This window comes from Pelmatolapia mariae, linkage group LG8 (genome assembly GCF_036321145.2).
Source record: "Pelmatolapia mariae isolate MD_Pm_ZW linkage group LG8, Pm_UMD_F_2, whole genome shotgun sequence".
Classification (NCBI taxonomy): domain Eukaryota; kingdom Metazoa; phylum Chordata; class Actinopteri; order Cichliformes; family Cichlidae; genus Pelmatolapia; species Pelmatolapia mariae.
The window spans coordinates 9,851,224-9,921,899 of NC_086234.1; the positions used below are offsets into that span (position 1 = coordinate 9,851,224).

At 41.0% G+C, this 70,676-nt stretch overlaps 4 protein-coding genes and 2 non-coding genes across 7 annotated transcripts; 4 read left to right on the plus strand and 2 right to left on the minus strand.

Annotated features, from left to right (window-relative positions):
- The first annotated feature begins 12,156 nt into the window (after nt 1-12,156).
- Nucleotides 12,157-16,715, plus strand: tha1 (threonine aldolase 1). Its single transcript, XM_063481954.1, has 7 exons — nt 12,157-12,490; nt 13,739-13,822; nt 13,909-13,997; nt 14,083-14,268; nt 15,254-15,391; nt 15,497-15,689; nt 15,955-16,715. Exons 1-7 carry the CDS (start codon nt 12,202-12,204, stop codon nt 16,260-16,262), a joined length of 1,287 nt encoding a protein of 428 aa, XP_063338024.1. The 5' UTR covers nt 12,157-12,201; the 3' UTR covers nt 16,263-16,715.
- A 358-nt stretch (nt 16,716-17,073) lies between these two features.
- Nucleotides 17,074-17,155, minus strand: trnal-uag (transfer RNA leucine (anticodon UAG)). The gene has a single exon. It is a non-coding gene; the product is annotated as a tRNA-Leu (tRNA).
- Nucleotides 17,156-17,775: 620 nt separating this feature from the next.
- Nucleotides 17,776-30,871, plus strand: eef2k (eukaryotic elongation factor 2 kinase). Of its 2 annotated transcripts, XM_063482743.1 has the most exons (19): nt 17,778-18,051; nt 18,626-18,885; nt 19,362-19,427; nt 20,240-20,340; nt 23,848-23,908; nt 24,000-24,037; nt 24,791-24,962; nt 25,508-25,657; nt 25,749-25,881; nt 25,969-26,096; nt 26,587-26,791; nt 27,551-27,609; nt 27,835-27,912; nt 28,139-28,195; nt 28,984-29,115; nt 29,344-29,532; nt 29,623-29,747; nt 29,911-30,089; nt 30,300-30,870. In XM_063482743.1, exons 2-19 carry the CDS (start codon nt 18,637-18,639, stop codon nt 30,407-30,409), a joined length of 2,232 nt encoding a protein of 743 aa, XP_063338813.1. In that variant the 5' UTR covers nt 17,778-18,051; nt 18,626-18,636; the 3' UTR covers nt 30,410-30,870. The 2 variants fall into 2 exon arrangements, with proteins under 2 accessions (XP_063338814.1, XP_063338813.1); XM_063482744.1 differs by lacking the exon at nt 28,139-28,195 and having other exon boundaries at nt 17,776-18,051; nt 30,300-30,871.
- A 984-nt stretch (nt 30,872-31,855) lies between these two features.
- trnal-aag (transfer RNA leucine (anticodon AAG)) lies at nt 31,856-31,937 on the plus strand. Its single transcript has one exon. It is a non-coding gene; the product is annotated as a tRNA-Leu (tRNA).
- A 176-nt stretch (nt 31,938-32,113) lies between these two features.
- polr3e (polymerase (RNA) III (DNA directed) polypeptide E) lies at nt 32,114-44,497 on the plus strand. The gene is made up of 21 exons (XM_063482750.1): nt 32,114-32,255; nt 32,995-33,099; nt 35,734-35,784; nt 35,943-36,020; nt 36,263-36,378; nt 36,459-36,541; nt 36,716-36,823; nt 37,400-37,449; nt 37,784-37,903; nt 38,015-38,100; nt 38,257-38,301; nt 38,400-38,491; nt 38,708-38,828; nt 38,958-39,039; nt 39,127-39,186; nt 39,517-39,674; nt 39,771-39,832; nt 39,926-40,386; nt 41,836-41,913; nt 42,990-43,112; nt 43,192-44,497. Exons 2-21 carry the CDS (start codon nt 33,061-33,063, stop codon nt 43,246-43,248), a joined length of 2,070 nt encoding a protein of 689 aa, XP_063338820.1. The 5' UTR covers nt 32,114-32,255; nt 32,995-33,060; the 3' UTR covers nt 43,249-44,497.
- Nucleotides 44,498-59,952: 15,455 nt separating this feature from the next.
- On the minus strand, nt 59,953-67,017 carry LOC134633745 (cerebellar degeneration-related protein 2-like). Its single transcript, XM_063482751.1, has 6 exons — nt 66,765-67,017; nt 65,989-66,101; nt 64,555-64,703; nt 64,279-64,446; nt 62,419-62,638; nt 59,953-62,245 (listed from the first exon to the last, which is right to left on the minus strand). The coding sequence occupies exons 1-6, from the start codon at nt 66,844-66,846 to the stop codon at nt 61,643-61,645; spliced, it is 1,335 nt and encodes a 444-aa protein (XP_063338821.1). The 5' UTR covers nt 66,847-67,017; the 3' UTR covers nt 59,953-61,642.
- Between the last annotated feature and the right edge of the window lie 3,659 nt (nt 67,018-70,676).

Genomic DNA, 70,676 nt, shown 5'->3' on the forward strand with positions numbered 1-70,676 from the left:
TGAAGATTTTAGCTTTTTATAAATAGCCTCCCATTTTCAGAGGCTCAAAATTATCAGAATATCTGCCTGACGACCAGTTTCATGGTCAGGTAAGTCCTGTTTGCTTTAGTTCCATAAAATAAGTGTTGAACAACGTCTCTCAATATAAGTTCCAAATACATGTCAAAAAAAGCTGAAAAAAACTAAATGAACATATCAGAAAGGTATTAAAAAACGTTAGGAGTGGTTAAATCTGGTTTGGTAGATCCTTAAAACGAGTGAATGCACTGACCAGCTCAGTGACATCAAAAGGCCTGAAAAGACCAAAGAAACTACAGTGGATGATCACAGAATTATTTCCATGGTTAACAAAAATACCTTCACAACACAGAGTCAAGAACACTCTGGGGGTTCTTGGTTCTTCTCGAGGAACTAGGCATTGAAGTCTACAATCAGAAGAAGCTTTCCTGAATGTAAATCCAAAAGCGTTTACAACAAGGTGCAATCCACTGGGTACATTTAAAAACCAGAAGGTCAGATTAGACTTTCCAGAAAACATTTAAAAGAGCCTGCACTGCTCTGAAAACAATTCTGTGAAAGCAAGATGAACTTGTTATAGGGAAGAGAAAATTATGAAAAGGAAACAGATTATGATCTGAAGCATACCACATCATCAGTCAAACATGGTGGAGGCAATGTTATAGTACAGGTGTGTACGGCTGGAATGAATGGAATCAGGAATCAAGTAATACAGGGCGTAAAGTTTCATCTACATGTTTATCTCCTGTCTTGGTTAGTTTTCCTTTCTTTGTGATTGTACACCTCCCCCTCACCCGTGTTGTTCCTTAAACTCGTTTACAATTACCCAATAACCTTCGCCTGTACAGATACATCCTGCCATGCACTACTCAGTTAATAGTTTGTTTTGTATTTCTTGCATTTCAAGCATTAAAGGTGAGCATTACAGTTTGTGGGATTCCTCATGTTCTCTCATGGTGTTATTATTGATCTCCTTGTATGTGTGACTTTTTTTGGGTTGTACTTGGATTTTTGCCTTACGCCTTCCCCTTACCGGATTTGTTTGCTCCACTGACTGATCACTCTGTCAATGACCTTGTGTTGTTTTCCGATTAGATTTGGATTCACTTTGCCTCTCTGTGTCACGTTGTGAAATCCCCCCCCCCCTCAAAAAATAAGTGACATTCATTAAAATTTCATTTTTTAAGTGTTTCCTTCTGGACGCAAACAAAAAATAAATGTCTTTGGCTCTATTTTCTCACGTGTCATTCTGATCTCTTCCCAAACATTTCGTGCATTCATTACATCGATTTTAACGTGGCTAAAGTTTCATATGTTTGCACCAGCTGTCAGTCTGAGCCACGTGTTCACATACTGATTATCAATCATCTGCCTAGAGTTAGATCTTCAAATCTTCTTCCTATGCTTTTAGCTTATGACACAAAAACCTTTTAATGAGCAGGACTGAACAGGTTTTACAAATTCTGTTATGTCCTTTGTCCTGGTTATTTCAAAAAATGTCTATGGTGATGTGTTTTGATAAAACTTCTCTGCTGCAGACAAAATGTGATGCGGCTCTTGAGCAGCTAAATGCTTCACTTCCTTCGACTGACTCTCTTTTGTGTGGAACAGGATTATTTTTCCCACTGAAAACAGCCCACTGCTGTGGCCAAAAACACCAATATAAGAGCAAACTAAAAGAGTACACTTGGCGGCTAAACAATGAGTTGTTTTCACATTCCCATTTAATTCACTGTTGCTGTAAAATATTGATTATAGTTGCTTTTATGGTGCTAAAGTAGAGATGCAGCTGAAGGCTGTAAAAAAAAAGCTAGCTGGGCTTGAGTTCAGGGTTTTTTGGGGGGAAACAAATGACTCATATTTTCTTATGTTTATGTCAAGTTGAATATTTAACCTCAGTGTGTCTGCTAGTAACAGTCAGTTAAATAAGACTGTTTTGCTTATTGGATGCACCCTTTGGGTCCAATAACTCCTGAGACCTTTGCACCATTGCTTTCAATCTCAACTTCCTGTTGACAATGCTATTGTGCCTCTTAAAATGTCTAATGTTTAGTTTGTAAAGGTTGAGGCGTTCCCCACGCAGTGGCACAGTATTTATAATACTGTATATTTGTATCTGTATAGTGTATAGAGGTCGTTCTTTGTCTAGGGCGTTTGGTCCATCTCCTTTATGAACTTCAGTCTTACCTAAGGCATACAAACCAATCTATTATACTCCCAGATGCTCTCCAAGAAGAGAGTTTTTGTTGTTAGCTCTGGCAAACATCCATCCATCCATTTTCTTCTGCTCATCTAACTTGGGGGGCCCCAGGGGGCTGGAGCCTATCCCAGTTGTCATAGGGCGAGAGGCAGGGTACATCCTGGACAGGTCGCCAGTCTGTCGCAGGATTATTACATAAAGACAGAACACCATTTACTCTCCCATTTACGCCTACAGGGAATTTAGGAAGCATACACCAAAGGATACATATAAAGGTAGGAAAAGCTGACAGGAATCCTTGAGTATTTACCTGCAGCCTCTGCCTCCCAGAATACTTGTGACTACTAGTAATACTTTACCAGCCATTAATGGAGTGAGTGATAAAGACAACTGTAGGAAATGTTTAAGTAGGCGCTGACACACATTCAAAATGCGGACATCCTAGCAATTCACCCTAAGATCACTGCAGTGCTCAAAGAACTGCAAAACAAACCCCAAGAGCTGCATCTCAGACTCTACAGGCCTCAGTTAAATATTAAAGTTCATGAAAATACAATTAGAAAATGACCGAACAGGTATGGCTTACTTAGAAGGGTTGCCAGATATGCAAAACACATCTGAACAAACCAGTATACTTCCAGAACAAAGTCTCTTAGATGGATGACACTAAAGTATACATGTCTGGCCATCATACACAGACACAGTCACATTTGGTGAAAAGCAAGCAGAGCATATCAGCACAAACAGCTCAACCAGCTGTGAAGCACAATAATGGGGTGGGGATAATTTGGGTTTGTTTTGCAGCTGCAGGATCTGGGCACCCTGCAGTCACTGACACGAATTCTAGAGTCAGAGTGAGGCCATCTATCCAACAGCTAATACTTGAGCTAAAATGGGTCATGCAACAGGAGAATGACCCCAAGGACACCAGAAATAATACAACAGCATGGCTGAAAAAAAGAAAAGAATAAAGGTGTTGCAACGTCCTGGTGGGACGTTAAGATAGCTGTGCATAAACAAATGCCTGCAAACCTCAATGAACTGAAGCAGCGCTGTAAAGAAGAGTGGGCCAACATGTCTCCACAATGATGTGAGAGACTGATAAAGCTGTAAAGAAAAACATTTTCAAGTTATTGCTGATAAAAACAGTTTTGCATGCTAATGAATCATGGGGTGAATAATTTTTTTCCACACACTGCTTCTACATTCTGGCTTTGTTTTTGCTAAATAAATAATGACATGGAGTAGTAATGCCATGCATCGTTGTGACTTGGTTAGGACTAGATCTTTTTTTTTAAATGTCTTGACATGTAAAACCTTAGAAGGGACAAAAACTGTATCAGAAGTCTCCAAGCATACCTGTGTAACGGAACAGAAGGTGTTGCACTCATCTCGCCCCAAACTCGGGACCCTGTTGCTGTCGAGCAACACTGCCACTGAGCCACATTCCTGCGTTGACATGCACAATGACTTTGTGAACCACAGATAAATATACATAGATACTACAGTAGTTACTGCTGTTTGCACAGATATGCATCAGTGCAGTTGGTACGGGAAAACCATGGGTGTTGTGCAAATGGTTATTTACCTAGGTGGTGTGCTAGCGTGTGAATATTTGAATGATAATACAGCAAACAAATCATTACTATACCTGAAAATTTCATCCCTAGCCATTCTGGTGCTTCGTAGCCTCTGCAGTCTCTCAAACTTGGCATCACAATTTGCATATAGTGAATTATGCTTCTTTTTAGACATGACACATAACCAATATAAACAAGGCATGAAGGGATAGGTGTGGTTTCCCAGTTATGCATCGCTTTCTAGATTCGAATTTGCCAAAACCGGAGCACAAAGTTTTTGCAAGCAATATTGATTATCAGCTAATATTATTAAAATGCAACAGGAGCACAGTCAGTCATTCACTACAGCTGCTTGCGACAGGACATTTTAAACTTCAGTAGTTTTCTTTATGGGGAGTCTGAGGGGACTCCTTTTGGGGTAGCCTCAAGTGGCCATACCAGGAACTGCAGTTTTTAAGTGGGCTTTGTTTTACGGACAACCTCCTGGACTTGGCCTGTCCTCATCTTTCATGGAAGTGTGCTCTCCATATTAAATGGGGGTAAAGTTAAAAACAAAAAAACAAACAAAAACAGACCACTTGTCCCTGGCGAAAAACTTGGGAGATTAAAAAGACCAAAATTAAGGCTGAACAAAGACGTAATTCTGATATCTGTAGTCAAACAAAAATATTGAATTCTTTATGGGACTTTTCAAAGAAAATAATGAAAATGTAATTCACATTATGGTTTTCATTCTTCTGTCACTCAAAGCGGCAAGCAGTAGATGAAATATGGGAAAATAGCAAGGGATTTTTTAAATGCAGCACCAGAGCCAAAAATATGTCATTGCTAAAGCTCTCTCAGAAAAGCGGGATCACCAAAGTGATTAGGATCGATCCTCTAAGGCATATGAACATCTGTACAAAAATGCATGCCAACTCATTTTGTAAATGCAGATATTGAGCTTCACGGGATAAATGACTCATGCAGTGGTACAGAGGGAAAGGCAGGGGGATCACCACAGCAGTTGTTATTGATCCTCCAGTGATTGTGAATTTCTCGATGAAGATTTCAAAGGAATCCATCCAATAGCTGTTGAGATTTGAGTCTGAACCAAAAGAGGTGGACCAACCAGCACTTACCTGCCAGCACACACACACTGCAGAGAATGAACTGACAGCAGAAGGAAATGTGTGCAAAAAGGTGTCAGCCTCTGGCTGTCAGTCAGTTACATAATAAGGTGGTAAACCATCAACGACATTTCCTTTGTTTCTTTATCAGCTCTCTTTAGTGTTGTTTCAACACTGAATTAAATCATTAACCATTCACTTCACTTCCTGAAACTACACCAGCCGTGCCAGATGGAATATCAGAGCGGGATAAAAACCTGGGATCTTGAAAAGCCCAAAACGACTCTCTGTGGCTCGTTTCAAAGTATACATTAGATTTTACAGGCTCTCACTGCAAATTAAACTCGACAGGAGCCTTCAATCCAAACCGGGGAGTTTGAATATGAACAGTGGCACTTTTCTGCCAATAGCTGACAGGCTCTTCTGTTTTGTCTCAACAAGGATCCAATTGGATTAAAAAAGCCCCAATGCCGAGCCCTCTGAATCAACTCCATTCAGCCACTGGCCTGCTGCAGCACGCACACCCCCAACATAAAACAAATGGCACTGCTCGGGCTTATGTGTGTGCATACTTAATTTCACCTTGTGAGAAGTTCCCACTCATTAAACACCAAAAATCAAAAGGGAACGTTGCACACACACAAACACAGATGCACGGCAGCACCCCCACTCCTTAATGTGAAGGATCACATTTGTTCCTGAAAGAGGTACACAGGGGGTCTGCAGTGTGTATGTGTGTGTGAACAGCGTGTGAATGCAAGAGCCAATCACAGAGCGGTATAGACACTGAGCCCCCCAAGTACTGCTGGTTTATAGGGCTCAGCTTCAGAGAAGTCACATGACTTCCCAGCGAGCGAGGTGGAGAGCGAGGAGTGGGCAATGTGGGAAAGGAGATTGAGGAGAAGGAGGAGTGAAAAGAGGGTCAGGAGGGTGACAGGATCGCTGCGAGGGGTGAGCTGAAGGTCTGGTAAATGAATAAAGCAGAAGGAAAAAAAGAGAGCGACGCGACGGTTCTCGGAAGCGAGACTGTGCAGGCTGGTCGGGGTCTGTAATTACAGCTGAATGAACAAAGTGAGAAATGACTGACTGAAACGAGACGCCGGCGAGCAGCTGAATGAAGGATCAGATGAATGAGAACACACAGGCGATAGTGGTTGCAGCTGATTACTACAGTGGGTAATCTTGATGGTCTGGTTAACCCCATCTCACACTGTCAAACTATCCTCACCACAATGCATGAAGTGACTGTTCACCCAAAACAAAACGCGGAAAATCTAAGATATCTTCTTCTTTACATCATCATTTCTGGGTAAGATATGTCAATTTTAAGCTACGGTGGAAACAATCTAATCAACAGGCTTCACTTTTAAGAGTTTTCTTTGGTACTCATTGGGTCTCGAAAACATTCCCAATGAAAACTGTTCACAGCGAGTTCTCTGGAAATAAACTGTGATGCACTTTGAGTTTTTAAGATGTCATTTTTCAGCCACAAACTAAATTCCATTTCTCTCAGTAGAACCAGGGTGGAGACAGGACATCTCAAAACTTTGCAAATACAACCAAAAGTAAACAGTATGGGACTAAAGCATGCAGACACCCCTGTACAGTGTTTGGGTTAGGCCCCTCAGGCCCAGTGACTTGCTCTTATTGCTTCAGACTGCCATAATATTTTATATTGTTCTCCCAGCTTTGTGGGAAGGTTTCAACACATCATTGCCCACATAGGATGCAGGCCCCCTAAAAGAAAGAGTTTTCCAAGTTTAGCGGGGCAGGCCTGCACAGAGAGCACTGACCTCAAGTCCATTTGACACCTTCAAGTCGGACCTTACCACATAACAATCAGTGCCTGAACCCGCAAATCCAACCCTTCTAAGTAAACCAGATATAGTAGCAGATTAATGCCCACAGTTCAGGAATGAGATGTTCAGCTGTCACATATGGCTGTAATATTCAGCTGTCTGTGTATTTTTGGGCACGGAGTGGATCTGTGTGGTGATAAATCACCAAGTAGAGGGGAGGTAGAAGAGAAGAAATGGGAGAACCTACGCTTTAAGAAAAGAAACAAGAACAGAGGACTCCCCAATGAAATGCTTAGAAAAAAAACAAAAAGGAAAGAAAGAATTTACACCATCACGCTTCCCCTGCTTCCTAAGAGCAACATGTTCTTTTTTAAATTGTGTAGTGGGGACAAGAGGTTGTTTACACAGTCCCCCTGTGGGGACAGAAAGAAAGTCCCACGATGGAAAGCATTAGATTTAAGGGTTAAGCCTTGGTTAGTGTTTCGGTAATAAGGGTTAGGAAAGTGCTGGTTACGGTAAGTCTCCAGGAAATGAATGCAAGTCAATGTAATGTCCTCTAAAGTCAAGGAAACAGGAGAGTGTGTGTGTGTGTGTGTGTGTGTGTGTGTGTGTGTGTGTGTGTGTGTGTGTGTGTGTGTGTGTGTGTGTGTGTGTGTGAAGTAAAGCATGTCCACATGGCCCGTGACATATGAAGGGGGGGGGGGGGGGGGGGGGAGTAATGTGAAACAGATGTTACTCTTGTTTCACAGGCACTGATGTCGACACCTTTACACAAAGAGGTATGTGTTGAGTGAGAGTGTGTCTGTGTGTGTTTGAAAGACATCATTCAAGTGACGGCTTCCCGTAAACACCTGTTTTGTTCCAGTTAATATCTCTCGTCATGGTGAATAAATGAAAGAGGAGAGATATAGATAGATAGTTAGAGAGGGAAGGAGGTTGTTGTGGTGGTGGTGGTGGCGGTTGTTGTGGTGTCGGGGAGGGGGGGTGGGGGTCACCTCCATTCCTCTGCCGTCCGTGAAAGAGAAGAGCTCATGTGGGATGAACACATTCGTTTATTCATTCGGCCCATCTATTTTCAGCCCAGTGGGTTTATGGTTATTGGAAAGGCGTTGCCGTCTCGCTCCTTCCCAGAAGGAGTCAATATTTCTCCCTCTCCTTCATTTCTCCCTCTCTGCCTCTTTTTCTCTAATTCAATATTTTCTCCAAAACACCACTCTCTCCCCTCCATGCACAGGCAAGGAATGCTGGAAGGCACTCGCAGGGAAACAAAACACGAGCGAAAGGCACGCAGCTCTGCGCACACGCAGACAAGAATGCGAGAGCGCGGTGCCAACAGGGATCCCGTAAAAACTCGGGACATTTCCCACTTCCTTTGTCTTATCACACTTATCCATCACTGCTTGCTTGTCTTGCTTACTGATGCATCTTTATCTCTCTCTCTTCATGGCTCTTGTGGGGCTCTCGAGACCAACTGCGGCCTTTTTACAAGGCTGATGTTTGCTAATGACTTTTAATGATGACTGGTTATGGCTCATAAAACCTGGCTGTGTTACTGGCATTATCAAGTTTGACTACAGTACAGTGCCGTGCTGATGGCACACACTGGGGTCCTTATCAGGTGATTAAAATCAGAAAAGACAGTAAGGCCATCCGTGTGAGTGGGAAATGTGTGTGAGGGTGGGGGTAGGGAGGGCACTGATGCCTGTAATGTGAATGTGGCCCTAACAATTGCAGCACACAGAGCAAAACTCAGTGTCAGAGGGAGGAGAGAGGTGTTTTGTAATAGACGCGCCTCCCTCCCAGCCAGTTTTGATCAGCGGTGGAGAAATTCCCACAAACCTTCACCTCCAAATATTGACTTAGTCTCAGGGACGTGACGGAACTGGGGCTTTGTTACAGATAAAAACAGGGGATAGTGCCAGTTTAGTTTGGGCCTGAGTCTCATCATAGCACCAGTGTGGAAATGTACCGGAGCTTCAACACTCAAGCCACCGAGTTAGTTTAGAAAGTGAAGCGAAGACGGGATCGTTTTCAATATTTTTTTATCCAATAAGGAACATTTTTTAAAAGGTTATATGAGTAAAATTATATTTATTTAGCCAATCCTTGTATGTCGCTTCTTACAAACCTATTTTCGTTGTGTTAATTTTAAACTTCAGGCAGGTGTATTTAGAATATCTGCTGACTCTGTAACCACAGATTATGATGACGTAATCCAAGAGTGCAAACCTCCACCCTGTGGGGAATATTTACTTTAATAGGAATAGTATTGTATTTTGTAAACATTCATTTTGTTTTGTTTTTTCTTTTTAAACCTACTTGTAGAAGTTTGTAGTGCAGTAAAAATCCATTAATGGTAGCACGACAGAGGTTTACTTTGATTACACAAACAGTATGTAGATAATGGATAATAGCTATTGATTTGTAAATAGGTGGTCATGAATAACTTGAGCTCATTATTTAATATTATACTGCGGTATATTCTAACGAACTGGGCAGCTCATTCTCTTTCTTTTGATGATACTTTATTTTTAAATATAACACACATTTTGCGGTCAACTTGAAAGAAAAGCAGATGTAAAATGTAAAAGTGAGGTCAGAGGTCACATGACATGATATTTCTCTTGTGGATGCAAGCCCAGTCTACACCCCCCTTTAAAGTTTTGTCAGAATTAGCTCAAAACCTTTCGAGCTATCGCGTTTACGGACAGAATGACACGCAAACGCTACCAATCTTACTTGTAAATGTGGGATATCTAAAATATTTTATTCAGAAACACTCCAAATCTTTTAGATTGCTGAAATATCTGAAAATATCACTCAAAATAAGATGCCTGATGGTGGAATAATTACTACTAAATTACAAATTACTTGTAAATTAAAGCCTATAATGTTAAAAACACATTTCTTTCAGGGTCCTCACAATCCACCACACCAGTGGATTGTAAATGTCACACCAGTCAGACTCAGCCTTTCAGCTCAGCGTGGGGATAAAGGTCAGGTCCAAAGTGGGTGTGTGACCCTTGAAGAATCTTGAGGTGTCATAGTTATTTCAGAGTATTCGTGGCTACAACACGGCATAAACAAATCGTGCAAAGTGGCACAGGAGCAGACAGATAAACGCGCACAGGTGCACGGACACATTTATGAAACACATGCCGGACAAACTGCAGTCCGTGCTGAGAGTTACAAGGCAAATGTGTTCAAATTCAATATGTGTGCTACACAGGACACGACTGATCTGTTTTTAGATTATTATTAGAAACTCACTCACAGACCAGGTGAAATAACTTTAATTTTCACCCATTCATCTAGATTTTGGTGTTTAAATCATATTAGTGTACAGTGTTTTCTGTTTTTTCAGTATTAGATAACAGACATTTTAGATGTCTGTCACAGATAAAGCAGCATTATGTGTGTAGAGCTGTTAAAAAGTTATTTCTGTGTGAATTATAGTAAATAGAAGATATAAACAAGCCTTAAAAGTTCTGAATAAGAAATCCCAGCAGTACCATTGCAGTGAGATTTGTATTTAACACAAAATATTCCATTTTGAGAACATAATTTTGCACTCAAATGCACATTCTTGGCTTTAAAGTCATTCGCAATGCCTCCAACTTTACTTAGAGACGATGACAACAGCTGAAAGGGGCCGACTGTTCCTAAAAGAAGCGTTGCCTTTGCACAATCCCCAAATCCAGAACGAGTTGAAAATGTGTAGATTTTCATATCTTTCCATGTCATGCAAAATATAAACTGATGGGATAGGTTGCTTGTTAAATGAGGTGTGGTACAGATGAAAGAATTAACATCTGTGTGTGGGACTGTGTGTGTGGATATTTCATTATGTATTACGTTACCTTCCAAGGAACTGCAGATTGAAATGATCTAGTAGCCAAATGTGGTTCAAAGACTTTTTTGTAATGTTATCAAATCAGTGTTTTTGTGTGTGGGGCCTGAAAAATAAAGAGCAAAACTAAACTAAACATACAAGGGACAGACCTGTAATCTTGTAAAAAAAAACCTCCCAATAAATGTCATTTTTTGAAGCCTGTAAAGCTCCGTTTATTGTGTAGTTTAGGACAATATATGCACCACAAGCTACAGCCTCATAAGTCTTTTACAAACAATATAAACACTGTTTTAAAAAAGTTTTTTTTAGGCTGCTGATTCACCCTGTGAACGCTTTTGAACATACATGCAAATTTCTTAGGAGAAGAAGGTGTGGGTGTAGGTTTTTTGGGTAATGGGAAGACTCATAAGCAGGGATCAGGTCTTTCCCTGGGCATTTTTGTAATTTCCTTGACTTCTGGGGAATTCTGTAGATTTATGGCGTAAATTTATGATAAAAATGTATCAACTGCCCTGATGGTTTCCTAAATACATTCTCTGTTTGGCTCATGTTTTTATTGGGAGTAAAAATGCATTTGTTGCAGGCGATATGTTTCCTGTGTTCCATGAAATCTAGATCGATGAGCATAAAGGAAACACACCACCCTGACTATTTGAAACACATGCATTTTTCCCCCTCAGTGAGAACATGAAAGAAGCAGTAATGTTACTTATGAAAACAAGCACGCAAGTGTGGTTGAATTGCCACCTGGTGTTGGATTTTTTTGTTTTCCTTTACTTAAAAACGACATTTGCATCTTAAACCACTGTGGAAAAAAGTAATGCATCAGAAATCAAGGAAATTAAGTCAAGTCAGACCTATGAATGTAGGTTTTACAGATCATGATAGTCCTATGAGCTTGGAAAGAAAATGACTGGACTTCTTTAAGCTTCATGAAGATGTTTCGCCTCTCATCCTCTTCAGACAACGTCATACATGTTTTAAGCAAGGAAGGCAATCATCAAGGGTCAAGTGCAGTTTAACATGGCACCTGTCAATATCTTTTCTCTGCACACATTATCAAAAATAATTCAAAAACTGAAAAAAGACAAAAAATGCAGTTACTTAAAGTAGATGTACATATGTGACCCTTGTTTTTCTTATTGTTTTTCACATGAAGTGAGACAGCGCAATGTGCAGACGCATCCCTGCAGAAATAATGTTGATAACTTGACAGAACAGTGGCTAAAATGACAGCTCACGGTTTGAAAAGTGCTTTGAAAAGAAAAGGGCCGAGTTTGAAAAGACCATCAAACAAACTTCAGTTTTCTTTTGTGCTTAACAAGCACAAAGTGTCAGGAGAGCTGCTTCAGATAAAATGCAGTTTATATGTCTTTCACGCGCCCTTCATCCTCACCAGGACTAACCTAACGAGTGTACACGTGTGTAATAATAATAATAATAATAATAATAATAATAATAATAATAATAATAATAATCTTTGCTGGAATTTTAGCGCCATCTTGAGGTCCAGGCGGCTTTGCGCACTTGGATGCGCCTATAGGTCATCCATTAACTCCCCTTGCAGTCAATGATTATCGATTACAACTCCACCGATACAAAGTTCAGTAATAACAGTGAAAATGATTGAAAACGGACCATCATGGCGTTAAAAACATCTTCCTGCAGGCTTTTATTTAAATTCATCCATCAAGGTGTTGTGGCACCGCTCGCTGCCCAAAACGCCCTCCGCTCCGTGCTGGGGTGGAGCTCCACGAGGGGATACTACAACTCTGGAAAGCCCAGCTACGCTGGACCCGGAGGGGCGGCCCACGTCCGGGTGGTGGACCTCCGTAGCGACACGGTGACCAAGCCGGGTCCGGCCATGCGCCAGGCAATGGCGGAGGCCGAGGTGGGAGACGATGTGATGGGAGAAGACCCGACAGTTAACGGTTAGAGTCGAAGAAAGAGTTAAATTCTGCTTTAAAATGTTTTTCTATTCTCTTTAAATTATTACTGACCCCTTGTCTGGTCTGTGTGTGCATTTTTATATTTGCACCAGGCCAGTTTAGTACCTCTTTGTTACTTCTTAATAATATATAGCAGACCATATGCCAGAGTTTCCACATTCAAGCACTGGTCACTTGGATTATCAATACAGGATTACCCAGTAATCCAAATTAACCACACAGTTGGAGGATCAACCAAGACACCAATAGACAAAGAAAAAAGGTTATTTTCTTCTCTTCTATAAGGTGGTCACATCCCCAAAGTGTGCTATTCCCGAGAAAAGAACTGTATGGCTTACTTTTACATAAATTTTTTTTTTTTTTTTAAAGATCAGATTATTGACAGAAAATACCTTTTAAAAAAAAGTTTATTGAACCATCTAAAAATTGTAAAAGTTTTTATTAAATTAAAAAAAAAATAAATTACATTAAAGATTTCCATATATGACTTTTATTTGTGTCGTATTTGCTATTTTGCGACATTTTGTAACAGCTTAAAAATTGATTGTGGTGTGTGAAAAAAAAACTTTAGTTAAAATAATTTTTTTCAATTTGTTTTTTTTGAAAATTAAAACTGAAATGGTTTGTGAACTTGGAAAATGAACTAAAATAAAATAAAAAATATAGAAAAAATATCCTTCATTTTAGTCTATGTCAGTTTGGTGCCGGTGCCTGCCTGATGAGACTTCTTCAACTGAAACTTTGGATCACTTTCCTAAAACCTGCATTTAACTCAAGCCTTCCATACAATAATACTTAAAAAGAAGAAAAGTATCACTGAAACTGATAAGAACTAAACTAAAACGAAACATTTCCAAACAATAAAACCTCCTCTGACATCAACAAGGCATTTTCAGTCAGAGAACCGCTGCTCACTGGACATTTTCTCTTTTTCAGACAACTCTCTGTAAACTCTAGAGATCATTGTGTGAGAAAATCCCACCAGGTCAGCAGTTTCAGCCTGTCTGCCACCAACAGCTGTGCCACATTCACTTAAATCAACTATCATGCAGACAAAACTCTCTCCAAATAAAACAAAGGTCTTTATGCTGACTTTGCAGTCTATATGATAAAATCCTCTCTGTCCTTTGAACCATGACTAGAGAAATGGTTTACCGCACTGCAGTGTTCTATAGTCTTTGCATTTTTGTATGTGAAATGCTGCTCAAACCTAAAGCGTGATGTCTGCAGAGTTACAGAAAATTGCAGCGGGTATGTTCGGGATGGAGGCCGCCCTGTTCGTCCCCTCTGGAACGATGAGTAATCTCATTGCAGGTCAGTTTTGCTTTCACCTGGCACTGTGTGAATTAGTCTTAACTAGTCCTGGATGTTCGCAAACATGCCTGCATTTCATCCAACAGTGATGGTGCACTGCAGGGAGCGGGGCGACGAGGTAATCGTGGGGGACTTGTCCCATTTACACATCTACGAGCAAGGAGGTAGCGCTCAGGTGAGTGTGCCGGAGCAGCTTCATCTATGATGGGGGTTTTTTGTAACTAGACAAGAGTGTGTGTGTATTTGTTGTGTTGATACAGCTGGCTGGCGTGCACTCCACCACGGTGACCACGCTCCCCGATGGGACGTTTGACCTGGAGCAGCTGGAGTCAAAGATACGCCACGGTTACCCAGATCCCCATTACCCACGATCACGGCTCGTATGTGTGGAAAACACGCACAACATTCAAGGGGGACGTGTGCTACCTCTGGCTTTTCTGCAGGAGGTGTGTGTGCATGACTTTCACTTTGATTAGTCTGACCCCAGATCCACTTTGCATCAGTCCAATTTAAGCGAGCTTTGTCTCAGAGAAGATGTCAGTGTTTCTGGATTATGTGTCCATATGGCTTCTTCTTTGATAGAGTTTTGACCTGCATTTGTGGATGGCACAACGTTCATAGGCAGTGATTTCTAGAAATGTTCCTGAGCCCATGCAGTGCTTTCGGTGACTCATGCCTGATTTTAACACAGTGCTGCCTGAGATCACAAGCAAAGTAGCTCCTTAACTGATGGTTCAGGGTCACCTGATCCAGACCCAACTATAAGCTTTTTCAAAAAGGAAAGCTTTAAGTTTAATCTTAAAAATAGAAAGGGTGTCTGTCACCTGAACCCAAAGCAGGAGCTGGTTCCTCAGGAGAGGCTTTTACAGCCTCCAAGAACTTCAAGAAACCCTGTAGGTCGAAACTAAAGTGCTCCACTGGGATGATAAGATACTATGAGGTCTTAAGGCTATGATGGGGTCTTATCATTTAGAACTTTGTGTTTAAAGGGAAAGATTTTCAATGAAATTCTGTATTTAACAGAACAGAAAAGCTAATATTGGAGAAATATGTTCTCTCCTTGTGCTCCCTGTTCAGTACAGCATGTTAGCCAAAGTAGTACGGACGTACGGTGGCGTGAATCATTTCACTGCTCGCAGCAGAGACCACAGTTTGGGTCATATACATTTTGTTATCATTTGAAATACATTGTTAATTAAATTTCTTCAATTATTATTAAAGATAGCTTTTCTTGGTTGCCATGGGGATGTATCCCCGGAGACTTTGTTGTAGACTCGTAGTCTCCGGCAGGAAGACTTCCCATTGAAATGTATTATTTACAGAGTCATGCTGATTGCCACATTTTGATGCAAAAGCAATAGCGATTCGTGCCTTATTAAAATTTAATGATGTGATGCGATCATGTTTGGATGGTTTGTTTCCATGTTTAAGGTGCGTGCTTTAGCAGATCGATATGGTCTGTCCGTTCACATGGACGGAGCCCGGGTAATGAACGCCGCTGTAGCTCAGGGAGTGCCTCCATCTGCCATACTGCAGCACACAGACACTGTTAGTGTGTGCCTCTCCAAGGTGGGTTTGAGGGATATAAACACACACACACAAAGAAGTCAAGATTCATCTTAACCAAGGTGAAACTGGATTAATGTAACAATCAAAATCCTGGGTGTGTATCAGGGTTTGGGCGCCCCAGTTGGTACTGTGCTGGCTGGACCCCAGGACTTCATATCCAGAGCGGTACGGTGTCGCAAAGCACTCGGTGGGGGAATGCGGCAGGCTGGCATACTGGCAGCAGCTGGAAAACTCTCCTTACAGAATATGATTGGAAGACTGGAGGAGGATCACGGCAATGCAAAAATGTTTGCTCAAGGTGAGTAACTACCTGGTTATTCCATGAAAATTCAATCCACGTGACTTCCTCAGGATCTGCTGTTTTTTTATGCTATAACTTTAGTATGTTTAATGAAGCCATGCAAAATCTTACCTTTATATAGTGAATGTTTTCTGAGTTCTAGAGGCTCGAATTACTGGAATTTGACTGATTTTACATGAATACCCTTCAATGAAAATTAAATACTTTACTGGCTCCCGCTTTACTCCTTTGTGTAATTAGCTTGTTTCTTCTCCACACTCAGCTCTTCTCGACTGCAATCCTAACTTGTTCGCTGTTGACTTGGCTGCCGTGGAGACAAATATCCTGCGTTTCCGCCTGCAGGATCTCAGTTTGAGTCCCCGCGAGTTCTGTGACCGCATGGCTCAGGTTAGCGAGAGTGAGGAGGCTGCACTCGGGCAGGGGATACAGGTTCTCATGTACCCTCATTTTGGGAACTCTGTCAGGGCCGTGTGGCATCTTGGGATTTCTCCTGAAGACACTCAGCTGGCCATCCAGAAAATGCAGTTTGTGGTTTCTCAGCATGTAATGGAAAATATCAGGGCCCAGTGAAACCCAAGTCAGGATGAAACCTAATCTTAGAATGATTACAGAGTAATGTAGACTGTGAAAAATGGGACAAACACTACTACAAGCATGTGAATCTGTTAAATGTAATTAAGCACAGTGTCTTGAATTTTATTTTGCGCCCTTATGATTTATCTTTTATAAAAGAGATGTGTGCAAATACAACAAAGGGCACAGATGATGAAGACCTTGGTCCATTTTAACTGTGCATGTGTGCAGCTCTCGACTGTAAGAATTTATATTAATTATTAATATACATTCTTTATATTATATTAATGAATATAATATTGAGGACTCTGTTGGAAAATGGCCCATATTTCTGTGCCCTGCTTAAACTTTAGCAAACTTTAGAAATCTGTCAACAATTTTGGCAACTTTTATTACCGCTGACTTTCTTTATTTTATCAAATGTAAATAAAAGCAATAATAAAAACATGAAAGAAGCTTCTAAGAAGCATTTGTCACCTCATTTTTATGTTCTTGTTTACTCACAGGTGTTTCCATCATCATAAAGTGGTGCAGAAAAGGCACAACATCATCAGAAATTAAAGAAATAATAATAAAAAAAACATTCAAATGTCCTGGTGACTGTCTGTTTAAGGTGTCCTCCAAAATTCTCAAAGCTTGTTTTTGGCCACAAGATGGCACTACAATATCAGACCTCGAGTTTTTATGACTATAAGCAACAACAAAAAAATGGAAATCCATTCTGGTATCTGGTTTTTATAACCAAAAAAGAAAAGGCATATTCAAATGTGTCAATACTTGTCGTGGTGAAGAAGGCAAGAAAAAGTTCTGGCAGCGGTGGGATTCGAACCCACGCCATCGAAATGACTGGAGCCTAAATCCAGCGCCTTAGACCACTCGGCCACGCTACCGTGATACCACACGTCAGACACATATCTATTTATATGACGGGAAACATAATTCTATTATTCACTTTATACCATTGATGATGGGATTTCACTACTACTACTAATACTAATAACTCTCTTCGAGCACATAATTATATTTGTAGTTATCATTGAAGCCCTGGACGGATAAGGCACTGCTAATCTTTTTAATAAGAGCTAAAGAACGTACTCCCAACCCAGTGTTAAGGTAGCTAAAGCCATTTTGGAGCCCTGTTATACAAGTAAATATTTGCAAGGATGTTTGGCATGTCACCTGCACTATAGCTATTAAATGGCATGTAAGTGCTCCGTGTTGCCCCACGTGGCCTGTTTAGCTAGGCAACCATTGCTTGGAGTGGCACTTTGGAGGATGGTACAAACTGTTCTGCTCGTGGTACTGTCAAATGCTCCTGTGAAAGTACACAATTTTGCTTTTTTGCGGCCTGGCTGTACGATAATAATTTTAACTACTGCTACTTACGCTGTTTTTATTTGTTTGCCAGATCTAATTGAGACCTGTCAGAAGTCTTTTCTTCCTTACCGCTAAACACTCATTTCCGTTTTATTATTCTATTTCCGACCGTCCTGAAAGCAGCAGGACGCAGGGGCGTGGCCAACAGAGAACACTGTGATACGTGCGGAGGGAAGCCTTCGCCGTGGTGGACGGAACAAGAACAGAAGCCCTGTGCCAGGCACGTTCCCGGACCTTGAGGATACCGCGGAGAACTAGGAGGCATCCACTCTTGTTTTGGTCTCAGAGGAAGGGTGAACTCCTGCTCCTGGAGCCCTGACTATTTAAGTGCAAACCAATACCGAGAGACGGAAGAAGACCGAGGTGACTGGATTTGCTGTCACAGTCTGTCAAGATTGAGGGATTAGAGGTGTGTCTTTACATCCGATTATACATTGGCTGGTCATTTAATACTTATACTATAACATATCTAACAGCAGGTCGCGATAGATTAAATTAAAAGATGATTCTTTATAGGAAACTCCACTGCTGCATGCTGTAGTTGTACAACAGGAATGGCTGCTGCTGGATGTTTTACAAAGGGGCACATTGAACCTGCAGAAGCATGTGCTTGGGTGTGCATTCCTGTGCTCCTACTTTAAAAATCTCAGAACACAGTAACCTTTGATTACAGAAGGACCGACTGACTTGCTAGATAACACAGATAAAATGAATGGAAATGCTTTTGATTGCTGGTGGCCTTACTGATAACTTAGAGCTCCCATGATGTGTGTTGTTGAATGAAATCTGTGGCTGTAACTCAAATGTGAAGGTCTAGCCCCCTTTGAAGTCCTCACATTTGGTGTAAGAGTTGTGCAGCCATGATCCATGCTTGTTTTGGACATACACTAACATGGCTGCCACCTGGTTCCCTGACTGTGCACTCTGCAGCTGACTGTTTTTCCCCACTTCCAGTCCATTCTCACACTCTGTTGTCAAAACAGCAACAGAAACCATGGAGGACGAACTCATGTTCAGCATGGAGGAGGATGGCAGCGCCAAGAGACCCTCTGCCCAGCGGAGTGCCCTCAAACACAGAGCATCCTCTCTCAGCGAGTCCAACGCCAGCGAGGATGACGACGAAGACCACTTCATCTGCCCCATCCTGGACGATTCGGCCAAAGAAGTGTGCAGCCACCTTAAAAACCTGGTTTACGCACGGCAGCTGTCAAACTCGCTCCCTAAATCCAACTTCATGTACAGGGTGAGATATAAGACGTGGGGATATGACAGTTTGTTGTGCTGATGCATCATCCCCACCTCTCAGTTCTGCAATGTTTCTGTTTGCCTTTTAAGGTGTGATGATACGCGCATGCCTGCACACACGTACTGTGTGGCTCGTCTGGTATTTCAACACGTGTGTTTATGTGTTTGCTCGAGTGAAGCGCTGGTCAGCCCACCTTTTATTTAAATGTACTTTCTGACAGGAAGCAGCAGAGAGCGGTTTCACCTCGTGATTATGATGTGTGTAAACACGGCTCTCTCTCTCTCCACATCAGCAGGGAGCTGCAACAAAAGAGCTGCTGTGCACTGTTGGGATAAATTGCCTTTTCAGTTTTTGTGTGGTGGTGGTGTTGTTGTTTCAGAGCCTCCGGGCTGTTAATGTTATCTAAAGTGATGTTGCATACATTTCCTGTTGATGATAAAGGATCCGTTTTCTTGTTTGTTTTTTTTGCATAGAACGAAAAAGAAACAGATACAGTGGCAGAACATCGATCGTACAAGGTTTTGTCTGAGAGTGCACGGGTATGTTTGGCTCTAAATCTTGGTTTTTCCTTCTCTCCCTTTTATACCACTGACCATCCACGCCTCCAACTCCTCACTCTGCCCTTTAATTTGCCTCTCCCTGCTTTTACTTTTAACCACTTCATCCCTCCCGGATCTTGTTCTTTTTATTATTTATTTTATTTTATTGATAAACATGTGTCGCCTGCTCCTCTTCAACGTAAGTGCTGCTCCTTCCTCACTCTAAATAGAAAGACATCTGCTGGACTATGAACAGTGGCGCACGAGGAGGACGTGCTGCTGAGCAGCGTAGGTTGGGCCAAGGCTTGGGTTACTTGCTAACAGATTTAGCTTACTCGTGACATCTGATTCAAGTTATTTTTTTGAAAACTGCACATGTTCACTTTAAGGTAGCTGTAAATTATTTTATTTACGGCGACCTTACAGCCCAGAAATCCACTCATAATGTCACCATGTATTCATTCTCCTGTGGTATTTGTTTTCAGTGATTGTCTGCTTCATGTTTGTGTGCTTTGTTGTGGTTGTTTTGACTCCCTAAATCGAGAGGGAGAGCCCTCTAATGCAGAAATCGTGACATTATAGATTTCAATTTGAGAGCTGATTATAACTGCAAAAAAAACAATGCATGCATTGTTGAGTAAAGCGAGCAGACTGGCTTAGAACTGCTTTTATTGTGCAGATTAAACAGCTTTGCATGGAAGGCCTTTCCCTCTTTCTTCTGTGTTCGAGCAATCCTGATGTGGGAATCTGACTTTTATTCTACTCCCGAGCTCATAAGATCTTTATATTTCTCTCTCTTGTTTTTCTACCAGGCAACATGGCTGCACGCTATCGAAAAGGCGAAAGCGATGCCCGACCCCTGGGCGCAGTTTCACCTGGAGGAGATAGCGACTGAACCCTGCATTCGTTACAGGTCTGACTTTGACTTTGTGGCAAAGATGAAACTCTTTCACAGCAGATTTGACCTCTTCTGTTTGACCCTTTGAGTGTTTACGCTGTGCTTCAACAAGTGTTCAGTTAAGTAGAGCTTGTTCCAGCATGTACAGTACCAGAACAAGATCATCAATTTCAGCAGTGTTTTTCCTGTTGTGTGAGAATATTGCTGTGTGCAGCTTATTTTTCTGAATGGGGGTATTTTGGGCCCTCCACCCAAGAGGTTTTGGCCTGAATACAAGAAAATTAAACAGAACTGATACAAAATCATGTTTTTAACGTAATCTCTGTTGGTTTAGATTCCATTTACAGAGATAAACAGACATTTTTGTTCAGCAAATGGTCAGAAATCATACATGAATAAATCTGCTTTTACAGATTGTGCATGCAAGTGTAATATCCCCCAGAAAGCAAGTTCTGTGCCAGGAAAAACAGCCAAATCTTAACTTAATATCCCTCCGTTATTAAATTTAAAATGCAGCCAGTCTCTAATCATAGCATTGTTTGTCAACCAGGAAATTCAAATTAAATCTGCATTAACTGATGTTTTAACCACTCAGGAGCCAGTGCAACAAGCTTTAAATGAAGTTGAAATGACTGAAATGTTCGCATACTGTTGCTTATCGACGTATACAGCAAAAATGTGACAGTCATGTGAGTAACATTTGCCCTCCTTTGGCTCAGTTTGTTGTCTGCAGTAACTGCTGAGGAAGATATCCAACCCTTTAGCGCTTTATGTTCTTCTCCTAGTCGTTAAGTTTGGTGGTGAGCTGGTGGTGTGCAGTGTTTTCTTCTTTTTAGTTTTTCCACCAAAAATAACTGCCGATTATGCAAATGAAAAGCAGTAGAGCATCAGTTTTTATAGATATGAGGAAAAAGTGATCTCGGCCTTTGTGTATATCTGTAAAAGTATAAAAAAAGAGTAGTTTTAAATCATTTCGATGAGTTGTTTGGTCTCGTCTTGAACCGACAGCAGACCTCATTTAATCTCTGTTGCTCATATCTCGGTCAGTGATGCTCTGCTATTATTAACTGTACACAAACATCTCTGCCCCGTTGATGGGGACACAAGCCTCTGGCGTCTGTTGGCCCCATGCACTTCTATTTTTATTATCTCATGTACTTGGGTGTGATGCTGAATGTGCATCCAGATATTATGACCTCAGAATCCTGTGGCTGCTGCATGAACAGCTCTCACAGTCCAAACTGGAGAAGCACACATGAGTTCACTGGGTGTGGACAAAAAGCAGGAGGAAAAATCCCGTTACGTAACCAGACGGAGAGCTTGCATTTGACTGCGGGGGCGGAGGGATCGTCAGGGGTGGGATTTGCCCTCATGCTCCCATTACATGTGCTAATTTTACCCTCGTGTAACCTCACTCCTCTTTGCCCCCCTGCAGGAGGAACTCAGTGGGGTGAAAGTCATAGTACGTTGCGTTCCTTAAGCAGAGATTAGATGTTGGAAAGGGAACAGGGCTCGTGCTTCCGTGGGCGGAAAAATAGAGTTTAGAGTTTTAGGACATGCAGCTGAACTTTTAGTACATCCAACATACATTAACTCGGGACACACGCCCAGACGGGCCAAACAGACAGTCTGATCCTGTCTGATAGTGTTCACACCCACATTTATATCACTATAGTCAACTCCCTTCACTCCAAAATAACGTCAGTCCAAAACAAAATGGGTAAGAGAGGTCAAAATGACCTTTAATGAAAAGTCGTTCCCTCCCTGCTACATTCTTCTCTCCTTGTTGTCTTTGTGTGCAAAGGAAACTCGATGCTTGTATGTGCTTCCTTGATAAGAATAATTAATGGGCTGCTGATGGAGAGACTGCACTGGGCAAACATGAACAGAAGTAAGAAGCTCAAATAACTTCTGTGATGAATAGTTTTATCTCTGTTATCTTGGTGTGCTGGGTTATTGATTGAGGGAGGGGAATGGCTTCAAAAAGGCAGGTCAGCGAGGCGATGGGCCTGTGAATGATTAACAAAGTAACAGGTGGAAAACAATCTGAGAAAATAAACACGGACATCTTCTCCCCGGTTAGAGGTGCTGCTCTGTGACTAAAAAAACACCCCATGAGCTACAGATGTGTCACAGCAAGAAGACACGATTGCAGAGCTGAAGTACACTCAGCCAGGGATCATACACGGGCAGCTGCAGATACATGAGCGAGTATTTATTTCTTTTGGAGTCCTTTAAAGCTGCTCAATGAAATTTACACCAGTGGGAGACGAGCAGACGCTGATAGATTTGGCTACACCTAAAATTTATTCTACTTTCACTTTTTTTCCTCAATTCATTCTTCATTTAATTATTAAAAAGAAATGTCCGCCTCATTTTTTTTTCTGATCTCTAGTTAATGACCTTTATGTCTGTCCAGTCTGCCAGTGTGATGAATAGTTATATTTACAGGGAGGTGCACATCGGGTTACAGCAGAGGTTACAGAAGCAAAATGTCAGTGTTCCTGTTTTACATTATCACCAAACCCACTTCTTCACAGAAGTGCTGTGCACGTTGTTAAGTCAGCTGAACCACGTGTTAGTAGCTGCTAATGCTTTAAACGTTAAAAATCCTTAAGCCTAAATGTTGTTAACTCATATTATTAGCATGTAAAACGACAAAAACACAAGTTTATAGTTGATTTTTGTTTTGCAAAACAAAACGGCGATCCTCGCATCTTCGTTTTGCTTTTGTTTTAAATTACTGCATTTGCTATACATTATACAACATTTCTACTATGGCCTGTTGTGTCTTAAATTCTCTTAAAACCTTACAAAATGATCTACAACTGTCAAATAATGTAAAGAAACAAATGGTATGCCTTTATATCCAAAAGATGTGCTGTGTGGAAGAGATGTCAACAGAAGCTGAACTAGGGCTGGGTTGTACTTTCATGTTATACCAGTTCAGACCAGCAGATGGCGTAGTGAGTTAATGTAACCTTTATTTAACCACTAAAATCTTAAAGAACACATTTGTCTGGACGCTTGACTCTGCAACTCTCTTTTTAAAACGTCAAGAGAGATATTTTGACTTATTTTATTTTACTTTTATGTGTTTTTCTGTGGTGGAGACAAACTTCTGTAAATTTAAAAATGCCAAATGGTAAAATCGTGATGCTGAAAGTTTAGGAAAAATTTGCAGAAAGAAGTATCTTTAATGTTTTGTTTTGGGGGGTTTTTTGGGTTTTTTTTGTTTTTTAATGGGTCATCTCCCCTTCAAATCTCCCTGAAAAAAATGTTTTTTATTCTGTCCTATTCTCAAAACTACTCAAAACCTCTCAGAATTACACCTGTTCTATATACGCTATTTTGGAGTCGCCCACTCATGAAATCCTGCTGCCTCTTTGAAATGCAGATATTCTGATTGGATTAGATTGAAGTATTTGAGTTTTAAAAAAATACATAGACGTCACCTCCTCTTTTAAATTTTTAATAGTATGTAATTAAATAGATAATTAATATAGCTGTTCATCTTCACAGGTACAATGCCGTTACAGGGGAATGGGTTCAAGACCAGATCCACATGAAGATGGGTACACAGGTACTACACCTCAGTGGAAAAGTGTACTTTAGGAACTCACAGTGTCTTTCTCTCTCATCTAATTTATGTCCCCTTGTCTTGTTTCTCACAGCCTTTTGGGAAAGGGGCCATGAGGGAGTGCTTCAGAGCGTGAGTCTATATTCATCGCTTCTTATCTAACGACTGTTGCCCTCATGACGTTCTGGTCTCTTTGTAAACAAAACAGAGGAATATGTCTTTCTTAGATTAGAAAGCAGCGCAGGTCCACATTCCTCACATTTGTCAGTCAGGATAGCAGCAGCTGACATGTTCATTATTTTCTGAGAAACACACTAAACAGGCTCTGTGAAGTGTCTTGTGGTGGGACACGGAGCTCATTTTTAACTCTTTCTCATAGTATTGGTTCCCTGGATGTTAATTGGTTAAAATCACAGTGGGCGGCGCCATCATGGCTGCACTGGCTTTTGCATGGCACTGCAGAATCCCAGAGAAAAGGCCTAACACTCTAATTGTTAAAGGTTAATCATCTGTTATGTTGGGAATGTAAGAGAGCCATCCATCAATGCCCCCCCCCCTCCCACTTTAGTTGTTTTCCGTTTGCAGTATCCCACAGAAAAACGTCCTCTGAGCGTAAAAATAAATCTCCCAGCATCCACCAGCGCAAACATTAAAGGTCCTAAAAAAAGAAATTCTGTAGTGTGGTATGTTTTTCCTCTTGGATTTATACACATGTGGATTTAAATTAGTTTTTCTTCTGTGACCCGGGATCACTTGGGGCACATCTGATATCTATTATTTATGAAAAAGGCTTTATTTATGTATTTTTATTAAGATTTAAACCAGCGAGGGAGTTTCTTTATCTTTAAAGTCATGTAGATTTACTGTGATCCCTTTACCCTGCAGGAAGAAGTTGTCGAATTTCTCACACAGCAGCAACTGGAAGTCGGCGTCCAACTATGTGGCCAAGCGTTACATGGAGACGGTGGATAGAAATGTTTACTTTGAGGACGTCAGGCTGCAGATGGAGGCCAAACTTTGGGGCGAGGAGTACAATCGCCACCGACCTCCCAAACAGGTATGGGGGATATGAGGTGGTATCGATAAAATCAGGGGAACTCAACAGAAAGAGTTCGGGAAGACGTACTGGCCTCTGATTGGTGCTTCTTTTTTTCACATATTTATACTATTCGGATAAGCGGTTGAGAAAAGACTCAAATGTAATTTCCAGTTAAATGAAAATTATTTTCTTTTTATTATCTTATAGTGACCCTTTAGCTGCTCCCACTTTGAGTTAACTTTCTTATGATTGGCTGCCCCTCACAAACAGAAGACTTGAACAGCAGGTGGGTGGGGCTTCAGAGATGACCATATTAGGGATATCGGCTCTCAGTGACACCATACAGAGCCAAGACCAGAAAAAACTGTCTGTAACGGAGCATTTAGTGAACTCTGGAGCCTTCAGTTTTGGCTCGCAGGTATATATTTGTACATTTACCAATATTTTTGAAAGATCCAGATCTTATCTTAAGTTGCCTCCTGTCATCTCTTATCACCCTCACCCCCCAGTATCAGAATCAGATGATGCCTCCTTCTAATCCTCTTTCCGTTTTAAATCCTCAGGTGGACATCATGCAGATGTGTGTGGTGGAGATGACAAACCGACCCAGTAAACCTCTCTTCCACCTGGAGCATTACATCGAGGGCAAGTACATCAAATACAACTCCAATTCCGGCTTTGTGAGGGACGACAACATCCGCCTCACTCCACAGGTGAGTGGTCACCTGTGGAGTGGTATGAATACATGCTAAAGACGCAAGCTGAAGACACAGTCAAATATAATTTCCCTCTTTTCTCCGTCAGGCCTTCAGTCACTTCAGCTTTGAGCGGTCGGGCCACCAGCTGATCGTGGTGGACATCCAGGGAGTCGGCGATCTCTACACCGACCCTCAGATCCACACAGCGAAGGGGACCGACTTTGGAGACGGAAATCTAGGTATGCTTACCTTTCGGCAAACTGCTGCTACAAACTTAGATCAGTAAGTGTTTAAAAAGCTTCAACCTGATCACACCTGTGTTTCAGGTGTGCGAGGCATGGCCCTGTTCTTCCACTCGCATCTGTGTAACAAGATCTGCAAAAGCATGGGCCTGACGCCTTTCGACCTTTCCCCTGCGGAGATGTCCCAGCTGGACGGCACCAACAAACTGCTCGTAATTATGTTTTAATCATGCTTTAAATATTAGGGACTGAAATCAGCAACCTTTAAAGTAGAAGTAGCAGCAGTAGGAATAGTTTGGGGGGGGGGGTTATATTTATTACCTATACTTATTGGTTGGTTTATTACCTGGAAACAAACAACCATCAGTAGCAAAGTGATGTGAGAGCGAATCACTTCCTGTGTGGACTGGTTCAGGTTTTTTGTTTTTCTTTCTTTTGGAAAGCCAAACTCACAAAAGCTTCCTCTTGCACTTGTCCTGCTGAGCTGTTTGGCTTCCTCATTGCTGCTTGCAGCTTTATCTCACTTTGCTCACAGTTTCCATATTTAGGCATGAATGTCTTCTGAAATTTTATTTCCTGGTAGAAGATTTTGGTCTGTGGCTTAAAAGAGCAGAGAACAAAAAGAAAGAGAAATTCTGAGGTCTTCCTCTTTTAATTTTCATCTTTCTTCCTTTTTTTTTTTTTTTTTTTTTTTCATTGTAGAAGTCAGCCCAGACTGTGCTGAGAGGCTCAGAGGAGCACTGCGGTTCTCCTCGTGTTCGCACTATGTCGGCCAGCCGGGCTCCTCCACTCCTATCCCGCCTGTCTGAGACCTCGTCTGCAGATGAGAGCATGAGCGACATGGAATCGATCCCCTGCTCCCCTCTTATCCTTCCCTGCTCCCCCCCAACTGCAGCTGGCTCTGTAGGCAAGTTAGCAATCAGTAAATGCAAGACCCATTTACTGCAATACTGCACAAAGAAAATGTTACTGTGTATATATAAAAATGGACATTGTAGTTAGCAAAGTCCAGTCATGAAGCTCTTGGTATTTTAAAAAGGGATGTAACGAGGCGTGAATCAGTTGCCTTATCGCTCTATTTGATTCTAACTAGAACCACATGTTTTATTTGATTTATTAAATGAAGCTTAAAAGTAGTGATAGAGTCCTTAAACCCATCAGGAATGTGTTTACTGAGATCACAAATCATGTGTGCAGAGACTTCTATGTAACTGGAATGTTTTTTACAACCAGGGGAGTCCCCCTTGCTGGCTAGTGTAAAGAATGACAGGTTAAGGCAGTAACATGTCCATCTTTCATATACAGTCTATGTTGTGATTCATTCTCAGATCTGGTATTTTCCCATTTTCTTGCTAATTTGAATGAATAAAAGCATTCACACGGACGACTACGTGTAAATAGAGTACTTGACAGTGACATGGTCACATGTGCAAAACAAGAGGAACCAATAATCCATTTTTAGCCAGAAGGAGGATTTCAGCGTTGACAGTACTCATGTCGAGTTAGTAGACAGATTAGTATAGACATTTATGTCATTGTATGTTACTGGAAATTTTGCTAGCAGAGTTATCTAGAGATATCTTGAGATACACAAGTATTCAGACATAGCTTACATGCTGAGGAGCTAAAGTGGTGAGTGGTTTTGCATTTTATTTCCATTTTACAGGCTCGTCTTTTACCGGAATGTATGAACACGACAGAATGAGCAACACAAGCGAACACAGGGTAAGTAAAAACTGATGGTGAGAGTGGCTCTAAACAGCACAAACAATTAAAGAAAACACATTAAAAAAAAAACACAGAGCGCTGCATCACCACACCCCCAACCCCAAGCTTCACGTTGATTAACAGCATTACTTACATTATTTAAAACTATATCTGTGTAACTGACTTGTTGACAAAGATTTACCACCAGGAATCAGAATTTCTTGTCTTAATTTTTGTCTTTAGGAATCAGAAAACGGCGGGGACAGCGGCTACCCGAGCGAGAGGAGGAGTGAAGGAGACCCAAATGACCACATAGACGGGGTAAAGATTTTTGTCACTGATCAACAGAAATGGACAGAGGAAGCTTTTAGTTAATCATTAAATGTATTTTTCCTGTGATCCAAATCCCGTTTTTGGATCCAGTTTGTGAACGTCCTCTTGCATATTACCTGAAATGAGCTTCATCATGCCCCGTCGATGCACTTATTCAACACTTGTTAGATTTCGTGACAGCTGGTTTTACAGTCCATGTCATATTGTCACATAGATCCATCATCGCTACAACAGACAATATTCAGAGTCGGATGAGGAAAGTATCAGACGGGTAAAGAAACATAAATATCCCTAAATCCCTTCCTCGCCTCGTTCTTAATCATCATCATCATCATCATCATCACCTCTTTAATCAAATAACCCTACTTTAATTTCCCTTTTAACATCATCTTTACTTTTGTTTTCCCATCACTTGTTTAACCATGAAAGCCCCTCCTTACCTCTCCTCTAATTTCACTCATCCTACTCTTTGTTTCCCCTCACTAGAGGAAGATGGTAGCTCCTCCAAGAGTCTCTGCAAACTTAAATTCAAACACTCCTGACAACGAATGGGTGATTATTTGCATGGAAGCTCCTGAGCCAGGTGTTTCCCTGTGCAGCGCTTTGCAGTCTTTTTTTGGCTGCATAATCTTTGCCTCCAGCATGATGGCTCTGCTTTTCAAACGGTTCCGATTTGTGTGGATTGAACTCGCTGTCGCTATTTTCCTGTTGACACCTGCTTTATTTATTTAGTGAACGAAAACGATCGGAAAATACAAATGGAGATTAAAAGTGATACTTGGAACTGAAACGCCATCTACCTCCTTTACCTTTGCCTGCTCTGCCATCCCGCTTATTCTCACTTCTATAACTGTGTGTGTGTCTGTGTGTGCGCTCCTTTTGCATTAACAGGGATGTACTCCTCCAGCTCTGAGCTCAAAGCAGACTTTCCTGGATGGGTACACCTCTGAGACTGCAGTGTGACTTTTCAACCTTAATATATTTCATGCAGTGAATATCAGATGGTAACTTTTTTTTCTTTTCTTCTTTCTTGGATCTTTGGTGCCTGCTTCTGTTCAGTTGACCGAGGAGAAGTGGACCTTCTATCACTCATCCCGCGCTCACGTCCACCGACCTTCCTGTGTGGCCACCGAGGTGGAACGACTCAACAATCTGCTGCAGAAGAAGATCGGCCAGTCGATTCTTGGAAAAGTAAGAGGAGGAAACATTAGTTAGTTTAATGTTTCCGTGCCACTATTTAACTCTGGTCCCATGAACACTAAAAACATTTACATTGTTACAATTTTTTGAAATCTTTCTTCGATTCTAGCAATAAAAGGCAAAGCATTCAGTTCAGTCCAAACTCCTCCTATCGCAAATCAAACACAATGAGGCAGCTCGGCATGCTTCAAGCGCTTATATTCTTTATCTCCCACCCAGGTCCACCTGGCTATGGTGCGGTACCACGAAGCGGGTCGTTTCTGCGAGAAGGACGAACAATGGGACCAGGAGTCGGCCATGTACCACCTGGAGAGAGCTGCCATGTGTGGGGAACTGGAGGCCATCGTAGCTTTGGGACAGTGCTGTCTGCAGCTACCTCATCATATACTGCCAGACATGGAGCTGGAGGTACTGTGCGCCATCTATTTTCCTTTCTATTGTTCAGCTTAACTTCACAGGGTGGCTTTATATTCTGATGTGTGTGTGTGTTGTTGGCAGGATAATGCAGGAAACAGGATGAGAGGTTTCAAGTATCTGCTGCAGGCTGCTGAGGCTGGCGACAGATCTTCTATGATCATAGTGGCCAGAGCCTTTGATACTGGAGTCGGTCTGTCTGCTGACAGGTGAGTGAAGGTTCATTCAAAGCAGATGTTTCAGGTGAAAGGTAGGAATCCTGCCTTTGCTTGATAGTACTGCCCTCTTGTGGACGGTTGGATTTTTACAGTTTCTTTTTTTAAATTGGCGGTGATTTGTGAGTTAAAGCATTTTATCCTTTTGCCTTCACAGAAAGCAGGACTGGGCCGAGGCGGTTCACTGGTACAACAGTGCGCTGAACATGATGGACTATGACGAAGGAGGAGAGTTCGATGGGACCCAGGACGAGCCTCGCCACCTTCTGCTGGCCAGAGAGGCAGAGATGTACCAGGAGGGAGGCCACAACCTCGCCGCAGACCCACAGAGAGCAGGTTCAACCCGATGCCAAGTGCAGAATTTTAACTTCAAGAAATCGTACACCAGTTTCTGTCTGACCGTTTTCCCAGTGAAGCAGTAGGGCTTGTGATTTTGATCTGTGGCACGGAGAAGCTTTAGTCTCACATGATGGTCGTGGGGTTGGGGTTCATTTCTGTTTGGTGGAGCGACTGCCTGTAACGTCTCATTCTGTCTCTCTCCTGCAGGTGACCTTTTTACTGAAGCTGCAGAAGCTGCCATGGCGGCCATGAAGGGTCGACTGGCTAACCAGTACTACATGAAAGCCGAAGAAGCCTGGGCACAAATGGAGGAGTAACTCCACGACATAAATGAAATTAATTTTAACCTCCAAAAAGGCCACGAGACTTGATGTGTGGCTGTTTTTCTTTCTTTTTTTGTCTTTGTTTTTTACACATTCTGATAAAACCTGAATGACTTCAGTTTACATTACTGTTTTTATGACAGATTTTTTTGGTGTTGGTGGTTTGTTTGTGTGCGCGTTTGGTGTGTGTTGAGCCATTCAGCATCAGACTTTTATCTTCAGAATTCTTTCTGTATGGTTGTAAAGCTAGATTTCCTGGCTCCTCATTTCTTTCATTTCATGTCTATATTAACCTTTAGAGTTAAGTTAATGTGATTCTATGAATGAAAAGGTCTGACCTATCAAAAAAAAAGATTGTTTACTTATTTTGACCCAGATGTTAACATGTTTATGTTTAAGAGAATATATGTGATAAAGAAAAGTGCTTGGAATATGAAACTGTAAAATAAAAGTTTGCCTTTCTTTTTATCAATCATGATCCTGTTTTTCTAACTAGTGGAAGGACTCTTGTAACCTAAAATGAGGGTGTATTGTGAGTGTCATAACAGATACAATTTACCTTAGTTTTTTCCACCATTAACTAAAATAAGTTAATTTGCAGTCAGATTGGTTATGGGACAAAAGAAAACGGGTAAATGCTTCAGCTCACTAGTCTTGTTTTTCTTTGCAGTTTTCTCTGATCCCGGAGCTCAGAGATATGTCACCACTTTGCCAAGTTCTGGAAGAAGACCCATACTATTATCCTCAGATAAGAGGAAGATTGGTCGGTATAGTCTGGAATCGCTAAGTTTCAAGCCTGTGATGAACTGCAAACTGCTGCAGTGCAGGTTTTACATCATGAACTGAGAGGGTCCAACAAAGAAAGAAGCCCCCAAAATCCGCTTACAAGAAATATGCAGTGGCCCACATGGGCAAAGCAAATCCCTTGAAAAAAATTTTGATGGTCAACTAAGAAAAAGATTAAGCTGTAGTATATCTTAATTGACCACAATGGCAAGAGTAATTTTTTCAGAACAAACATGAGGTTTTCAAACAGATGACGTACGTACGACGTACACTTTTTTTGTTGTAGCTATCTGTCTTAACAGCAGATCCACTCACACTAGGAAGCTGAATAACCTGATTAGGAAGGCTGACTCTGTGCTGCAGGCATGTGATTTGAAGTTAAAGTCTGTAACGACTCCTCTCTGTCTATTGAGGACACGTTTGTCCTGTATTTGCTGCTGCAGTCTCAATAAACGAACTTAATAGAAGTGCAATAATAAAAAACTTTCTATTTTTAATTGCCCAGGAGACTTCAGGGTATATTTTGCATGTCCTTGGATTTCATATTACATAATTTTTGTCTGAAGTCCATTTAAAACGGGTACAACCCAAACTTTATAGTCAGGAGGCTTTATATTCGGTATTAGCCTCTGTTTCAATGTCTCGTATCACAACGGTAGCGTGGCCGAGCGGTCTAAGGCGCTGGATTAAGGCTCCAGTCTCTTCGGGGGCGTGGGTTCGAATCCCACCGCTGCCAGAATATATTTTTTCCCGTTCTATTCACGAAACAATTTTATCTGAAAACTTAAATTCTCCACAAGTAATACCTAGGGCTAGTTGGTTATGAATGAAGAGCGTACTAGAATAATGACACAAGCGCATAGCAGACTCGCTGTGCATTATGGGCGCGGGCTCCTCCCCACGTGTCTGTGTGGAGCAGAGTCAACATGGTATCACAGCAGTAGAGTACAGCTGTCTTGAGTTAAACTCCACTTCAGCAGCAGCTCTCTGCACCACGTTCCTGGGCTAGCTACACCCGGATGAGATAGCTAAAGCTGAACGGTGAAGTGTGCAGGTGAGGGAGGAATCTGCTATTCTTACATAAAGAAGAGTTAAAATCAGGCCCGCTGATTGAATCTGTGTTATTTTAACTAAGCACGCCATGCTAAGCTAGCTCACGCTAGGCTACATTTGCTAGCTACCGCCTTGGTAGCTAATATTGTTGCTTGTACGTTTGTTTACAGGAAACAGACATCTTCAGCTTAGTGCTGTGTATCCTATCTTCTTTATATTGGTGTTGTTTTTACATAGGAATAAAAAAAAATCACCCGCTGTGTTGTGTAGGGCCTGTGATAAATGCTCGCAGGGTTTGCTGCTAATGGAGCTAACTTAACCATAAACACTCTATATAGGCAGCCAGTAAATTGGCGTCATACTTTTTTTTATTAGCTTGACACAGTGTTTGATGGGGTTATGTTTCCACGAGGAGGAGTCTTTTACTGCTGTGTTGCATCATGTGGATTTTACCTGTGTGTCCGTGAAAGCATCACATGACAGGCGGCACAATTACCATAGGAAGTTGACTACTTTAGCATCTTACGGTTTACTTGTTGAGTTAATTGAAGAATATCGGCTATTACCAATACTGACACCTCCTGACTGAACTGTGATGTAACTGTGATGTGCCGGATCACTAAGTTCCTGTCATCTGGTGCCTTTGTTGCCTGCCTGGGTGTAGCCACTCCATAACAGTAACAGGAGTGTGCAGCCGGACATTTAGCTCCTGTGACCCAGTTTGTCTTTTATTATTCCAGGTTGCACCCCCTTCCCCTCTCCCCCAAGATTTGCCCCTCTCACCTTCTTGCTCTGATCACATCAACATGGCCAGCGGTGATGATGACGACCCCATTATAGAGGAGGTATGTTTACAGGCTTAAGTGAAAGGATATTACACGTCTCACTGACCTAATCAAGTATGATACAGCATTTTTCCTGCCCTGTGCACCTTTTATTGCTGTTCTGCGTTTATCAGTGTGAACACAGCCTCACAGGAAGTAAACAATTCCCAGGTGTTTCCCATGCATAGTCTCTTGTTAGGTGTATTAACAGGTAATGAAACCACCTGGCAGCAAATATCAGCGTTTATACTCATAGTTGTAGTGTGAATTTTACATATAGTCGTCATTGGCATGACTGTCGTGGCAATTTTTGGCTTTTAATTATTTCTTTGAAGTGATCATTTTCCAGGGTGGAATGATTGTACAGCATACATATTTAATGACTTTAAATATGTACTTTAGTAATTGGTTCTGAAGGTTCTACAATGCCTTTTAACTTGACAGGGACACAGTTCATTAACTGATTAGTGTTCATGGCTTGACTACTTCTGGCAGCTGATTTTTCAGCAGGAAAAGGATTTGTTTGAACTAAGTGGAGACACGGCTGATTTTAATAATCTATTATTTACTTGGTGGCACGGTGGTTAGCTGTGAGACACTCCTGCCTCTCAGCAAGAAGGTCATGGGTTCGAATTTAGTATCTTTCTGTGGGTTTTGCATGTTCTCTCAGAGTGCTCGACCCACAGCCGAAAAACACGCTGTCTCTGTCTACATAAACGCACCACAAAGAGGCTACAGGCGTTATATTAAATTATGCGGATTAACTGCTAACTAAGTCTGATATGATGTTTAAATCAGGCAACTTACTGAAGACAACTTTAATACTTTGTATTGGAGTGATACCTGCAGCACGCAGAGGTGAATCTAAAGAGGGCATGGGGTGTACTAAGCCATATTTATTTAAAGGCTATCCTAACAAAATTTTTAGAATCAAAGAAAAAACAGGGCTCGCAAAATCGCTAGCTCGACATCCCGGGGCTAGTGATTTTTCCAGTCGGGCTACCAAACTCTATCTCAGCCCTGCCCGTCGGGCTATCATAGGAAGGAAAAATATATGTCAGTGCTTTTGCATTCTTTCGAAAATGTAGCTGAGTAATTATGTCATTGGCATCGATGAGCCACTGTCAATATGTGACATATTGAAATCGCGTTTGAATTTGCGCTTGTTTTTTGCTTTCACTTTACTTTGCGATCGCGCGAACGGTGTGTAGAGAGTGGCAGCACTGATTGGTTGAGTTACGATTAATTCCTCTGACATCATCTTATCACTCATTAGCTTACTATTCAAACGTGACAAGTGAAATCTCCCACAGCAAGCTTAAACATGTGATAGAGGTTGATTGCGCAGAGAATCGCTGACCGTTATGTAAGTACGTGTGTAAAAGCAGCAGGATTTACGCCGGTATTTTAGTTCTGCTCAGCCAAATAAGACAGGTCAGGGTGAAGAAGGGGCAGCCAAAGAAAAGCCTACCACAAAACGGAAAAGTTATGACAAATCAGACTATGAGGCAAAAAGAAAGTGCAGCTTTTTTGGTTTCATGGACAAAAGAATTTCTGTGGCTGGAATATGACAAGCTAAATAACATAATGTTCTGCCGGGTGTGTTGTGAGTTTCATTCGATTTCTGAGTCGACAAGCGCCTTTGTTACTGGGACCAGTAATTTTAAGAAAGACCCCATCAGAACCCATGAGAAATGCAAGAAATGCATTATTGCCCAGTCTGCAATATCTTTCCCAGAACAAACACCAATTGCAAAAAACATACTAAAAATAAACCTAGCACAAGAAGAAGTCCTGAAAAATCTGTTTAGAATAGCGTACTATGTTGCAAAGAGTGAACTACCACTGGCAAAATTTAGCAGTCTTTGCAAACTTCAAAAAGCAAATGGCCAAGATCTTGGTTCCACTTACCTCTTACCCGTGATTTCAGTGGAAATTTCAGATTCAGGATCTGACACAGACTGATTCATGTTGTACACAGTTCTTGCAAGCTCATAGAAATTTCTGTTCAATTAGAACCAAATATTTGAGTTGATGATTGTAATTTTTATACAGTTGTTGTGATTTGTATTTTAACAATTTTTTGATTAATTTTTGTTTCCGTTACAATATTATACTTTAATGTATAATATTGTAAAGGAAACAAAACGGGAAACAAAACATAAAAAAATGCTCTTTTTTATTCGGGCTACTTAAATTTATTTTGGGCTACCAAAAACTGAAGAGTGCCTGCCCGAAGGGCTACCAGAGATTTAGAAATTTTGCGAGCCTTGAAAAAGATTGCATTAATTAAATTTTATGAATATTTAAGATATAAAAATAAAAGCTTTTTTTATAACATACAATGGCCAGGAAAACTTTGGTTGGACACTGAATTATAATTAACATAAATTATTAACATCTACGTCATCATAAAGTCAGCACAAAACCTTTGCATCAATGCAAACTGAATTACTTAAATATTCAAATGCTGCAGCCCTACTTGTCTGTCTCTCTGTGTTAGCCCTGCGACAGACTGGCGACCTGTCCAGGGTGTACCCAACCTCTCACCCTGCTATGACCCTGAGTTCGGGAACTTTGGAGGAAAGTCTGGTTTGGCTGTTGGCTCCTGACGTCAGCCCGTTTGACTTTGATCTACGTTTGTGTTTTTTCTAGATCGACGTGTACCTCGCCAAAAGCCTCGCAGATAAGCTGTATCTTTTCCAGGTGAGCTTTTCCCTTTGTAGTACCCGTGCACTGATGAGCACGACCTCATGAGCCCACATGTGAGCAGTTTCTCTAACTTATCTGGACCGTCTGGGGTGTGATTGATGTTTAATGTTCAAAGAGTCACTAATTGAGTTCACCGCTTTCCCCTGATGCAGTACCCTGTGCGACCAGCCACCATGACCTATGATGATGTCACCCACTTGGCGGCTAAGATCAAACCCAAGCAGCAAAGGGTAACCAGAAACCTGATGTTGATGTATTTTGTGTTTTGTTGAAAATATGTTTCAGTTTCAGGGGAGATGTGTGAATAGGATAAAATATTAGTATTGGATATCACCAATTTCTCAAGTTAATTGGTTACATCAGGTTAAATTATGAGATAAGATTTTTTGTATTACAAGTTTTCAGAAATGTTGAAAGTCATTAAATCGGGTGTTTGTAGTTGTTTATCATTTATGTACGGCTCCTTATACAGGTGGAGCTGGAAATATCCATGGACACAGTGAGTCCAAACTACTGTCGCAGTAAAGGAGAGCAAATCGCCCTAAATGTGGACGGCACGGGTTATGACGAAACCAACACCTACTCTGCGTATGTTCTTTTATTTAAACACTCTTCTTTGATTCAGGTCCTGTTCCTGGTCTGACTGCTCAGTTTTTTCCCCTTTCTAGTAAAATGATGGACAAGCAGACCTTCTCCTCCATCCAGGCCACCACCAACACCTCCAGATACGCAGCTGCTGTGTTTCGCAAAGGTCTGACCTGATTAACGGGTTCAGCAGCCCGTGTAGTACATTGTGGCACCATGTTTGTGTTTTTATCTTTTGGTGCAAGGTCACAATCAGCCATTGAACCACACATATTATGATGAGTCCACTCCAATCAGAGTGGGATTTATGATCTGGTTGTTTTATTGATGGCGTTAACAGGTGAGCTTCACGTCACACCTCTGACTGGAATTCTTCAGATGAGGCCCAGCTTCTCTTACCTGGACAAGGCCGACAACAAAACCAGAGAGAGGGAGGCGGCCAATGAAGGTGTGCCTGCTTTTCCTGTTTTCCAGATTAAATTCTGAGAAGGATTTTTTTCGTATACACAGTTTATCTTTTGTTTGAAAACCTTAATTGTTTACTCCTAGAAAACCTTGATCTTTCCTGAACTGAGTGATTTTTGTCGTATTCCACGCCTGCTTACAGAACAAAATGACTGTGTGTGTGCATCAGATGTTAGTGAGGATAGTTTCTGCCTATGCAGCTAGCCTTGGGGAAAACCCCAGAAACTCTTCACTGAGGTTTTAAACTTTTCTATTAGGGTACAAGGGAGGTTGCCAAATGTCATCCTTACTGAAGTTAAGATTGTTCTAAAATGAGTTTGTAGCTCTTCTTTACATTTTTCCAAGGGGCAAATATTAAAAAACTGGGACTGTTGTGGAGGGTTTATTGGTGTGGACCACCACAACAGTCCCAGTTTTTTAATATTTGCCCCTTGGAGAAATTACTTTAAAGCAGGGATGGGGAATTATGTTATATATTTATTTTTAGATGTTTCTTCAAACATCATGGTGTAGGAGCAGGTATGATTACAGTTATTTGACCAGAGTCTTGTGTGTTCAGGTGGAGACTCCTCCCAGGATGAAGCTGAGGAGGAAGCCAAGGCTATTACGGTAAATGCTTAGACACAAACGCTTACGGTCAGGCAACTGTGGCTCAGGGGGTTGGGAAGCGTATTTGTAACCGGAAGGTCGCCGGTTCGATCCCCGGGCTCTCTGTCCTGGTCGTTGTGTCCTTGGGCAAGACTGCCTACTGGTGTTGGCTGATATGGCAGCCTCGCTTCTGTCAGTCTGCCCCAGGGCAGCTGTGGCTACAACTGTAGCTTGCCTCCACCAGTGTGTGAATGTGAGAGTGAATGAATAGTGAATAATAAAGCGCTTTGGGTGCCTTGAAAAGCGCTATATTATCATAATTACACTGATTTAAGTTCTCCTGCTCGTGCTCCAGGTGAGGTTTGCTCGTCCCGAGTCGGAGCAGGCCCGACAGAGGAGGATCCAGTCATACGAGTTCCTTCAGAAGAAGCAGGCGGAGGAGCCCTGGGTTCACCTGACCTATCACGGAGTCAAGGTAAAGGGAGTACTCACCATTAAGGATGAATTTGTCTCCTTTCATGAGCGCTGACGTTATGAGATTTGTGCATCATCATGAAGCGGTTTGTGTTTGCAACATCGAATTCAGGACGGGCGCTCGGAGCATGAAAGGCAGTACCTGTTCTGTCAGTCAGTGGATGCCTCGGAGAACTCTGAACTGGTCAAAACTCCAAAGTGAGTACAAATAAATAACTTCTTGATACTTTTTCATTATGTGAATTAAATTGGATGGGTAGTTTATTTCTTAGGCACTGATGAGCTGTATGTTGATGCAGTTTTAGTTCTGCTGCTGTTCTGTTCTCCTCTCTCACTCCTCTCTCATTTTCTCAGGGAGTATCTGGCGATGCTGATGCCGCCTCTTGCAGAGGAGAAAGTGTAAGTGTGCCCCTCTCTTCTGGCACATACATCTGCATGTCAACTCAGTGACAGTCTGTGAATCGTATCATTAACTTGCTTTCCTCTCTGTGTGTCAGGGTGAAGCCTGTGGGTCCCAGTAATGTGCTCTCTATGGCCCAGCTCCGCACTCTGCCACTCGGAGAGCAAGTCAAGACTTTGATGAAGAATGGTAGGATAACATGATAAAGAACAGCTTTTGATTTATTTATTTATTTTTTTTTACAATGTATTGTTATTATTATTTTTTAACACACATGCAAACATCCATGGCAGTCAACATTTCCCGTGCAGTTTTTCTTTGTACTACGTGGGAGCAGTAAAGCATAAAAAGCAACATCATCATCATACCATTCATTTCACTCACTTCACTGTCTCTCCTCTCCAGTGAAGGTAATGCCATTTGCTAATTTGATGGGCCTGCTCGCCTCTGGCACAGACTCGACCTCAGTGCTGCGCTGCATCCAACAGGTGGCGCTGCTGGTTCAGGGGAACTGGGTTGTCAAGAGGTAAGACCAGGAATCTTTTATCTAACTGAAACGTTAAAATGAACCACAGGTCAAGCAGGTCTTGTCTAATTCCATGTTTTTATATTGAGTGGGAAATGACTGATGTGGGTTTAAATTTTTCCTCCACAGTGATGTTCTGTATCCCAAAAACACCTTCAGTGCTCACAGTGGTGTTCCTGCTGAGGTGCTCTGTCGTGGCAGAGACTTTGTGGTGAGCTTCTCTGAGTTGTTCCTCCTTTAATGAAGCTACAGCATAATGCTTGACAGGCACAGTTTAAGTCATCTTTTCATTTCGTAGATGTGGAGGTTCACTCTGGAGCGCTCTGTGATGAGAAAGGAGATTGCATCAATCATCAAAGTAAGGACGAGACCAAAATGAGATGCTTGATTGAATGTTTCTGTTTGTTAGTAACCGAAATGGCTCAGGAGAAGTAGCTGTGCAAAGTTAATTGCTTAGGGTGCGTTTTTTTTTTTTTGTTTTTTTTTTTTTAATTAGAGGTTCATTGCACTTTGAATTAGTCCTTTAAGTTGTGTTGCATCCTCGACAATCAGGATGTGGAAGGATGCTGTTGTTGGATCTTTAATGTCCCTCAGTGTATTGCTCTCTTTTGCATTTGTGACCTGGAAGCTGAAGTTGTTCGGTACATTCAGGTAAAGAGAGCTAACACCTTCCTTCTTCTTCCTTCAGCTTCCCCCAGAAGACGTGAAAGAGTTCCTGGAACATGTGGCGGCTCCTCGGGCAAACCGGGGCTGGGAGTTCCTGTTGCCTACTGATGTAAACTTTATTAAGAAACACCCAGATGTTGCCCACAGGCAGAACATGCTGTGGCTTGGCATCCAGAGCAAGTAAGCGACACGTTGAAAGGGCAGCACATCAGCAGTTTAGCACTATTAAATGTTTTTGCTGCAGTGGAATAATCTGGCTTGTTTATCTTCCTGAAGGCTGGAAAAGGTGTTTAATTTCTCTAAAGAAGACTTTGTGCCAAAGAAGTCCGCTCAGCCTGGTTTGTACTGAGTTACATTTTGTCAAACACCCCTCAAATGATATCGGTATGCTCTGCTGAGCTTATTCAAGTGATCTATGCGGTGTTTTCTAGATCCTGTCCACATCAGCGGGGAACAGCGTCTGAAGATGGCTCAGGAGCGAGCGCAAGAAAACCAGTCGACCCTGCAGAAGGACCTGGAGGACAGACGCGCAGGAAGCAGCATCCACATCAAACAGGAGCCCGTCAGCGACAGGGAAGACGAGCCAATGGACACATCCTGCTCCTCCTCAATCCCCAACGGTTCTCTCAATGGTTACCCCAGTGCCACCTCCCCTGACTTTGATCACACCAATGGAGGGAGTCCCGCCAACACGGCGTCCCCGGAGCTGCAGGACTTTGTGATAAAGACTTTCCGGAAGCATTTTGTGATCACGTTGAATGAGCTGAAGAGGCTGTTTAACCTCCACGTGGCGTCCATGCCGGTCGGCCGGAGCGTCTTCCACTCCATCTCGGATCACATGCTACAGGACGCCATACTGCTCAGCCAACAGTGCAAACAGATAATGGTGCCTGTGAGTCTTTTTTGTATGTCGTATATTGGAATGAAATGCACAAAATTATCACAGAAATGTTTTGGCTGTTGCTGTGCAAGAGTAGAAATGGCTAATCCGAACATCTGGAGTCTGGTTTAGTGGACATCTTATCTAAACATCTATGTAATAACTTCTAAACATCCATCATCTTCCTCTTACACACAGTTTGGTTGTGCTGGAGGCAGACTAAGCAGGATTTCCCACACATCCTTCTCCCCGTCAGTGCTTCTCAGCTCCTCCTAGATGATCCCGAGGCATTCTCAGGCCACATGATATACAAGAGAGGCAGATATCTTGCAGAGTGCAATTGCAGAATAGTGCCACTAGATGGCGCCTCCCTCTTTTTTTGTTTTTGAGCTACTATGAAGAGGGTTTTTCTTTATTATTATTTTTGGGTGTTTGGCTCTTTAGTAGTTAGTGCAGTGAAGAGGAGACAGGACAGCGGAGCGAGCGAGTAGGAGAACATGCTGCAAAGGGCCTCGGGCCTGACTTGAGCCCGACCACTGAATTTAGTCTTTCAGCATATGATCAATCTGTGAAGAACATCAGCACCGCAGAGAGAAGAGTTTATATAAACTCACCAAACAACATGTGACTGAACCATGCTGCTAAAATGGTTTTAATGGGACATTTGGCTATTAACTAGAGACTTTGTTTAAAGCTGCAACAATCTGTAAACCAGTGTCTAGCTACAGTTGAACTGATCAGCTCGTCTCACCTGTTATTGACCCACAGAGAATCTAGACTTAGACTCTGAGGGTGATGACAACATTTTCAGGGGTTTATGAGCAGCAAGAGTAGTTTATGAGTAATGTGGGCCAAGATTTCTGTTGGACATTGTTTAAAAATGCAGATAAGAATAAGAAAAAAGAGTGGTTAGAGTAGTTTATAGCAGATGGTTTTGTGCTCACTTGCATACAACCAAAGCCTGATCAAACATGATTCGTCAGTACTCTGCAAAGAAACCAGGAAACTTCTGATAACAGAAGTGTTGCCCCTTTGGCTACAAATTCAACATATTCAAATTAGTTTGTTTAAATATGTCAAAGAGTGATGTGAGAATTTACAAAGTTCAAACTTGGTGCTGCGGGATGTCAAAACGATGAGAAAAACAACACAGTTTCATAACATGATGCTCAGATCTAGATGCATGGCTAAAACATAGACTGTACACAAAGATGGACACAGCCACCCGCTGGTCTCTGCAGTTTGCACTTTGAAGCTTCAGTATTTGTGTTTTGCTAGTTTGTGAAGCCAGACTCAGATGATCATTAGAGGAACTGTTGTTTCATTTTTCAGCTACAGAGTGTAGCACTCCAAACAGTCCAGATAATCTCAGAAGACTCAGTCTGAGCAGGCAGTTGAGCTAGGAGCAGGTTTAAGGATCAAATCCCCCTGCCTAACATTTCTGTTTCCCTCTAACTTCAGTTTCCTGCTCAGACCAAAGCAGCCCCAGATGAACAAAAGGTGTTTGGCTTGTGGGAGACCGGAGAGGACTTCGATAAGGTAAACACTCACAGCAATCACTGAACTTCACAAGAATTTAAAAAATAATTTATTAGTATTATTATTATTTATTTATTTATTTTTAAATGAATCAGTGATGTTTCAGTGTGGGCCACGATTGCGTCTGACTGCAACACTAAAGTAAGATGCAGTTCTGTGAAGTGTTTTCTTCGATTTCTGACAGACTTCCTTTGGTCAATGACTTTACAATCAGTGTGTGCATTGCTAATTTATTTAAAACGCTAGTGCAGAATTAAAAAGGGACCAATAAATATAATACAGCCACTACTTAGTTAGCTCAGCACAGCATTTGGAAACAAGGAGAAATAAAACAACCCACCCATCAAATTTAGCCGATTACATCAAACAAGTTGTGCTTTTATGTGTTGTTACATGTGAAAACATTTCTTTTGCCAGGAGTTACAAAAACAAGCTGCTACTGACCCAGTCTTGCAATTTATCCATATTTCCTAATGTGCTGATTTAGTGATATTAAGATTTAACCACAAACTGTATATAAAAGATGGGTGAAGCCACTGTGTCACCCATTGGTTTGTAAAATCCTGTTTTGGGGGATCAGTTTTAGCATTTTGGCCACCGTATCTTGTTTGTTTTCTGCCATCCCTATCTTGGCTCACGGTCTCATTGGCTCACGTCTTGTCAGTAACAAGAGATTAGCTAATCCCAAGGATAAGCCTCCTCTCTGAGACATAGTATGACCAAAATTTCCCAAAGTGAACCATATTTTTCTTTTATGCAAGATGACCTCAGATGAGTGACTGAGCCCATGAAACTAAAAACATGATTACATGGGGCAGAGGGGCGTTTTCCTTGAAACTTGTATAGGACTGGAAGTCAGTGCCCATTAGAAGGAATGCAGGTTTAAGGCACTTCTGTGCAGTTTCACACTTCAGACCCAGAAGCTCTGTACGTCTTTTATACCACCAGTGCGCCCAAGCAACCCTCTGATGTATTTACCACCTTGTTATATGTTGGTAGTCTGCTCACTTCAGGTGTTTCAGCTGCAGTCTGTAGAGTTGAATTCATACTTCTGTGTGGTTTTGTTCTCCCTGCAGCACCGCCGGCTGCTCTATGATGTGTTCACCAAGAACTACCGGGTCAGGAGGAACATAATCCAGGCCAGACTGGCTCAGGAGCTTGGAGACGTGTCTAAAGCCGACATCGACCGGCTGCTTAATGTGAGCCCAGTTCTGAGTGTCAACGTCTGCCTTTCAACCAGATGTTGTCCACTGATCTAACCTGTTGTCTGGTTTTCAGGAGTGCTGCAGCAGCCACGCAGGGATGTGGTACCTAAAGGGAACAATACAGTCCTGACCCCGGGAGCCTCCCCCCATGCAGTCACCCCCAGCCAATCATATCCACTCTCAGGTGTCCCGCAGGAGGGCAGTGGAGAGATGAGAGCCAATCACAGCAGCTCGCCCCGCTCTGAGAGTGGGCGACTAGAGGACAAAGATGGTCAGCTGTGCTCAGAACAAGAAGCTTTTCTCATTTCAGCGGAAGCATTTCTGATCTTCGTGTGAGCGCCCCGACTCAGTGGGAGGACTGAAGCTCCCCACGTACTCTGACAGCTCGAAAGCCTGAGAGGGAGGAAAAAAATGAAGAACTAGAAAGATGAATATTTGCGGTTTATTGGTAGTTTTTTGTTTGTTTGTTTTATTGCATTTATGACTTGAAATCTGATTATTCTTTAGCTAAACCTTTTCCACATCAGTTTGCTGTTTACAATTGAAAGCAGCTGTGGCTCAGAGTGCTTTCACTTCACCCCTCCTTGTAAATTTCCTCGGAGAAAAAACACATTTTACTTTATTGCTTCACCAACAAGGCAAATGTTGTTTAAGGCCTTTTAGGCACCAAAATTCTCCGTTAGTTTTTACACTTTCACCAATCTGACTTTAAGGATTATCAGCCGAGTATGATATTTTTATTTATTGCATAAAAGAGGAAGGGTGGGTTTAAAGGCTTCAATGCTTAGATAAAATATGGCCAAATACAGTAAGAAAAAAAACAAACCAAGCTAAATGATGTCTCTGATGTCTTTGGCAATCGTGGACCTGAAAGCTGCTTCATCAAATATGGTTTCCTACATTTCTGTTATTCAGTCACACGTACTGATTTCTAAACTTTTTAATGAATGTCGAGGTTTTTGTTGGCTAAATGTAGAGTTTCAGATTTTCCTTTCTTTGAGAGGAACTTGGAGTGACCGATTTCTTGATGAGAACCAATAAAGATGTGATTTGGTTTAAAATGTAGATCTGTCTCTGTGCAAACACCAGTCCAGCACACAAACACTGGACCTTCCTAAATGGCGATGCAGCTGATACGCCCATGTTATCGCCACCTGCTGCTATCTTGAGCCTCCGTCTAAAGTGCCTCTGCCTCACAAGGCATTCAGGACAAACTCCAACCCTTCATATGAGGTAACGCTTTGATTTCCAACACATTGCATTTGTGGACATATGAGCTGAAATTCAGGCCAAATCTGATTTCCTCCATCATCAAATATTCCAAGTAATATTATTTTTTATTGGTTTCTTATTTTGCTCAATAAACACTTTAAATGTTTGATGCCTTTTGTCATTATTGCTGTAGTTTTTTGTGAAATGTGGAACAGGCATTGCTGTATATGGATTTCTTCCAGGTACCAAATCCAAATCTTTAATATGTATGGTTCATTTATTTGAAAATACAGAAAATGCACATTTGTTGCAGAAGGTGCTCTTTTAACACAAGTTACAGACCTGGTGGGAACACTTTAATGCAGTTGATGGCTTTGCATTTGATTTTTCACTCTTTTTACAACAGTAAGTCTTTAAAGGAGGCAGTTTTTGGTCATTTCTAGCTCCATTTATTATCCCTCAAAACTCTTCCAAAATATGCAGAAGCTCATGGTTTTTTTTTTTTCTTTAGTATGACCAGCAGGATACTAAAATAGTGTTTTTATAGTTTACAAGAACAATCACTGAGGTACATACTGTCTCCCACACCTGTCGCTTTGACCTTGCTGAGGTCCAGTGTGGGTGCCACGCCCACGTTGAAAGGGCTCTTGGGAATGATCTCCACTGTAGGACACAGGAAATTCACAGGAAAGGGAAGCGATCCTATTTAATATGACGCATATGTAACCAACTATAAAGATCTAAAAGTGAATTACAGCACAATAACTACTTGGGCTAGTAATAAGACCCTGGCCAGAATCAGAAGAAACCAAATTTGTGAGGAGCCAAAGTGTTGAGCAGCAATAATGACTCAGACACAAGAATAACTTGAGTAGCCACTCTTGTATTGCTACAAAGCATAAGAAATATTGTCCAATTTCTAAAGAAAGAGTATCAAATAAAAATAAAAGAATGACCCTAATGATCAGATTCAGTCTATTTTCAGACGCAGTTTAAATGTCAAATCAAAATATTGCATCAACCTCATGTATACATCTTAAATCTTGTCAAATCTCAAAGTTTGTTTTTCTTTCAGTTGTACAACACTTAATCATCAAGTGCATCAAATATGAGAACTAAAGATTCAAGTACTCACATATTTCTCTGCTCATGTAAACAGTAATTCAGTAATATTTACAGCTGCCTTCACTCCCATGGTTGAGATGGGGAAAAAAACCCACGCCTTCACATCACCTCCTAGCTGACAGGCTGAATGCGGCCTGCCATAGGCTCTGATTGGCTGTTGGTGACTGATTTGAATTATATTAGTTGACATAAGGATAAGGACTTTAAGGATAAAGTCTGTTTATTTGTACTGTATTGTGGCAGATTTTAATAGGTCTTACAATTCATGAGCCGTTCCATGCCTTCTCCATACTGGGAGGACATGGTGCTTGTGCTGGAGCAGCTCCGAAACTGTGGAAAGATCTCCCTTTAGAGATTAGACAGGCCTCGATTTGTTCCACCACCTGACTTTAATAATGGCAGGGATACACAAACCTGCGACAGGTAAACATTTGATTATGCAGAGATATTTTTGGGCAGCATTTATTGTCTAAAAAGTGAGTCTGTTCCTTTAACTTATTTTTCATAAATAATATTGCACTTTTATCAGGTGTAAACAGTTTTTAGTGCAGCCATGTGGCTCTGTGTTACCAGGGATTTGGTGCAACTGGATTAGATTTGATGTAGAACATGCTTTTTTTTCCCTCAGGAGGAACCAGAGGAGCTTTCTGATGGTGACTTTGAAAGTCCAGTCTGCTGGAGAAGATCAGGTATGTCTGAAAAATGAAAATGGAGAGTACGCTGAATGAAAACTTATTGAGGTTGTAAGCTCAATGACCAGTTAGACTTTGTGACTGCTGAGTATGAACATAATTCCTGGGGGGTTTGTTTGTTCCGTTTGTTTGACGAGGGCATCATTAACGTGTCTGACTTAAATGTTTACCGACCATAAGAGGTGATTACGGCCAAGCAGGAATATGTGGCCAACTTTCACTAGAATTAATATAAGGAGATATTAAGGCTCTGTTAAGATTATGAAACAAGTTGTGCTGACCTTCTTTCCTTTATTCAGTGCATCGTGCGTTGCCCACATCACCAGGTGAAAGTGAGGCCAAGCCTTAGGAAACAGAGGGCTGCACTCAGGACAGTGAAAATGAGGAACAGGCAGAGGAACAGCAGATGTTTCCATACAATGTGGCAGAATTTAAAGAAATCCTTCATTCCAGATGTTGGTTAGGATATTGATTTGATGCAGATTTGCAATTTGTATGTTTGTTTTTGTTGAATCACTGCAACTTTAAGATTTACATTTAATCATATTTTTTTGAAAATGATGCAGTATGGGAAATTCTTCAAGGCTGACATGTTTTCTGTTTCCTCATATCTCCATCTTGTCTACTTAGCCCTCTTTTTCTGGAGGAAGATGAAGCTCTTGAAGAGGCAATTCAGCGTAGCCTCCTAGAAGAGTCTGACAGACCGAGTGCAGTTCATGATTCAAGGTAAGATTTGAAAGCAACCTTTGATTATTGAATATCTTATTTGCATCTTAACTTGCATCATTTCTTTAAGTTAAACAATTACAAAGGTATTTTTTGACTAAGTTAAAATGCACAATCACAGCATAATTTTCTCTTGTAACTCTGAGAGTCTGTATGGTATCATTGCCTGTCTGTTCACTGGATTGCTGAAATGAAAAGTCAGTTTGATCTGTTTAGATCTAAATGATCCAAACTTGAGCTCTAATGTTTCATAGCTGTCATATTTTTCACCTGTGTCTGTGTGATATGTGATTTTCTACATGCTGGCAGAGCAGCAGTTTGTGCTCATAGATGGTCACGGTGTGGAGAGACGGTGGTGTTTCCTCAGAAGAACTACCAGAGTCACAAACGGCACGAGTTCATCTCACCACCTTGACCTGCTGACTGATGCTTTTTTGCACTGCACAGAGGAAATCAACTGAGCCAAGGTTTGTCCAGTGCCGTGTTATGAAGTGTATATCTTACATCTTCTATGCTTAGATATGTTTTTCTTGACAGAGGCTCTGCAGAGGTTAGACAAAGCAGAGAAAATGAGTTGGATAAGTGGAAGAGGATGGATGGAATATTATTTATTTGGTGCAAAGTCATTGATTGCACAAAACAGTTTATCTGAAACTGTGGAAAGACTGAATCTTGATATTTTAGTTCAATTCGGGTTCATTTATATAGTATATAGCACCAAACCCCAACAACAGTTGGCTCTAAGCACTTTATAATGTAAAATAAGAACTCCACAAAAATGTAATGACGTACTGCAGCAGTATTGAATTTGGACACCGGCTGCCTTTTCACTCATTTCAGAGTCCAGTCCTTCTACCTGACCATGTTCAGAAATCTTTTTTCTTTTTTGAACAAATTTAACATATTTAACATATTTATTTGTTCTCATTTCTTTAGTTGAATCTGTGAAAAATGCCAAACATAACACAGTTTGACAGTCATAAATCTGTCACCCACTTGGTTGCTAAGATCAAACCCAAGCAGCAAAGTGTAACCAGAAACCTGATGTTGATGTATTTTGTGTTTTGTTGAAAATGTGTTTCAGTTTCAGGGGAGATGTGTGAATAGGAGAAAATATTAAAGTATTGGATACCACCAATTTCTCAAGTTAATTGATATATTTTTTGTATTATAAGTTTTAAGAAATGTTGAAATGTGCAGCTGAAAGTTTGGACAAAGCCAGAGTCTGGTCTTTGTATTTGCTTATCATTTATATCATGTACGGCTCCTTATACAGGTGGAGCTGGAAATATCCATGGACACAGTGAGTCCAAACTACTGTCGTAGTAAAGGAGAGAAAATCGCCCTAAATGTGGATGGCACGGGTTATGACAAAACCAACACCTACTCTGCGTATATCCCTTTAATTATAGACTCTTCTTCGATTCAGGTCCTGTTCATGGTCTGACTGGTCTGACAAAATTATCACAGAAATGTTTTGAAATGTTTTGGCTGTTGCTGTGCAAGAGTAGAAATGGCTAATCCGAACATCTGGAGTCTGGTTTAGTGGACATCTTATCTAAACATCTACGTAATAACTTCTAAACATCCATCATCTTCCTCTTACACACAGTTTGGTTGTGCTGGAGGCAGACTAAGCAGGCTATCCCACACATCCTTCTCCCCATCAGTGCTTCTCAGCTCCTCCTAGATGATCCCGAGGCATTCTCAGGCCACATGATATATAAGAGAGGCAGATATCTTGCAGAGTGCAATTGCAGAATAGTGCCACTAGATGGCGCCTCCCTCTTTTTATTGTTTTTGAGCTACTATGAAGAGTTTTTTTCTTTATTATTATTTTTGGGTGTTTGGCTCTTTAGTAGTTAGTGCAGTGAAGAGGAGACAGGACAGCGGAGCGAGCGAGTAGAACATGCTGCAAAGGGCCTCGGGCCTGACTTGAGCCCGACCACTGAATTTAGTCTTTCAGCATATGATCAATCTGTGAGGAAGAGTTTATATAAACTCACCAAACAACATGTGACTGAACCATGCTGCTAAAATGGTTTTAATGGGACATTTGGCTATTAACTAGAGACTTTGTTTAAAGCTGCAACAATCTGTAAACCAGTGTCTAGCTACAGCTGAACTGATCAGCTCATCTCACCTATTATTGACCCACAGAGAATCTAGACTTAGACTCTGAGGGTGATGACAACATTTTGTGGGGGTTTTGTGTGTGTGTGTGTCACATAAAAAGACAAATTAGGTTTTATTTCAATGTCCTGGATTATCTCATGGACATACTACATATGTGAATTTCTGCTTACTTTCGACACACTGGAGAAATTCCCCAAATTTGACCGCCATCAGCTCCTCCCTAACTCTTCTGTTGCTCCCAATAGAACAGCTTGGCCTGAGAACACCAGCAAAGAAACTGGCTGTCAGATCTTTGTCCTCCCCGATTGGTCAAACAGAACAAGCAAACTGGGATTCTCTCTCAGGAGTGATAAAGAAGACTTGTCAATGCATTATATTAAACAGTCAAATATTCTTGTTATAATATTGTAAATCACATTTTTCAGATTCTCTGTTTACTCAGGGTCACTTATATCACCCGGTGTTAGGTGTACTTGAAGAATGTCTCCTGACACCATGGACTCTACTACATGTGGAGAGAGATGTGCAGGTGCTTCTCCACCTTGCTCTATTATCGTAGACAACATCCTGCCAATGGTTCGATATACTCCATTTTGCAAGTGTAGGATGTTAAATCTCAGTGTGCATCCATTTGGTGTAGCTGTAGATAACACACATAAAATGTATATTCTGTACAGACCACAACTGATATCTTGAGATCGTCAAAATTGTAATTTTTTAAAAACTGTTTCAGACACACAGAACATAACAGATTTTTCTCACATTTGAACGCACAAACTGAGCTCCAACCTGCTGCTGACCTGACAGGTGCATCAGCACAAAGACCGACAGACGAAAGAACAGTTTCTTCCCAAAAGTCATAACCACCCTTAACTCACACATGCACTGATCAACACGTCCCCCCCCCCCCCCACACATGTTTGCACTGAGTAGGAGATGCTTTGTATCTTATTATTGTCTTCTACTGTACTACATCTGACCCAAGTGCACAGAGTTACAACCTTTGATTATTGAATATCTAATAATCAAAGGTTATTTTCAAATCTTACCTTGAATCACGAACTGCACTCGGTCTATCAGACTCTTCTAGGAGGCTACGCTGAATTGCCTCTTCAAGAGCTTCATCTTCCTCCAGAAAAAGAGGGCTAAGTAGACAAGATGGAGATATGAGGAAACAGAAACATGTCAGCCTTAAAGAATTTCCCACACTGCATCATTTTCAAAAAATATAATGATTTTCAAAAAATATAATGATTAAATGTAAATCTTCAACAAAAACAAACATACAAATTGCAAATCTGCATCAAAACAATATCCTAACCAACATCTGGAATGAAAGATTTCTTTAAATTCTGCCACATTATATGGAAACATCTGCTGTCCCTCTGCCTGTTCCTCATTTTCACTGTCCTGAGTGCAGCCCTCTGTTTCCTGATGCTTGGTGATGTGGGCAACGCACGATGCACTGAATAAAGGAAAGAAGGTCATCACGACTTGTTTAGTAATCTTAACAGAGCCTTAATATCTCCTTATTATATTATATTCTCCTTATATCTAATTCTACTCCAATCCAACTTTATTTATAAAGCACTTTAAAATACCCCCAAAAATGATGGCAGAGACTCGATATCAGCTCGTCTCACCGCTGCTATCCAAGCCTGACGTCTTCGTTTGGTAATATCAGATACACGAGACGCCCCCACGTTGCTTCCAGGAGGGGAAACGATAAAAAGAGAGCCCATTTTCCAGCTTATTCCGTTCCCGATCGTGCGATCTAACATTGCAACCGACAATAGCTGATGTTTCCGTGTGCTTTCGCTCCTGTAGCCCTTTGTTTGGCCTACTAAGATGGCGGCTCGACCAAAAATCGTGGCCACGCCCCCTCACGTGACATCACGCTCCAAAGCCTTGAAGCACAGCAAGGAAGAGAATGTGGTTTTTTAAACTCTAAATAGCTACATTTGCTAAGGTTCCTTCGGCCCGCCACGTAGCATGGCGGTGGGTGGTGGGCCATATGGCAGGCTCGAAATACAGAGGTCGCAGGTTCGAGTCCCATGCTGCTCACCTGCTCGTGGGGAGTCCGTTGCAGCGGAAAAATCCCCTCACTCTGTATATTCACCTGCTAGGTGCCCGTAGAAGCGCAGTCGCAGTCGCTCCGGGCTAGGGATGAAATCCGTAGCAGCCGCTACGGAGCGGGGAGAGAGTCCGTTGTAGCGAAAAAGCCAGGGGTCGCTCCGGTCCATTTCTCTCCTCACTCTGTAGAGGCCAAATTACCCGCTACGGAGGGGAACAGTCTCCACATGCTCCGGACCAGGGAGGTAGGAAAGTCCCCCCTGCTACAGGGTAGCTTCCCTACCTCCCTGGCCCGGACCATGTGGGGTGGGGGGCGGCCGTTGTTGGGAAAAGCCATTGGTCTCACTCTGTACATTCACCTTCCGGGACGGAGGAACAAGGGAGAGAAGCGCAGATGCTCCGAGGCAAGTAAGTAGGTAGGCAGGGAGGGAGGTAGCCCGTGGAAGCGAGCTGCCCTCCCTCTTTTATTTATTTACTCTATTCTTAACTGTGTGTCACATAAACAGACACACAGTTTGTGTGTAGCAGTATAATACAATTATACTGCCAAATTGATGATGTAGCCTTGGAAAAAAAACCTGTAATAAGTTACAGTATTCAATATTATTTATTGTCCTTCGTTTTTCTAGTACATCAAACAAACAGCATGTGGCATTATTTTAAAGACAGAAACATGTACAGCATGGGAAAAAATATGGAATCAAGTACAATGTTTCATATGTAGCCTAACGCGTTATTAAGTAACGCGTTACAGTAACTACGTTATTAATGTGGTAACGAGCACGGTAACTAGTTATTATGCCAAAATCGGGAACGTGTTAATCGTTACTGGGATTTAGAGAGGGTCGTTATTCGTTACTTCGTGTGGTGGCTATCACGGAGCTTCCACAGATTCAGTAACATTAGCAAGTGGTGGAGGCTGGCAGGTGGATGAGGGAAAGGGGAGGCAGGAGGAGCAGAGACCCGAGGCGGCCGCCGGTCCGAGTGTCAGGTGAACTGAATTTCAGGTAAGAAGAAGTTGGTTTATATCAGATATAAACCAATTTAGCCATTTTATTTATTTTCTCTAATTCATTTTAAACTGCAGCCCTATATCTAATGTAGGCCTACTGTGTGTTTCAGTGTTAACAATAAATTTTGTTGAAATGTTTTTAACTTGTATTTTCATTGATTTGACAGTCTATTGTTCATACGTTCAGATATTGATTAAAAAAAAGGCTGCTTCTCTATCACAATCATAACGCAAGTTAGACATTATGATGTCCCGGACCTCAACTGGCTGTCAGATCTTTGTCCTCCCCGATTGGTCAAACAGAACAAGCAAACTGGGATTCTCTCTCAGGAGTGATAAAGAAGACTTGTCAATGCATTATATTAAACAGTCAAATATTTTTGTTAATATTGTAAATCACATTTTTCAGATTCTCTGTTTACTCAGGGTCGCTTATATCACCCGGTATTAGGTGTACTTGAAGAATGTATCCTGACACAATGGACTCTACTACATGTGGAGAGAGAAGTGCAGGTGCTTCTCCACCTTGCTCTATTATCGTGGACAACATCCTGCCAATGGTTCGATATACTCCATTTTGCAAGTGTAGGATGTTAAATCTCAGTGTGCATCCATTTGGTGTAGCTGTAGATAACACACATAAAATGTATATTCTGTACAGACCCCAACACTTAAACTGATTGTTTAAGTGTGCACACTGTTCATGTTATTTCTGATCATTAGGGTCATTCTTTTATTTGATACTCTTTCTTTAGAAATTGGACAATATTTCTTATGCATTGTAGCAATACAAAAGTGGCTACTCAAGTTATTCTTGTGTCTGAGTCATTATTGCTGCTCAACACTTTGGCTCCTCACAAATTTGGTTTCTTCTGATTCTGGCCAGGGTCTTATTACTAGCCCAAGTAGTTATTGTGCTGTAATTCACTTTTAGATCTTTATAGTTGGTTACATATGCGTCATATTAAATAGGATCGCTTCCCTTTCCTGTGAATTTCCTGTGTCCTACGGTGGAGATCATTCCCAAGAGTCCTTTCAACGTGGGCGTGGCACCCACACTGGACCTCAGCAAGGTCAAAGTGACAGGTGTGGGAGACAGTATGTACCTCAGTGATTGTTCTTGTAAACTATAAAAACACTGTTTTAGTATCCTGCTGGTCATATTAAAGAAAAAAAAACATGAGCTTCTGCATATTTTGGAAGAGTTTTGAGGGATAATAAATGGAGCTAGAAATGATCAAATACTGCCTCCTTTAAAGACTTACTGTTGTAAAAAGAGTGAAAAATCAAATGCAAAGCCATCAACTGCATTAAAGTGTTCCCACCAGGTCTGTAACTTGTGTTAAAAGAACACCTTCTGCAACAATTGTTTACCTACTGACAAACATTTCAAGTTCAACTAAATGAAAAAACAATTTGTGGTAACCTGAATATGATTAAAAATAATTAACAACACTTTTTGTAATGATGTTAAAATCAGCCCAACTTTTATTATCAAATGCAAACAAGTATAACAGCCAACATACTGGACACTGTTCTGCTGAACAACAAACAATTATATTGCCATCACTTATAATCTTACAATGAAACAAAGTCTCAGATTTAATTGTTCTGAAAATAAGTTTAGGTCTACCACAAGTTTGTTTTGTACTTATTTTGTACTTACATTACTTATATAATCAAAATGAAATATATTTATTGTTCTGTCACAAGTGCAGTCTCTAATTTAAACAACACATTTGTTTTTCATTCCAACACAGGAGCTGGAATGTTGTAATATTTTAAGGATGGCTTGTTTCCAGTTCAGGCGTTACTGCCTGAATGACTGTCATGGATCGAGGTGATCCAAATGTAAATGCAGAAGAAAGTCTTTAACTTCCCTTAAGTACAGTGGCAGATGATGTGGGTTGGAGATGCAATGAGCTTGAACCTGCAGGCGACCATCTTCACTGACCACACCATCTGTGACGGAGGACTCATCTCTCCTGGTGTCCTGCAAGCAAACAATCATATTTTTTGGAACACGAACTTAATTGCTTTCTTAAAACATTTTTTTCTGCATTTGGTATAGAACAGACTCCAATTTAGACAATCTCAGGCTCCCTCCCCACCGGAGAGGTGACATTCAATGTCCCACTTGTCAGTCTGGATAGCCCTGACCACCACCCAACACACAATAATGTCATGAAAGCATCATTTTAAAAAGGGCTATGGAAACATAGCAAATAACTTTCATTCTAGTGATCTGCAAAATGATTTGGACAAAAAAAACATTTCACTGTTCGAAAACTTGCAGACTTCATTATATACAGTGTAGACCCTCTAAACTAAGTTTGGGGGATGTGATCTTTCAAGAAATGCAGACCAAACTGTTGTTGTTTGTTTACTTACACAGCATGTCTTGTAGAATTAACTGGAGTCAACAGCAACAGCACAGTGCAGTCATATCTCAAGTCTAATAACAGAAGACAGGAAAAGATCAGTAAAGAAACAACTTCCCCAAACCAAAGCACAAATGAAACAATAAGTAAAACAGGCTGATCTAAAGTATGATTAAAGTTCAGCCTGATTAATATAAATGTCACTGACAATTGCTAATATATTGGAAAACCAAAATACTTACCACTGAGTTGATGTCTTTCTGTCCAACAGCAGGGGTGCTGGTCCCGATCGGCCTCAAAGACAGTAAGAAGCAAGCAGAGGGAGAAAAAAACAGAAAATTTTTTAGAAGCTGATTTGATCCTTAATGGCTGTGCAATCATTATAACTTACAACACAGAAGGTCAATGTAGACCCCACACAACCAAATTAGACTAACACATATAGTATTAAAAACACCATCTACATCTGTGTCTGAATGTGTGGTATTGGCACTGTCAGTTTAGGCCTAAAGAGATATGTGTTTAAAAAAAGACCACCTGATTTAAATATAATCATTACATGCTTGTTAAAAGTTAACTTGCAATATATAAAGTTTCTAATAAGCAAAATGACCAGATCTAACATATGGCAGGGTTTATATGTAACATAATGTTTCTTATGATTCAACTGTGGAATTTAACTTAATTCTTTAGAAGGACAAGCTATATCACTTTATTCTCAAGTAAAAAGCCAACCTAGACTTTAACCATTTAACAGGCCACTAATCTGGATCATAGCTTTCACAACAAAACTTGTTTTTAAACACATTTTTTAACAAAACAAATACTATTGTTATTATTATTATTTAAAATGTAATTAAACAGAAAATTCGGTTAAATATAAAAGCAGTTTGCTTATGTTGTTAAAGAAAGGCTAGATTTGACATTAATAGATGCCACAGATGTTCAAAAGCTGCGACAAAGCATTAAAAAAAAATAGAAAACGAAAACGTCGGAGTATTTTTGCAAATATGTGATGTCTTGATAAATCGAGCAGATATTTGAACTTTACACAGCTACATTCTCGCCTGAAAATATCTTAAAAGTTTATTTTGTGATCCAGAAAAAGTAATATTTAAAAGTTTTTTAGCCGCGCTCCTCCGCCATTGACTTTTGGACGAATTGCATTCTGGGATATTTAGCTGTACCAAGTTCCTCAAAGTCCACACAAGTCACCACCAATACATGCTCGATAAAACGGGAGGAGCAAAAACACATCCCAATTTTTCGTGTTCTCGGCTTCATGTGTACTTTGAATTGGAACAGTACTTGGTCTCCGACGTATCACAAGTGACTGTGCGCACGTTAGCATATGCTACTTCCGGTGCGAAAACTCCTGTGGGGAGCTTTGTTTCCGGTGTCCTATTCGCGCCTTGTTTACATTCAGAGCAAAAGAGAAAAGGGATTCAAATGTTATATTTCTCAGCTGTCCCTCGTTTATCGCGGGTGTTATGTTCTAAAAATAACCAGCGATAGGTGAAATCAAGTAGCCAATTTTATTTTTTGACGGTGCAAAACGTTTTGTGGACATCGTGGACATACAGTACTGCACTTCAGAGTCACACTGCTAGCCATCGATGCAGCGATTCTGTACTGTACAGGAGAGACGTCACGGAGGAGATCGTCTGCAGCGATCAGGACGCAGAAAACAATGTGACCTAAAAAAAAGCATGCAAACCTGCACTAAAAAATCCGTGAAACAGCGAGGTGAAAGGTGAACCGCGTTATAGCGAGGGACCACTGTAATTTTGAAGGTAAGTCACAACATACCCTTCGTAAATACTAATGTACAGAAACCCTTACCAGCAATCGTTCATTTTTTGTGTGGCTTTTTTTCACGGTTTGTTAACATGCTGTGTAGTACTTGACTAGCTGATATCGACATAACGGGGAAACATCTGGTTTGACTATTGTTCACCTGTAGTTTGAATGCTGAACATTTGTTTAAATCATAAGACCAGTCACTATACAGAGATGTGCTTCGGAATGTGGACGATGTGTCTTCTGATTTTGTAATGCAGTTCTGCTTGTGTTGAGTGATGTAAACACCTGATCGATCTAAACTCTTTAAACGTCAAAATTGATCATTAGATTTTTTATGACACAACAGTGGTGAGTGTTCCCACCTTCTGCTCTTTGTAACTTAACGCGATCTTTCCGTTTTCGAGGTTTGGACATGATTTTAGAGTATATCTTCCCAGTAGCGATTGACCGCAAAGTAAAGCTACCGGAAATGTACAACCCCACATCCGGTCTCAAACCAGGAAGTTAGCATTTTCTCGTGCACAGGGTCAAGTCCACGAGACCACAAGTACACACAAGTAGGCATACACAGGCTCCGACAACTGTGGCCGACAAATGCGATCTTCCTTTTCCCCAGATTACCCTTTCTGGGTCACAAAATAAACTTCTAAGATATTTTTAGGCCTGAATGTAGCTATGTAATGCTCAAATATCTACTTAATTTATCAAAATATCACATATTTGCAAAAGTGCTTCAATGTTTTCGGAGAGCTCTGTTATCCACCAGTGCGATCGCTGACCGGGAGGTCAAGGTTCGATAGAGACGGCGAGCACAGCTAACTCCTGGCATACTGTTTTCAACCCCCCTGCGGTCTTTTGCTACTCAGGTTAAACATGATATATATAGTTAGTTAGTTAGCTATGGATTGAAAATACCCCCCTACCCCACCCCTAACGGCTGCACCTCCCGAAAAATTTTGTCTGGGCTCTTATCTCACTTTTTTATTTCAAACAATCAACAGAAAATTTCAAAGACATATTGTAATATATGGTTTTTAAGGCTGTGGTGTTAATTTTTAAGTAACATGAGCCTAGCGGCAGCAGCAACGCTAGGCTAACACTAACTAGCTAGCAAAATTATAAACCTGGTGCTAAACTAAGAGAAGCCACAAAATCAGTTTGAATAAGAGTAAACATTTACTCACCAAGTCAGTGTATCAGGTAAAGATCCACAGCAATGACAACAATAATATCTTGAGCTGAAGCTTCTCCAGGTTTGCTCAACATATTCCAGAAAGAAATGCTGGCACCATGAACATGCGGACTGATCCGTGCTAGGGAGGAGGACGGTAGTGACGTGGCATTTTCAAAACACATCTTTCATCCTTCCGCACTGAGAAGCAAAATTTCCAACTTAGTTTTTCTAAGTTAAGACAACTCAAATAAATTGAGTTGATCAGCGTTTTTGCATAAAAAGTACTGGTAACTTACTTAAATTGAGTTCTAATAACAAATTGATAAAAACTGAGTTCAGCCTACTTAATATTTTTAATTAAACAGAATATTAGATTTTACAGTGTTCATATGTTGTTATAAGTAGTAACATAAATATATGAAAATTGTTTAAATGGTCATAAACCATTTATATGCAATTCTAGAGTAACAGTCACGTTTACTGAGTGAACAGGAAAATGAAAAGACACCCAAGTAGTGTTGTCCTCTTCATCTTCACTGGTGTCTGGACCACTAATGGCAATCTGATCTGGATGATCCGTAGAAGAGAGAGAAGGAAGGAGGAAGGAAGACCATAGCAACGCATCCCAAAATAAAGGGAGGGTAGCAGCCCGTGGAAGCGAGCTGCCCACCCTCCCTTTTTTGAGACCTATTAAAATCCGCCACAATACAGTACAAATAATATCCTTAAATATCCTAAATATCCTTATGTCAGTCACCAACAGCCAATCAGCCTATACTCTTTTAGTATCTGTGGTTTCCTGCTGGAAAACCCCCCCAAAAAACCATATGCTTCGGCATATTTTTGGGGAGTTTTGAGGGAAACTAAATGGAGCTAGAAATGACCACAAAGTGTTGTAAAAAGAGTGAAAAATCAAATGCAAAGCCATCAACTGAATTCTTTTTCTCTTCCAACGTGACTGTGGCCTATGTGGGCTGTGGTTTGTGGCTGAGCTGCAGGGGAGGGTAGTGGTGTTAGGGGAGGCTGACTCACACACCTGACCCCATCATCTAATCATGTCTTCCCTGCTAAAGATGTTGCCGGGACCGGAGGAGAGGGTGATGTGTGTGCTACAGGAGCAGTTGGAAAGCTGTTAAACTGCAACGCAGCTGTTGTTGATTGAATTACTAAATTGATTACATTTTAATTGTTTCAGTTTAGGCATCTGATCATAATGTTTATAGTAATGTAGTCTTCAGATCCAGAAGTGATGGAGGAGTTACTTTACTGTAGTGTTTGGGCTGCCATCTTAGAAGCTTTGCATAAAGTTAGTCACAAGTTTGGGCCCTAATTTGATCTGAATTCTGCAATAATCGCCACTATTGGACAGATAACCCAAAAGATCAGATCATCTCCTATGGATAAGGCTATGGTGATAGTGGGGAGGAAGAAGCAAGCACCAGGACAAGCACTATTTGTGGCTAACCTTGCAGGGTAAGGTGTGGGGGTAAAGGGGGATCCAGGGATTGGCATGCCATCTTAAGTCAGTTCAGCCTGGTATGGTCTTGCTTCCCGGGGGATGAATTTCACCTGACTAGTCTCTTAACATGATTTTACCAGAGCCACGATGAAGACTGGGGTACAAGTTAGTAGTTAATGTGAATTACTTTGTACGTAGATGTCAACGGACACAAAGAAGAGTCCCTTTTAAAAATTAAAACCTAATAAACATTTACGCAATTAATGCCAAAACGTTCAGACTATTTGACCATAATAAAACTTCCATAGTTTCTCTTCTTATGCAAAGCAAACAAACACAGGATGTCCTTCCTGATCCCGCCACTAATGCACACCTGCACCTTCAACCTAAGCACAGACTTCTTGGATGGTCTGTTATTAAAATTAAGCATTTAGAAAAATCCCACTGTGTCTCTGCGTACTGTGCTGCTGGTTAAAGATGTTTACATAACCCATAAACTGTTTGTTTTTATATAACTTCTGATTCTTTCTTGGTACAGCACCATTATTTTCCCACAAGGCTCAGGGCAGTTGTCTAATTTTAATTTGTAATGACTCTTGTTTTATTTTTAGACTGGGCTGGGCCTTAGCACTGTGTCTGTGTGGCTGACTTCAAAGCTTTTATCTGATTGTTAAAGCGGATCAGTGACGTTTTTCTCGATAGATACGATTTAATTGTATTTTAGAGCAAAAACACACATCCACAGTTGTGTTTTCATACCCTTGTGGGGACATCTAATTGACAATGCTTTGCCTAGCCGCTTACCCTAACCATCAAAAATGAATGCCTAACCCTAACTCTGACACTAACACCTCATTTTGAGTCTCAAAAATGCCTTCAGACATGTCTGGATGGTGATTTTGTTCTCATAACGGCTGTTGGTCCCCACAAGTACAGTAAACTTCAAATTTTTGGACCCCACAAAGATGTAAACATGGTACACACACACACACACACACACACACACACACACACACACACACACACACACACACACACACCTCAGCTTGCTTCAGGTTTTAATGGCTCAGAGAAGTAACATTAACCATGAAACAAAGCAGATTATTCAGGTCTCTGAAGGACACAGTAGCACATCACATGTAGCATTAGCTAGCTACATTTACAACACACGCGCAAAGTGTCAGAAGAGCATTGAAAACGCCTGTGCAATTCTAAAGTGCATCTCATTGAGATTTTACAGACATCTACAGATACAGCAGTGCACAGTTATTAAGCTGAACATGGACTCGTGAACATCGGGCAGCAGAAGCAACAGAAGAGCTGTTAAGAAAAAGCTTCTAATCATACTTCAAGACACCGTTACAGGTTATATTATCAAGTACACAGTTAATATTTTGGTAAACTTTATTATAACATTCTCTTACAGCCATCTAAACTACCATAAGACAATCAAGTATAAATTCAGGAGGATAATGCATCAGTTACAAAAACCCTAATATATTAGAGCACCTAAAATCACCTCTGAACTCCATCACAAATACGTCATTCATTGTATACCTAGACTTAGTCAACCTTGCAATGGTGACTCTAACAAGTGCAGGAAAACTACCATCGAGAAATTCACTTTTTTGCTACAGCGGTGAAGAAAACCATAAATTATAAAGTATTTCAGCTCACATGAGCTCTGTTAAAAAACAAACACACACAAAAAAAATCCCAAAACAGAGATGGTCTTCCGTTTCACAGGTCCATAATTTCCTAATAATGATGTAGGAAATTTCCCAGAAAGAGCAATGCCATTTGGAATTAATATATAAAAGCGATTGTGATCATGTGATAATGACCCCAAAGAGTTGAGACGAGATGCAGTCATTGTTTAGCTGCCTGGCCAACAACTTTTATTGCTTTTGTTCCCTTTCTGGTCTCAGCACAATACCTGATCAGCACCTCTGAGGCGCACCGTTAACTAGAGGCTGGTGGGGCGCCGATAGGCTAAAGGGCGGAGATTTCCATCAGCGGCTGGTGGTAACCATAAACGGAGCAGAATCAGAAAACAGTGGACCACTGCTGTTTTTTCATTGAAGAAGCTAAAAGTCCCAGCTCTAGCTTCTTGAATGTGTACTTTTTTGGGATATTTGTCTTCTCCGACAGTAAAATTAAAACACATTTATGTTTCAGACTGCTTGTTGGGTGTTACCTTAGTCTAGAACAAATTTCACAGAGCCTAAGTTGAAGCTTTGATGTGGTTTGATTTCCAGGAAGTATTTACATGAAGGAAGACGTAAACCAATTGAATACACTTTCTATATTTTCTAGAATTTTGTATCTTTACTGGGAACTTTCCTATGATTTTACTTTAGAATGCTACTTCTCTAAAAGGAAACTGTGTGACTCAAAATAAAGTGTAGTCGGTTTAAAGGAAGACAATGTTCCCCCAGGAGGTTGTTTGTGAACACGTTTTCGCAAATTGAGGTAAAGCGATTGCACAGTAGAGACGGTGGCGTCAGGCACTGGTGTTTCTGTGCAAAACGAGCCACATCTGTGACGTGAGCTGGTGGTGTTAGCCTTTGTGTTCCTGCGTTGCCCTTATCTGTTAAGCTGTTTGTGCGGTGATCACAGTTTCTGGGCAGATAAAAGTCTTTCGAAGAGTTGTTCCAAAACAGGAAGATGGTTATTAGTCTTTCATTTTTGTTCTTGTTTTTTTTTTCCCCTTTTAACTTTTTCCAAGTGTTTAATTAGGCAGAGCTTTCCCAGCTGAGTGTTTCCCCCGGTTTTCAATCAGGTCTTCTTTGGTTTTCTGGATGCGGGAGAAAATTTCCCTGAAGAGTTCCTTGTACTCCGGCTGGTGAAAGTCATCCTCAAAGTCCTCCCTGTCTGTCAGAGGAGGGAATGTGGTGGCGAAGAGGGATGCAGTCTGCACTGACTTGTGGCTCAGTTTGTCCTGCTCATCTTCCTCAGAGTGGCAGCGCCGAAGCAGCTCGTCGTACTTCACCTGCAAGGCGCTGTACTGGGCGTCAACCTCGTTGAGCAGCGAGATCCCGCGATATTTCACAACCTCGGCTCGGCGCACGCAGGAGCACTCGTGGTCATAGACCCTGTCAGGAGAGTCTGGCATCTGCGTCGCCTTCATCAGCCGCTCACTTCTCCAGCGCTTCAGGACCGCGGGGCTTTTAGCCAAAGATGCCTCTCCGTCATTCTCCTCCTCTGGGTTGAGGAACACTGTGTGCAGTAGCAGGCCGTGGAGGACGTCCGGCCTGTTGCATCTTGTAGAGGATTCTGATTTCCAGAGCTGACGAAGCTCCTCCACCTCGCGCTCCAGCTCAGACAGTCTGGCCTGATGAAGATAGACAGTTGGACAAACTGTTAGACTGGCGACCTGTCCAGGGTGCTACCCGCCACCCGTGACCTTAAATTGGATTAGTGATCAAGAAAGTGGATGGATGCAAGTCGGAAACAAATTTAAGGACAGAAGTGATAAATAGCGAGAGATACTGGTGTCAGTCTTACCTGACATCCTGCCATCCCGGCCAGCTGCTGCTCCAGCTCTGCATTTTCTCTGGCAAGCAGCTCAGCCGCTCGCTCTGCTTCTTCCCTCCGAGCACGCTCAGTGGCAAACTGTGTCTGAAGAGCATGGAGGGACTGTCGCAGCGAGTCCTGTTCCTCTTCCTGCCATGATGTGGTAGACGGCTCGATATCCTTTGAGGGTTTGTCGGGATCGCAGTCGTACCTGCACAAACAGATGCATTTTAGACCCCGATTTCCATATACAGTATTTAAATAAAAGAACTGATGTCTGGATACTAAATATGAAGCTACAGCCAGCAGATGGTTGGCTACAGTCCTGACCAAAGCAGTGACTCCCAGGAGAGCACCCTGTTGGCTGATAGAGACCATGTGATATGGCTAAAAGCTCCACAGGAACCCAGTGAAAGAATCTCTAATGGAGATTATTTCCTCAGCTAATCTCATCCATTATCACTTATTTTTCATCTGTGATGCATTTACTGATAAATGTTGCTTAACAACTTAAAAGATGGCAATAAATGCAATTGGGAGAAGGGTCAAAGGTCAGCAGCCAGGCTGTTCAATCTGGCATTTAAATCTTATGTTTTTTGTGACCGTTTAAGCATTTTGACGATTTAAACCAAATCTGCAGCTTCATCCATTTGTCTTGATGTGTGGGTGAAAATTTATATATATCCAAGATAATGAAGAGCTGAAAAAAATAAATAAATAAGTAACGACCGGTGAAAAGAAAGCACACTAAGCAAGGAATCAAGGACTTATCAGTAGCACCGGGCAGCCTGTGTGAGAGTTCATCAACTTCAGACAGATATTGAGACACGTTTGTTCTCTCAGCTCGAGACTTTGACCTCCTTTCTTCCAACCTCAACCACCGCACTGCACTCTGACTTTATCACTGAGACTTCCTGCATGTTGTGAAGAAGCCCTGCTAACAGGATTACACACCACAGAGACTAAACTGAGGCTGTGAATGAACGCGTCACACTACAGATCAAGAACAAGTGACGGGGGCATGAAGCACGCAGGCCTCTGCGAGGTAGACGCGAGCCGCTGCCAGGAAGAGCAGGATCAGTGCAGATAGGTTAAAGCTAAAGCTGAGAGGATTGGCTTAGATCTCCTCCTGAGACCTACAAAGAGCAATTAAGGCGATTTTACCAGAGTAAAATACAAAAAAACAGCAACGAGCTGACAAATTACCGTCCACAGTCTCCAGAATATATAAAATTTCACCTGTTATAGAGTTTGAAACTACGGTTGTTTATCCATTATTAGCAGGTTTTGGATGTGCACCTGCAAGAACAGTACTGACAGCACATTTTTCAGGCTCAGATAATAATTATGCAAGGTGTATCTGTGGAAAATGAACTAAAATATCAGCTGAAGGGGAAATTATCTCATGTCAGGAACTGAGGACTACAGTATCTCCCTGCACTGTTGGGCATTTGTACCCCTGAGTAGATCAAGTGCCTAAATACGACTCCCTGCAGATGTTTTTCAGAGAATATGTTCATACAGTCATCATGGAGCATGTTGTGCCTGCAGCAGATGACCGTGTAATGAAATCAGTGCAGAGATATCGTTATATCAGTCGTCAATTTTATCCCACAGTGTTTACATTTACTTACATTTACCTCATAATTGGAGGTTTTGGCCCCTTTTACTGTGAGCATGTAACATTAGGCAGGGAAGATGGAAAACAACATCATCATGAATGGTTCCCAGAACCATTCATGATGATATAAACACATGCAAGCTTCAGATCTGCCAGTCTGAAGTCAGCTCTCTCAACTCCTTATTTAAGCTCCACTGGTCTGTGATAATTTGTGTTTGCGCGTTACCCACCTGAGTGTGTTTTGCAGCTCCTGCAGGCAGGACACGCTGTGAGTGCTGCGAGGCCAGCTCTCTCTGTGTGAAGGTTTCTGAGGTGGAAAGGGACTCAGCTTCAGCTCCTTCACCTGATGCTGCAGCTCCTCCACCTGCATCTGCAGTAGCTCCACTGTTTCTGTAAGCCTGCACAGAAAAAAATAAAAACCAGTGAAAACAAAGTTAGTAAAAAAAAAACCAAAAACAAAGAAAAAAAAATCGTTTTTAATAAGAAACTGGTGATAAATGTCTCACCCTTGGATCTTCTGCTGGGCTGCCCGGTTGTCCAGAACAAGTTTGTGGTTGCTCTGCTCCAGCTCTCGGGCCGACAGGTCGAGCTGCTCGTACACTTTTGCGTGCTGGTCGTTAACCTGTCTGAGGAGGTCCACCTGCTTTGTCAAGTACTGGAGGCAAGAGAAAAAGGTGATAAGGGCTTAAAAGGAGAAACACATCTATTATTGTTAACATTTACACTATCAGTCATTAACAGGTCAAATGAGCAGCTATTTTTAATGAATAAATCAATACAAAAATCGCTGATAACTCATCTTTGCATGATTCAGTGTTTAAAATAATTCATTATCCCGCAGATAGATATTTGAGCTCCTCTCCCTTTAAAGCCTAGCTTGAATTTCTTTTCCAAGCTCCCCTCATTGTAAGCCCACTTTCATCTGATTGGCTGCCCCTCACAAACAAAAGGTTTGAACAGCTTGTAGGTGAAGCTTCGGCACCTTTAAGGAATCTTCTCTCACTGACTCAAACAGAGTCGAGAGTAGATTTAAAAAAAATAAATAAAAAATTTAAATAAGCATTTCGAGCAGATACTCAATATGTAAACTTTGGTCATGATTGATGTGAGGACCAACAGTAAGACAGTGTAAACATAAACCTACTATTATTATCCACATGCTGCTATTTGAGCATTTTTCTGGCAGGTTAACAGCCCGACAATTTTATTTCCCAGTAACACCTAAATGCCTCCCTTAAGTCCCCGGATTAATTGAGGACGTATTATCTAACAGGGCGTCACAGCCAGGAAACTTTCGTCATGTAATCAGTTGGCGTAAAATCAAAAGAAAGAAAAAAAAAACCCAGCTGATAAGTAACTTCACTCTGCCCGGACACACTAACATAAACAGTCCAAAGTCAACAAGGCAAGCTGTACATTTAAAATGAGGTGTTCATGGTGCTTCATTTTATTAGTCGCCTTTCAATCCAGCAAAGAGCGAGCGTAAATCAGCGAATCGATCCTAGCACTGGTCAACATTGATGTCACGTGTGTCTGCTGCAGGTCTTAAGAGATTAATTGTGTATGTCAGCAGTTTAATGCAGGGATGGATTTAGAGCCAGACCCCCCCGGGCTGAGCCTATTTACTTAAATTTAGCAGGAAGTCAGAAGTCTCTTAGAAAAGGTTTTGACTCTGAGCTTCTACCGTTTTGGACCAGAGTTCAGCGAGCCTTCGGGGAGTTTGAAGGTAAAGGGACACATGTCTGTCCATCCCCAGAAGAAGAAATGGCTGTGTACAGCAAAATGTTTCGTGTTAACGTTTAGTAACACACTGAAAGCATTAAAGAGGAAATCAGTGCTGTGTGAGAGAAGCAGGTTCATCTCTTGATGTTTTCAGCACAGCCTGGCCTAATGAGAGCTCTGTTTAGGACTATACTTTGTGAGAGAAGAGAGGTATTTACCTCGATCTCCTGCAGTTGTTCCTGGTTGTTGGAGTACATCTGCTTGAGCCCCTGCTCCAGCTCCCTGTTCCTCTCCAGAAGGGTCTTCCCCAGCTCGGCTGCCAGCTGCAGGTCTGCAGGAGACACGAAGAGAGGTGAAACCGCAAGTCCTTCAGCATTCATGGCTCAGTACTAATGGTGAAGGAGACCTGACAAGCAGCTTTCAGAGGTGCTGTTGGTGTTGGCAGCAATCCAGTAACACAAAGTGTCTCTTTAGAAACTCAATTAAGGAAAGGAATAAAGGCATGCACTTTTACATTTACAGGCGAAGCTCTTTTTCACTCTACCTGGACAAAAACATGATAAAATGTGAAGAAGGTGATTTTTGCACACACAGGCACACAAACCCACGGCCACTAGCGTAAAAGCAGCCCATGCAGGCAGAAAGGGTGAATAAAGTCAGAGGCACATTCAGGCAGAGCGGTTCTGTTTTTGCCGCATATGTGAGTGTGCTGCTGACTCCTGGATTTTCTCGCACCCTTCCAGGACTCGCAAAATTTCCACTAAATCAGACTTCAGACTAAATAAACCACCCCGACTTAAAACCCACAGAAATTGATGCAAATATTGCCCGTGCATATTTTTAAAATTACCTATAATGCCATTCATATATTAAACACCGCGCATCATTATCAGCTGTAACAGCCCTGTAATTCTCTGCCTGCAGGGTAAATAAAGACTAAGTGCGAATCTTTATCTTTAAGCACTGAGACACAAAGACTGAAAGGAAACTGTACCATGTTCAAGGTCTTGCTTGTCGTACCACGGTTCCTCCTCCTTTATCTCAAATTCTTCCTCCACAATCATGTCTGTAAGCATCCTCGGGATTTTATTTTAATTTATTTAATCAGTCAAACTCTTTAAAGATTTATCTACATTAAAAACATGAAACACTTTGAAAATGGACTTTGATATACGAAGATAACCGGTTCAGTCAGCGTCCTCTCCCCCCCACAGCCGGCACCGGTGCGCGCTCATCATAGGACAGTCTTACTTCCAGCTCACCGCTCATGAAATCGTCTGCGCGCAGGATCGCTTTCCGGTTTGGTTTTTCAGAATAAGTGTTGCACCAAGACACCAGAAAAAGAAGACGACAGCGCATAAAGATTTAAAAATACAAATATGTTAAAGAAAGAAAGAAACAGATAAACAGCAAGAGAACAAAAGATACAAAGTAAAACTTAAAGTAAACTAACTAAAAAGCGGGGCACATGATCAGCAGGTATGACCTTTAGCAGAAACATATTAATTTGGGTTCAAAAACTAAATCTTATTATTGTGGAATCTGTGAATAACAGATGAAAAAGCAACAGGAACGTGTGCGGATTGGATGTTAACTAATTTGAGAAATAAATGATTCCACTATATTTAAACGTCAGTGGCGTGTCTGGTTAACAAAGGTAAAACAAAATTGTGGTTTTATTGTGAAGATTAGCACCCGCGATTTCCGGTATCAGGTCGCCACACCTGCTCCTCCGAGTTTGGTCCGCCAAAGATTAACAGCCACCACACGGGGGCGCTGCAGAAACATGACAGCACGAAGGTAGAACCGCAGAAATACCGTAGGCTAATGATCTGCGGTCATCAATGAACAGCAGATCTCATGGACTCTTATTTACAAGCATAACTTTAGTCCTATATAAAAGAAAATCTATCTTCTTAGATAGTTGGTTTAGGAACAAAATTATTTTAGTTAACCAGTTAATCGATTCAAATGGTATGCTTTTCTTCTATGAAGAATTTTGTTTACATTTCAATTTAGCTATCAGTCGTGATGATTATACTAACGTATTTGGCTCTATACCTTCAGGGGTTTGTATGCTTTTTAAGAATAAACCTAATATCCCATCAGACCACAGGCCATTGGCATCTCCAATACAAACTGTTGGTAAGATATGCTTTTCTAAACATTCAAAAAACAACAATAAACCTATCAGATCTTTATTTCAGAATAGTATAACCACGCTACCATGTGTATTTTTTTTCTGGAACCGGTTGACTGATGATATTATGTGGAACGAATAAAAATAAAATAAATTAATACACAGAATTTACCCATCTAAAGATTATCTCCAAAGCAAATTCAAATTAGAAATTGATGCAAACTGTAGCTTTTGTATGACTTGCAAGGAATCCACTATACATCATTTTTGGTTTTGTCCTCTTGTACAAGACTTCTGGCAGAGATTATGTGTTTTTATCTCAGAAAATGTATTTAAAGGATTTGCTCTGTTTTGGAAATATGTATTATTTGGTCTCCACAAAAACCAAAGACAATTCAACAATGATAACAGATATATGATTAACTTGTTAATCTTAATGGCTAAATTTCATATTCACAAATACAAATGTTTAGGAAGACACCCCTCCTTTTATGTATACTCCTATGAGCTTTTGCAATATCTAAATTCAATTAAGAATTCTTCTAACCCTAAAGCTATAAAAACAATGGCTGTATGTGAAAAAATGAAGATCCTTCAATCTCTTCGCTTTTTGGCTTAATCAGCTAAAACGTCTCCCCCTAGCGTATGTGCAATGTAGGTTCTAAATAATGTTTGTTTGTTTGTTTGCTTATGGTTTACAGTTTCTGTAAGTACAACACCTTTAATGTAATACTGTTTAATTCTACTTTGTTTTGCACTAATCTTTAAATAAAGGTTGGAAAAAAACCCAGGAGATCTGCTTCTGCGCCTGCGCTGGTTTGACCAACAGCTACACGTTTCCATAGCAACCAGAACCGACCGTACCATTGTGGTTTAACTGAAGTGGTTGAAAAACAGTTCTTATAATTTTATTTTATGTCTTTTCATTTTAATTTTATTAATTTTATTTATTAATTTCTTTAGTTACTTATGTTTATATTATTTTCATTATCTGTCTTTTATATATTGAAATACAGCCTGTATTGGTATTTTCTCAAGTTGGAAAAAGTCTTTGAAAATGTTACCATATTTGTTATACTCGTTACGTTTGTTTAATTAATTAATGAAAAAAAACCCGGTTTTTCTTGTAAGTCGAAGGTTATTATTATGTATTTATTTTAATGGATGATATTTTTGACACAAAAATATTTCATTACTAACAAAGTGAAAGAAGTTTCATTTAAATTAACTTATAGATTTTATCCAATAAATAGTTCCTACAAAAATATAAGGGTCACATGGTCTTCCCAGAGACTTTTATTATTATCATTTATTTTAGTGTTTTCTTTTTTTTAAATGGATGTTATCAGCATACATTAAACAGCTCGTGTAAATGTCTACTTTAATTAATTTTAAATATCTTATTCCATTATAGTGACTCTAAATAATTTACTTCATCAATTTAAATTTAGTAAAAAATATCACATAAAACTAATCCATTACAAGTGAAAGTGCTGTTAGTCAGTGATATTTTTAAAAAAACTTGATAATGATGAAAAATACGCAGTATCTAACATTTAAGCTCCACCAAGTGTAGGAGTGTTTATCCTCACCATTTCTTTAATTCATCATATTTAATAAGCTGATTGTGTGTGTTATAGAAAATCCCGATTTACAACTGTCAAGAAACAAACAAACAAAAACGTTCCTGTAAAACCGCAGAAAACTAAATAAATTAGTCTTAAGCCTAGCTATCATAAAACATAAGTTCACTGTGAGTAAATGTAAGTTTTTAAACTGTTCATTTCAAATAGAAACATCTGACTTTTTTACATCTCATTGAGTGTCCTGTTTCTTACCATCAGATGGTGGCAGTGTAGTTTCATAATTTAGTTTAAATCCCTTGCTTGACAAGCATGACATATACCAGACATGAAAGTCCTCATTTAAATCAGACAAAGACGATACATGCACACTGATTTGTAATAAATTGTTTATTTGAAAACATCAAACGAACTAACCAAGCTCTAATAAATGAACACACCACAGAGAGCTGATCCACAGTGTACACAAAAACAAGCATTTGATCAGCGCTGAAGTAAAAAATCAGTTTTGTTATTGGATGCAGAGGATGAAACACTCTCCATGATTTCTTTTGGGAACCATCTTGCCAACTAGTTATAAATAATAGTTTGATGTGAGATGATGATGACGAGTACAGCGTCAGCCCCTTCACCTTGTATATCCTCCTATCCAAACAGGAGTTCCCTTTATTTAGTAAAATAATGTGAATCTTTCATCTGTTTAATCACTGTTTCTACTATTGTGCATAAAACAGATGAAACAACAATATACACTGAATGACTTTGAGACCTCAGATGGATTCTTTTTTTATGGCTGTATAGCAATATTATGCACATTGCATATGTTGTAACAAGCCAATAACAGCAGACAGTTACACAATATATTATAATGTAGTTTAAAAAAAAAATCAGAAATACACCTTAAGCCCAAAGGTATAAGCACAGCCAAATAAAATATGTAGACACTTATTATGTAATCTTGAAAATAGCTCCAAACCAAAGTACATAGCAGTAGGAACAGATATGATAAACCTTTTATGTTTTTAGTGTCTAGTTTACATTAAATAAGATCCAATTTGCATGACAGAAACAGCTAACAGTAATCCAGAGATTTGCTCTGCAGCTTCCTCTATACAAAGCTCTTTGAACTTAGATATAACCAAACAAACCTGGGTTCTGTATTTCTGTGTGGGTGAGGGGACCC

Bases quoted from the DNA above. Each gene is read 5' to 3' on its own strand.
- tha1 (XM_063481954.1), top strand. From the start codon at position 12,202: ATGGCGTTAAAAACATCTTCCTGCAGGCTTTTATTTAAATTCATCCAT. The intron at 12,491-13,738 runs GTTAGAGTCGAA...TGATGTCTGCAG, and splicing joins AGAAGACCCGACAGTTAACG to AGTTACAGAAAATTGCAGCG. The intron at 15,392-15,496 runs GTGGGTTTGAGG...GGTGTGTATCAG, and splicing joins TTAGTGTGTGCCTCTCCAAG to GGTTTGGGCGCCCCAGTTGG.
- eef2k (XM_063482743.1), top strand. From the start codon at position 18,637: ATGGAGGACGAACTCATGTTCAGCATGGAGGAGGATGGCAGCGCCAAG. The intron at 24,963-25,507 runs GTATGGGGGATA...TTAAATCCTCAG, and splicing joins GCCACCGACCTCCCAAACAG to GTGGACATCATGCAGATGTG. The intron at 28,196-28,983 runs GTAAAGAAACAT...GCTTCTGTTCAG, and splicing joins ATGAGGAAAGTATCAGACGG to TTGACCGAGGAGAAGTGGAC.
- polr3e (XM_063482750.1), top strand. From the start codon at position 33,061: ATGGCCAGCGGTGATGATGACGACCCCATTATAGAGGAG. The intron at 36,824-37,399 runs GTGTGCCTGCTT...TTGTGTGTTCAG, and splicing joins GAGGGAGGCGGCCAATGAAG to GTGGAGACTCCTCCCAGGAT. The intron at 39,187-39,516 runs GTAAGGACGAGA...TTCTTCCTTCAG, and splicing joins AGATTGCATCAATCATCAAA to CTTCCCCCAGAAGACGTGAA.
- LOC134633745 (XM_063482751.1), bottom strand. From the start codon at position 66,846: ATGCTTACAGACATGATTGTGGAGGAAGAATTTGAGATAAAGGAGGAG. The intron at 66,102-66,764 runs GTACAGTTTCCT...TGTCTCCTGCAG, and splicing joins CAAGCAAGACCTTGAACATG to ACCTGCAGCTGGCAGCCGAG. The intron at 62,246-62,418 runs GTAAGACTGACA...TATCTTCATCAG, and splicing joins CCGGGATGGCAGGATGTCAG to GCCAGACTGTCTGAGCTGGA.